This window comes from Halichoerus grypus, chromosome 4, assembly GCF_964656455.1.
Source record: "Halichoerus grypus chromosome 4, mHalGry1.hap1.1, whole genome shotgun sequence".
Taxonomy (NCBI): Eukaryota; Metazoa; Chordata; class Mammalia; order Carnivora; family Phocidae; genus Halichoerus; species Halichoerus grypus.
In genome coordinates this window covers 24,658,846-24,730,934 of record NC_135715.1, presented here as the reverse complement: position 1 = coordinate 24,730,934, position 72,089 = coordinate 24,658,846, and the positions used below count along the sequence as shown (strand labels likewise).

The 72,089-nt window shown below is 35.5% G+C and overlaps 1 long non-coding RNA gene across 1 annotated transcript; it reads right to left on the bottom strand.

Moving 5' to 3' along the window:
* Positions 1–59,780: 59,780 nt before the first annotated feature.
* Positions 59,781–67,055, bottom strand: LOC144381560 (uncharacterized). The gene is made up of 3 exons (XR_013446908.1): positions 66,823–67,055; positions 64,003–64,063; positions 59,781–60,004 (listed from the first exon to the last, which is right to left on the bottom strand). It is a non-coding gene; the product is annotated as an uncharacterized LOC144381560 (long non-coding RNA).
* Positions 67,056–72,089: the final 5,034 nt, after the last annotated feature.

Below are 72,089 nucleotides of genomic sequence, written 5' to 3'. Positions count from 1 at the left end.
CCTCCATCTCCTTCTTCCATGTGACAATCCAGTAATCTGGTTAGAATTTGCAAATATAAGTCAGAAGGATGTTATTCTCTGAGTAATTGCTAACTTCAAACTCTTATCATTTTTTAGATGAAAAAGAAATATTCACAAAAGGGAGGGAAAAAAAATAGTACACTTAAAGGCAGAATTAACAGATAATCCTATCCCATCAATGGCTTCTTCTCTCTGATGATAAGTTTTGTCCTCTTCTCCAGAACCCATTTCTCCACAAATTCCCTAAACTCAAAGTTTAGGTAATAGTTCTTTGTTCTTATATGCATCAGTGAGAAGTTCTCAAACTTTAGGACACTTTTATTTTTTTAGGGTACTTTAAAATCATAAAATACACCTATCAAAAAAATTGCGATTATCTAGGCCCTTCTGTAGAGTCTGATTCAGAAGATCTAGCTCAAGTATCTGCATGTTTAACAATCTCTCTGAGGGCTCCTAGGTGGATGGTCTTCTGACTGTATTTTGCTCTATAATTTCACTAGAAATTTCTAGCTATCTTTTACTTAAATAATATTTTTTATCCAAGTCTTTTAATGAGGCCTTATTCTTTTAACAGTTAAAATATTAAATGCGTTAGCTTGGTATTCAATGGCATCTGTAATTAGTATCACAAAATTAATCATTCAATCATTCATTCAGCCATTCATCAATCCTTCCATTCAATAAACAAACAAGTATTAAGATTTATTATGTGCTGTGCATTATTGTTAGTTCTGGAAATATAGCCATGGGTAAGGCAAGGCTCTTGACCATAAAGAACTCTGTAGTAGATTGTACTATTTTTTCCAAATATCCACTGCCCCCTTCTATAAGATAACTCTTCAGTGCTTCTCTCTGTAGGATGAATATACCCACCTTCTCCCATTTGCATCAGGGCCAATGGGCCATAGCATTTCTCTGGCTAACAAAATGTAGGAAGAAGTGACACATCACATTCAACAAGAAGTTTTAAGAGCCATTGCATGGTTTTGACACTGCTTATTCTACCTGCTGCCACAAAACCAGCATACCCTAGATAACCCTGTTCCTTCAGCCTGGGTTCTAGAATATTAAGAAACAGACAGAACCCACAGTAGAGGACACAGAACAGTAGTGAGAAATAAACCTCTGCTACATGAAGCCAGTGGAATTCTTAGTGACATCATTTTTAATTTTTTTTTTTTTTTTTAGCTTACAAGCAACAAATTTATTTCTCATAGTTCCAGAGGCTAAAAGCCCAAGATCATGATTGAATTATTTGGTGAGGGTCGTTTTTCTGGTTCATAGCTGATGCCTTCTTACGTCTTCACATGGTGGAAGGACAATATAACTATTTGAAAAATTATGCCCCAGGAATGTTGAGTAAGAGATTGTTTTCAAATTGCAGGTAGGCGGTGTTGGGAGCTGTCTTCTGTGGTAGGCTACAAAGTCCTATCTTTGTTCCTTTTCTCTTCAGCATTTTTATTAATGTCTTTGATAAAGTCATTTTGGATGTTGGTGCCACAGATCAGCCAGAGCAGGAAGAAATAACACCTGATGAGTGTTGCTTTTCAGACAAGCTGAATAGGAGGAAAGGAATATCTGCCTTCCAAAACAAAGCAGAAACCCAAGCATACAATTACACATGTTCATACACACACACGCACAAACATACTCTACACAGACTGCATTCCCAATTTAGTTATCCAAGGATATAAAGTCATAATAAAAATGAGTTTTCCACTATGACAAAACAGATGTAGTCAGAGTCCTTGGTAGAGGAAGGCAGTCGCCCAAACAAGGTAAGGTCTTGCCAGGTTCCAAAATGTCAGTTTGTTTCATGATTCTGACCTTTCATGCATGGAACTTCAGCTGACATTTTGGAAAATCTTAAATTATCAATCAGTGTGCTTCTTTCAAGGAAATATATAGAGGTCTTGAACCAAACAAACTCTGTACGAGCACGGCCACACTTCTCCAGAGGGAGAACTCATAGTTAGTGGCCAAATGACTCTGAAAAACATCTCTGCCTCCAGCTTTCTCAAGAAATCCCGTTTTTCTTACATTAGAACAACTGAACTTCAACAATATATCATGGGAATTATGAAATAAAAAACGAAAATTAAGCCATGATAAAAGTAACATCTGTGTTTGGACATAAAACTCCACAATAGGGGCGCCTGGGTGGCGCAGTCTGTTAAGAGTCTGACACCTGGTTTTGGCTCAGGTCGTGATCCCAGGACCCCGGGATTAAGCCCTTCTTGGGGCTCTGTGCTCAACATAAAGTCTGCTTAGGATTTTCTCTCCCATCTTCCTCTGCCCCTCTCCCCACGCTCTTTCTCTGAAATAAATAAGTAAAATCTTTGAAAAAAAAATTAAAACCCCACAATAAAAATATAGGCTTTAGGTAGGGAGGCAGGGGTAACTTCAGTTTACCAAGATAAAATGGTCATCTCAAAATATATTTTATGCTAATGTTTGCTAGCTCACTACGCATCTACAATATTAAATATTTGTGCAGTATTACACTTTAGAATTGTTACAAACAGAGTAATACAAAAGACAAATAACATAAGAGGAATGTAAAAATATAGTTTGGAAAAATAACTATAATAACCATCTTCAAATACTCGATGGACTTACAGATGGAAAACAGATTTATTTCATGTGCAAAGAACCAAGGAAAACTATAGGGAAGTGGATTTTTTTTTTTTTTTTTTTGAGAGAGAGAGAGAGAGAGAGAGCAAGAGGGTACGGGGGCACAAGCATGCAGAGGAGAGGGGCAGAGTGAGAGGAAGAGAATCTTTAGCAGGCTCCACACTCAGCACAGGGCTCAGTCTCACCACCCTGAGACCACGCCCTGAGCCGAAATCAAGAGTTGGATGCCCAACCAACTGAGCCACCCAGGTGCCCCAGGGAAGCTGATTTTTAATCAATCCAAATTAGGAATGTTAAAAAGAAAACTATAGCCCAAAATGCATCACTTTTGCTGCGTCCCCAAACTGATATCCAATCCAACTGCAGTTTCCACCTCTCCCAGAAATGTAGTTTTAACTGGTCAGTTAGGAATTTTCTCCATTGGTGCCAATGAAGCAATCTGCCATTTGGGCCCTCTCCATCCCCCAAAGGAAGATGAGGTCATCTTCTGGATAAGAATGTGATTTTCCCCTTAACAAAAAGCAACCTTGCCTGGAACAATCCTTTTCTTTTGCTAATAAGGATGCCCCACCTTCCTTCCTATAGAACCCTTCCATTTGTACAACTCCCAGCTCCCCTCTGCTTGCCAGATGGGATGGTGCCCGATTCATGAATCCTTTAATAAAACCAATTAGATCTTCAAATTTACTTGGCTGAATTTTATTTTTTAACAGGAAATTGACTAGAATTAGAACAATCTATTAATAGGTATAGACTGTGTCACTGGAAAAACACAAAGTGACTTGTTCAAATAAAGTTTAAAGAAGCATCTGCAAGAGATTTTGTAGAAGGGATTAAAATGATCCAGTTAAGTTGCAAAACTGTGACCAAATCCAGTCATGAGAGATAGGTTATAAAACATAGGTCTGAACTCCATAAAAAATCTCTCACATTATTGTGCCGTGGAAAAGTGCCCAGGAAATAGATCCATATTAGCCACATTATAGGCTAGCTTCAACAACACCTAGCTCATTGATGCCTTGGCCTAATTTATAAGTACATGTGATATTACACCTTACGGGTAGATACAAGGTCATCACTGCCTGTGGTTCTCAACCATGGTTACCCATTAGAATCACCTGGGAGAGTTTAAAACTGATTAATGCCAGGTCCCCTCTCCCTCCAGGTATTTTAATATAAGTGTTTGGAACAGGTCCTTTCAAAACTTGATTTCTTTCAAAACTTGCAAGTGATTATACATGCATCCAAGGCTGAGTGCCATTGAAGTAGTCTAAATTCATTATAGTGGGATTGAATGGCAGTTCCCACTGGGTGGATTAAATACAGTTTTCAGTATTTTTCAAAAAAAATGTTCTCATTTATTTGCATATTAAATAAACACTGGGTCTTTTAGCTAGGACTAAGAATAAAAGCAAATCTAAAGTAGCTCACTACCAGCTGTAATGACACAAAGAAAATTAACTACAAGATAGTATGAATTTAAGTAGCAGAGAGATACGAAATTGAAAAGGTAAAGGTGCAAAATTCAAATTATGATCTGAAAGGACATACATCTTGACATGGTGATTTGGATTAGAAAATCAGTATAATATTAGGATAGAGGGATGAACGGAGATCAGCTTGGAAAGAACCTCCTATACCGTAAAGCATTTGAGACTTACTTATCCTGGAACAAAATGTGGTGATATTTGAGAAAGGAGAGGAGCTCCCTCCTCCTGCTTTTTCCCACTCACATTTTTTCCCCCAACACATAGACATACAGGAATGGTTTTTAATTATTTTTTGGCATGAAGTAGGTATTCTTTAAACACTTAGGAACATCTAAATTTGAAATTCCCTTTAGTCCATGTCTCAAGGGAGAATACAATCCTTGTGTCTGTTTTCTCACAGAGCCTGGAACTGAAGACTAATATTATAGGAAGATAATGTGATGGGTATCTAGAAACAGGAAATATGGAACTTTGGACAATCATGACCTCAGAACAGATTGCTGAACTGCTATATTTCCAAAGGAAAAAAAAACTGATTAACAACTTATTAATATAATTTAATTATTTTAAGAACTTAAGACATTAATGGCCCTAAGAATCCATTTATACATGTGTTTTAATAATAGTTAATACTGTAAATATCAAATAGATTATTATATTATGGCTAGTGCTTATTTGGTGCTTTCTGAATACCATTCACTATCTTATTGTTTCATATTATTAACTGATGAACGAAGAAAACTGTACACAGTAAATAGAAGTTTAAAAAATAAATTATGTATTATTAGATTATTTCAATCATTCTTGACTAGCAGGATGCATTAAAATTATAGGAGGGAATACAGGAAGTATTAAGTAAAATACACATACTTACTTCTGTTAATGGTAGCTTAAAAATAACCCTAGAAATAGGCCACATACTGCGTTCAAACGAGGTCATGGTCTCAATTCAAGCTTCTGTAAAATATGTATATTTTTAATCTTTGGCATCCCTTGTTTGTATGTGTGTGAGAGTGTGCACGTGAATAGCAGTGATTTGATAAGATTATGCAGACATATGGCAAGAAGCTGGGCTTCTTGGCATGTTTTGGCAGAATGACTTTAGAGATTTTTGAGTTATAAGTGAGCAAAAAAAAAGAATACTTTTTAACTTTGTAAAACATTTGGATTTTCATAACTCTATATAATCCAAAATAACAGCAGTTATAAACTTTATACTTGGCAACCTTAACATTCTTATTTCAAACCAAAAGAAGCTTATGTTTTGAAGTCTATGGAAATGTAATCATCTGTAGTCTATTTTCAACATAGGCAGGAGAAGAGTTTAGTTTAAGACCACATTTAACTAAATAATTAAAATCTTTGAATCACAGACCTGTACCTCTGAAAGAAATAATACATTATATGTTAAAAAAAAAAAAAAAGAAGAAGAAGATAGCAGAAGGGAAAAATGAAGGGGGGAATCGGAGGGGGAGATGAACCATGAGAGACTATGGACTCTGAGAAACAAACTGAGGGTTCTAGAGGGGAGGGGGGTGGGGGGATGGGTTAGCCTGGTGATGGGTATTAAAGAGGGCACATATTGAATGGAGCACTGGGTGTTATACACCAACAATGAATCATGGAACACTACATCAAAAACTAATGATGTAATGTGTGGTGATTAACATAACATAATAAAATTAAAAAATAGAAAAAAAATAAAAATAAAAAAATAAAATCTTTGCAGATACTCTGATTTGTTTAGCAGTACAGCTAAAATGAGATATGAGCTAATGATTTCTAAATTAATATACTCATTAATTTACTCTTCTGCTAGTTTAATGCTTTCATTTCAGAAAAATTTTAGTTAAATGGTGTTCCATAATGTTTTACAAGTTTTAATCCAGTTTTTGGTAGCCATAATAAGAAAATTATTAATGGTAGGCTTCCTATTACTCTGGTTTTGAAAAAGACAGGCTATATTTTTTAAACCTTTAATATAAAGACCATAGTGGTTAATCTTTTTGAAAAGCCACATTGTTAATGGTTTCTGAAAAAGAAAAACAAAACAAAATGTGAATTTTTTTTAACTGTGAAGATTCTTCTAAATGCATTGAGATCATGTGTTTGATTTGTAGTTCCTATGTAGTACATAAGGCATTACACTTTTACACTGTTGGTAGGAATGTAAAGGAGTGCAACCACTATGGAAAGAAAACAGTATGGAGGTTCCTCAAAACATTAAAAATAGAACTCCTGTGTGATCCAGCAATCCCACATCTGGACATTCATTTGAAGAAAATGGAAACACTAACTTCAACAGATATATGTATCCCCGTGGTCACTGAAGCATTATTATAATAGCCAAGACACAGAAGCAACCTAAGTGTTCATCAATGGATAAAGAAAATGTGATACACACTCACACACACACAACAGAATATCATTCAGCTATAAAAGAGAAGGGAATCTTGCCATTTACAACATGAATGGAACTTGAAGGAATTATGCCAAGTGAAATAAATGAAACAAAAAGTCAAATAAATTTAAGATCTCATTTATATATGAATCAATCAAACAAACAAAAAATAAAACTCACAGATACAGAAAACAGATTGGTGATTGGCAGGAAGGTGATAGATGGGTGAAATGCGTGAAGGGGGTCAAAAGGTAGGCACTTCTAGTTATAAGGTAAGTAAGTCATGGAGATGTAAGTTACAGCATGGTGACTAAGTTATAACCACTGTATTATATATCTGAAAGTTGCTAAGGGAGTCAGTTTTAAAAATTCTCATCACAAGGGAAAAAAACTGTAGCTATGTGTGGTGATGGATGTTAACTAGACTGAAGTCTGGTGATTATTTTGGGATATCTACAAATATTAAAAAAAAAGGCATTACAGGTCAAACCTTATTATCACAGGTGCAAAGTAACTCCTCAGAAACTATTGTTAACGTTAGTTTTCAATTATAAATGTGCTTTGAAAGTTTTACTACACCGAAGCGTTGACCTCGTTATAACACGGTCTGACACAGATAGATGTAATGATCACTTGTTTACTATTCCCACAAAAGGGAAACTGGAGAGATTTCTCTCAGTCATAACTATACATGATTACAAAGGGAGAATTTTAAACAGTTTCAGATAACATACGGATGTTTTGTCTTCTTTTCCCTTGACCAGTTTCTCCAAATTTTGCTTGTATCTATTTTTTCAAGATAAGTGATAGATTCAACTCCCATGACAGATATTTTAGTTTATTTTTTATTGGGAAAAAATCTGGAAAGTAATATTTTTCCAAATTTCCATTTGTAATTGAAAAAAAAGAAAAAAACTTGTGTGTATTTGTATGTTTGTATAAGTATGTATAAATATATATACATATACATTATATATATGTATATAACCTACCATTATTTCAAAGTTATTCCAATCATATCTTCTTTTTTTAAAGATTTTATTTATTTACTTGAGAGAGAGTGAGCGAGTGAGAGAGAGAGAGTGCATGAGCAGAGGGAGGGGGAGAAGCAGACTCTCCTGCTGAGGAGGGAGCCTGATGTGGGGCTTGATCCCAGGACTCCATCCCAGGACTCTGGGATCATGACCTGAGCCAAAGGCAGACGCCCGATCGACTGAGCCACCCAGGTGCCCCTTAATCATATCTTTTTTTTTTTTTTAAGATTTTATTTATTTATTTATGTGAGAGAGCGAGAGCGAGAGAGAGAGAGAGAGAGCACATGAGGGGGGGAGGGTCAGAGGGAGAAGCAGACTCCCCGCTGAGCGGGGAGCCCGACGCGGGACTCGATCTCGGGACTCCAGGATCATGACCTGAGCCGAAGGCAGTCGCTCAACCAACTGAGCCAACCAGGCACCCCCTTTAATCATATCGTCTTAAAGAATCACTGATATTGAGTATTTACAGAAAAATGTTCACCTTCTTGTTCTGTTGAAATATTATACATGGTCATTCACTCTCATGCTTAAGATATTATTATTTATTGGAAGTTTATGAGTTTCTAAGAACTATGGCAGGTCTAAACCCCATGATATTTGCTCAAAACACAATCACCTTTGGGATCAGATGCTAGGAATAAAGGCTCTGAGTTTCATTCTCACAACTAATACTCTAACCACATCTTACTTATAATATCTTTCAATACATGAAGGCATTTAATTTATCACAGAATTTGAAATCTATATAGCAGTCATATTAATGTATAATACTGTTCAGTGAATGCCTTCATTTCACTTAGAATTTGAAGTCTCTTAGTTGAAGCTGGAACAGGTTTTTAAAATATTATTTGACATTTTAGCATGAGGATTAAAACTTTTTAACACAGGTAGCTCTTAGGTTCAGTTTGTGTGAGGGGGAAAGAAAAAATCCCATCTCTGACTAAATTGACAGTTTTGAAGTTGAGGTTTTTGTGAGAGAGAATTGCTCTTTGTGGCAACTCTGTGTTTAAAGCCTTGGTGGTACACTGATTAGCCTCCTGTCCTGGCTATTGATGCAAAGAATACAAAATACATGCTAGTATTCATGATGGTGCAGTTTGAAGCTGATGAAGTCAATGCAAATGTCATGTATGGGATTTTTCGGGTGAGCAGAGGAGCTGGAATCGTGACAGAGTGTTCCTCTGTGAAAGAAGCGTTTGTGCATGCTGCTAAAATGAACTACTTGTTGCTCTGCTCAGCTGGCCCCAATCCACAAATTTTAGACCTCACATGTTCTTAGCATCCCTTTGTTTGGTATACTGTACCGTATTTTTAGCATTTACAGAGATTCCTGACATCCTTCGAACATCCAAAAACACAGCGATAGTGTTATTTTTGCTATTACTCCATTACTCTAGCAGAGTTAAGTCAAATTCCATTACACTAAGGGCATGTGGATATATTGTAAATGCTAACATGAAATCAAAACATCTTTTGCACTGATCACCTTTGTTTTGGTAGAAATGCATTTTTGTGTTAATATGGACATTTATCATTAGTCTGTTCTCTCTTTTTCTAAGTACAACGTTGGCAATGCTTTACATTTCACAACATGGTAAAATTTGAGAAGTTTTTATTAGAATTTTTTAAAAAGTTTGCTTTACTCAGAAACCGTTATCAAGCAAGTCCTTATGCATCCTTATTCTAACTCCAAAGTACAATCAAGCCATGGTTTAATTAGAAGTGTGTGTGTGCACGCGCACGTCCGCGCACACACACGTGCGCATATATCTGTATTTTTATAAAAAATATGATGGCTATCAACAACCTTCTTCCTTGTTTCACTATTATGTAAGTGTACGATTATTATTTTTTTTTTAAAGATTTTTTATTTATTTATTTGAGAGAGAGAGAATGAGAGACAGAGAGCACGAGAGGGAAGAGGGTCAGAGGGAGAAGCAGACCCCCTGCTGAGCAGGGAGCCCGATGTGGGACTCGATCCCGGGACTCCAGGATCACGACCTGAGCTGAAGGCAGTCGCTTAACCAACTGAGCCACCCAGGCGCCCTGTGTACGATTATTAGAGTGAATAGTACTTTACCAGTTTTTAGCTTAAAATGGTGATATTCCTAGATAGTAAAACAGACAAGAAATGTAAAAAAAAAGAAAAAAAACAAACAAACATACCAGTCAAGGCTAGAAGTGCATTTTAGAGATTAAACCAGACATAAAACATTTCTGAGACGCTAAATTTAAGCTGGCTATGGTAAAATTTCAAAACCAATAGAACTATTTTATCAGCTAAATATGGCTCAATTATAAACTGTTAAGGAATTACTGAGTCAGATATAAATTTTGGGAATGTGTTAACCATTTAACTTTGTCATTCTGAATTAAGCATAATACTGAAATTACAGAAATGTTTACATTTTTTAAAGGCCATGGATGATATTCTAAAGGAATTTTAACATAATAGCTCCTCAGTAGGATATATTATTTAATATAAACTATCAGTAACTAATTACAAATATAAATATATGAAATGAGACATTTTCATTTGGAAAAATATAAAAATTATAAACTACTTAAATTATTGAATAACATTGTACTGCAATATATATTGATACAATATTATAAAGAATATCCCAAATATTTTTAAGTTAAACCAACTACAGAAATGATGAATATATGAAGCTACAAAATTGTCATTAAAATATTAAGTTAAATCTGTGTAACTCTTTCCCTCAAGACATGCAAAATAGAAAACAAAATACACAGTGATTCTTAAACTTCAGTTTGTACTAAAATCATCTGGAAAGCTGGTTAAAAAACACATCACTGAGCCCCACCTCCAAGTTATTGATTCAGTGGGTCTCGGTTAGGGCCTGAGAATTTGCATTTCTAACAAGCTTCCAAGTGAAGCCAATGCAGCTGATATGAACACCACACTTTGAAAACTCCTAGATTAATAAAGAGATAAGGGGATACTGGCATGCAATAATGGCTAAAAATGCAAAGCAAAATTAAATTTCCATAATTCTCAAGAACACGATCGCATTTTAGTTGTCACCTGCTTGTTAAACAGTGTGAATCGAGTGAGATACCAACATTCAGTGACTTTGTCCCTTCATCCAATCAAGGCAGATTCTATAACGTTATGGTTCTTGTCAGATTTGAAAAAGTCAGACATATTTAATCAAGTGTAATAGTCTAATCTCCTCATTCAATGCTTATCTTCTATACTTCTGTGCCTAAGTCAGGCTCAACTCTGGCCCTAGTAACCCACGTGGGGTAGGTGGTAGGTTCTGCTTTCTCCCTGCTTTCTTTTCTCTTTTAGGTTCCATGCTTCTGTACTAGGTCAGGATAGGAACAAGAGGAGGAGAAAGGAACAAGTGTCTCTTTTGGCTGCATCATCTTTTCTCCCATATCTAGGCGATCATTGATGTTCTGTGTGACATCTGAGGGCTGGCTATCTCACTGTATAGGTGGGTAAACTTACAGACAGGAGATATGCAAAGAGGGTGATTCCTTTGGCTTGCCTTCTTCCAACCCTTCCGCTACCATCCCACAGTCTTTTGTTCGCTTGGCAGCCAGCAGACTTGGCAGGCTTCCTGATTGAGATACCAGCAACATGTCTCAAATTTGATTTTCATGCACTATAAATACTATAGAAAACTTATGCATCCTTGCCACGTCAAGTGATCGTTCTGCTTGCTGCTCCATTTTGTGCCTTCTTCCTGCCCAGGATTTTCACTTCAGTTCCCTCCCCAACTCCTGCTTAAATAAGCATATGTAGCTGATAGCTTAAGAAACAGACCTTCAAATGGAGAAGGAAGGCAACCCTAAAACTCTGTGAGTAATTTTGTTGGAAACATTCTTACTTGGCTTAAAAGGGATCACAGACTAGATTAGAATCAGGGTAGCAGAGCCAATTTAGCCTCTCTGATTAAATGCTGAAGTGGATATCTGGCCTCTAATTGCCTGTTGCTTGACTCTTCTCAGTCCCCAATTTTGGATTCCACTATCAATTTTTGGGCAACAACAGAAGCACAACTGAGCATTCTGTTACATTACTAAAGAATAGGATAAAAATCCAATCTCAGAACCATTCTGAGAACAAAATCATGAAATTCTAATTCAGTTTCCCAGAAAATTTTGGTAGGGGAGATGGAGAATTTTACAATTAGTTTAAAATTAGTGATTTGATGAGAACATGTTAAAATTCACATAGAATCAAAAAGAAAAAAAAGGGAGGGAATGGTCTGTTTACATAATGGCTACATTGAGTAAATTTTTTCAGTAAAGCTGTCTATGGGTTAGAAAGAAGCAAAGGATTTCACACAGACATTACGGGAACAACCTGGTGTGACTGGTGTATTAAAAATTTTAGACAGAAATGCTTAGCTCTGGGTAGAATTAACATCTGGTTTTTCAGGTTACTGGCCTGCTTCTGGTATTCTCAAACCCAAATTCTTCCAGGTACAAGCTGCCAGGGAATCCTTAAACTATTTACCCATTTATCTCATTTTCTAACATGTGAAATGGGAATAAACCATTCTACCAGACTGGTGTGATAATTAGGAGAGATAACTTATATACCAAGTGCCTGCATAGAGTCAATATGAACACTGTTAGTACAGTCCAGCAGGATCTACTAGAAGTCAGTTAACATAATTAAACGATTAGGCCTGGATTTTTAAATAATGAGGAAGCTCACAGAGACTTAAAGGCCAGGAAAGTAGGATTCAAAATTAGTGTGCATAAGAATCATCTGGAAGGGCAGTTCTGCAAATCTCTTCATGGCTAGGATGAAGCCAAAAATTTAGATTACATCAAAAGCTATTCTGGATTGTTTTTCAAATCACACTTTGAAAAATGGGGGAGAGGGTTTGATGTTGGTTAGTGGAACATACTGAGAGAATAGAATAAAAGCATAGGACAGGACTGGAGATGAGTGGTACTGAAAACTTTAGCATTAACCATATGTTAAAATTCAAAATGGAATTACACCATCCCATGCACTTGTTATCCTATACATATGCTTAGAGATATTTTGATCCGTGCACTTTTCTTCTACTGCCTGGTCTATTGTGTGCAGTAGTTAGGGCAGGTATTGTAACTATTGGTATTATATAGGGTTCATCTGCTATATACACAGCATCTTGGCTTTGTAACAAATTCTACTGAGATTATGATCTCAAGACAGTGAACCTAGGCATGTTCTAGTAATGGGGGAAAAATTAAAGGGAAAATATTCTCTATGTCCCAATCCCTTTCTTTTAAGGCAAACTAATTCATTAATTAGAACCAAGCTATGGGGTTCTGTTAAATAAATGTAAGAAAAGTCATTTCTACCAAATGCATAAAAGGATGATTATTGTTGTTGGTTATTTTGAACTCATCCACTGTATTATAGTTTGGTAAAAATATTCTATTAACACAATCAAGAAATCTCTAAAATATTCTAAGAAATATTCTAATTATTAATATAATTCAAGAAATTATGTAGAGTATTTGTTCCTCATTTATTTCAAGCAGAGTATTTGCTCCTAATTTATTTCTGCCTCAAAACATAAATAGAAAAAGTGAATTCAGTAAAGTTTCAGTTCCTACATATGGTAAATATATAGGAATTAAACTGTACCCTTGGGAAAGAATTCTAAGAAAGGAATTTCAAGTTTCTCTGTTGATTGTGTACTTTCCAGTTTTAGGTAATCTACATTCCTGACAAGATCATCATAAGAACTGACATTTATTTAGTACTTATCTGGGATTAGTCAGATATTGTGAAGTCTGAAATTTTACCCTACTTGAAAACAGCTAGTTTACCTGGTAGAATTTTATATTTACCCCGACAGAAGAACACAAGATCCCTGGGTCAGAAGCATTATCATTTACAGCATAAAGAGCAACCCGAGCTATACCATATAGTGGTTCTCTGTGCCCCCATTCCCACAGGGAAACACCATGAGAACCTGTCACCACAAGAAAGAAACTCTGAATTTTAAAAGATTCTGACCTTTATCAGAGTTGTTGGCGACTTTCCTATCCACCCTTTTAGAGAGAGTGAAATTTACTCATTGCCATAGAATGTAAGTAGAATTCCTCCATGGGAGACTAGAATGCCATCTTTAGGTTATTGCCCCATAATGTAAAGCAAATGATCAACGTGAGGGGAAGAAGGCTTTATCTTCAGTGCCCTAGATGACTCCAGATTATCTCCAGAGGGATATACTATCTCTAACTTCTGATTCCACTTGCTCTCCAAGAATGCCCTTTGCTCAGAAGTCAAGAGACCATACGGAAACAAGGAATCCATGAAGAACTGTATCTTAACAGTGGGCAGCATAATTTTAATACATGTTCTAATTTTAACTATTATGATGGTCACTTTTCCCCCATTTTATAGGTAAAGAAAAAAATAAAATTTAAGTAGTTGTCACAAGATCACAAATTAGAACAGACCTTCTTTCAGCTTAATCTCTGTGTTCTTTCAGTAGCTTCAGCAACTGTTATGGGCTGAATTTGTCCCCTCAAAATTCATATGTTAAAGTCCCAACCCCCTCTGAGGTAAGCTTTTTTAAAGAGGTGATTAAGATAAAATGAGGCTTTTAAGGTTGGACCTAATTCAATCTGCTTGTTGTCCTTATAAAAAGAGGAGATTAAGGCACACATAGAGACAGCAGAGATGTATGTACACAGAAAGAAGGCCATGTGAGGACACATGAAGAAAGTGGCCTTCTGCGAGCCAAGAAGAAAGGCCTCCGGAGAAGCTAACCCTGCAAACGCCTTGATCTTAGACTTCAACCTTCAGAACTGTGAGAGGGATGCCTGGGTGGCTCAGTCGGTTAAGCGTCTGCCTTCGGCTCAGGTCATGATCCCAGGGTCCTGGGATCGAGTCCTGCATTGGGCTCCCTGCTCCGCGGGGAGCCTGCTTCTCCCTCTGCCTCTGCCTCTCTCTCTCTCTGTCTCTCATGAATAAATGAATAAAATCTTTAAAAAAAAGAACTGTGAGAAAATACATTTCTGTTTTCTAAGCCATCCAGTCTGCAGTATTTTATTACGGCATGCCTAGTAAAATGATCTACCATGCTGGCCTCAGACAGCTTGTTCTTCAAAAACAAATACTTGTGGAAATTTAGAGATGGAAGTGCTGTACAGGTCATATAAGAAAAAGTGGTGAGTGGCTCAGTTGGATGAGTGTCTGACTCTAGATTTCAGCTCAGGTCATGATCTCAGTGTCATGGCATCGATCCCCGCATCGTGCTCTGCACTCAGCAGGGAGTCTGCTTGAGATTCTCTCTCCCCCCCTCTCTCTCTGCCCCTCTCCCACTTGTGAACATGTGTGCTCTCTCTCTCTCAAATAAATAGATCTTAAAAAAAAAATAGAAAAAGTGGTTATACTGTGAAGAACTTCAGCAGGTAAACTGATGTTCAAGATTAGGTTCTCTGTTTTGATGTTGCAGAACATTAATATTATCAGACCCTGGGGTGTTTTAGTCTGGGGACCATGATGTTAATAAAGAATATAATGATAATTATTTGCTCGTAATAGGAAGTAGAGAGATAAAGACTATCAAAGGAAGTAGAGAAATGCCTTAGACATAGTGATTCTAGGCATTATTCAACTACCAGGGACCTTCATTAGTGTTTCCCAAATATCAGAGGCTCTTGCTTTTCCAGTATGTGGTGATATTCACATTGCTAGTTTGGGCCTCTGGTCAAGGACTCACCTTGAAATATGATCAATCAAGGCCTGGATGTCTTTTTATTCATCAGGGAATGTAAGGGATTTATTCTATTTTGAAAAGCCTGTTATAAATGTGGCAGGAAGATATATACTAACTGAGGTATGTTTCTCCCTTTATCAGATGATCCTCTCAAGTCAGGCCTTGAGACAGAACAATGACATTGCCTTGAGAAAAGATGATAAAAACTAGTAAATACTGCGCTTTTAAATTAAATAAAAATCTTCTGTATTGTTGTAAAGCAGAAAGATATAGGAAGTTGAATCTTTGCTCCCAACCATATAGTCCTCTGAACTATGAAGAGAGAGGGCAGGATGGTATGTGAGGATATAGAGTCAGAACAAGGTAGGTATGATATTTAGATTCTAACTTCTACCTGTATTTTTGTTTTTTGTTGTTGTTGTTGTTTGTTTTTAAGATCTAATCTTTTGGAGTGAGGTGTTGTAGATGGTACAACTCTCTTGACTTCTAGAGAAATGACTTTAAAGAAGACCAGTGCTGCAAATTCAAGCTAAAGCCTTCCCTCGGTCATCACAGTGTGTGTCCAAGCCTGAGAGAGCAAACATGGAATTCCTCAGATTCCTGCACTTCCTTGGTAGCGTAGGATGGGCCCCTGCACTCCTGCTTGCCCATGCTCCAAAGAGGCACAGAAACTAACCATGAGAGAGAGAACACAAACAGAAAGTTGTATAGGGGCTCTCACTATCGTTAGAGGGGTCAGAGCAGCAGAAATTATGGAGGAACCATCCAAACAGGTCTGATGAGGGCAGGGATAGCAGTTCATTGTATATTTTGCTAGAGGATTCTGAAAACTCCACAAAAGAAGGAGTGGGCTGGATGGGAGAGGGATGACTTTTTTTTTTTTTTAAAGATTTATTTTATTTATTTGAGAGAGAGAGAGCTTGAGCAGGAGGGGCAGAGGGAGAGGGAGAGAACCTCAAGCGGACTCCCCACTGAGCATGGAGCCCCACACGGGCCTGATCCCACAACCTGGAGATCATGACCTGAACTGAAACCAAGCTTCGGAACCCCAAACAACTGTGCCACCCAGGTGCCCCAACGGAGGACTTGTTAAGCAAGAATTATCTGAGAAAAATTACAAAAGTCTGTTATTTGAAAGAGTTTAAATTATGGTTTTTGTTTGTTTCATTTTGTCATATCAAAAAGAACAGGGAGATCTTCTGGTTATGGGGGATACAGAGATCAGAAAACCGTCTCTCCAGAAAGCAAATTGGTATCTGAACAAAGTTGTCACAAGTATCTATTTCAAGATTCTAGAAATTGGTCAAAGGCCAACAAACAAGCAAAAACAGAACTTTTTTTAAATGATGTACCAATGGGTTTTGGGTAACAACAGTGGGAATCCGTGTCATTATTGCTGGGCTGCTGTTGTAGCCATCTCCCGCCATCTCCGTCAGCATGATAGTTCTACCAGAGCAGCGCTAACTGTGAAAACTGCAAGTTTCCCTGGCAGAGGAAGCACTCTTAATTTGTTTCAGAGAATGGAAAGTCCAGTCCCAACAATATTCCTAATAAAAGTAGCAAACACCCTTGGAAACAATTACAGAAAGGCTGTAGCTGTCTTAGCCTAAGGTAGTAAATCATGCCTGGAGTTGTGGAAGTTCATGGCCAATCAAAACTTTTAGCAGAGGGATCCTAGAAATAAGAGCCATGGTAGAGTTAGATAAGCTCTTCCACATTCTCGGCTTGGTGGGTAGCTATATGTACATAAAGAAGCGACTCAAGTGGGCCCAAGATCTCCAAGAAACTACAGAAGAATAGGAAACTCAGCACATGCACATGGGAGACAGGAGAGGGCTGGGTGAAAAGACTTGAAAACTGCCTGACTTTGGAAATACTCTCCAATCAGTACAAAGAGCTGTTGTAACAGAGTGGAAACCTTACTATCTTTAGGTTTGGGCAGACTCTTTCACCAACCATTGGTTGCCTACTAAACTAACTAGGAATTGAGGCTAAAAATAATAATAATAATAATAATAAAATCAAATGAGCAGAGGCATCGGTTACCACACACTGCAGAGAAGACAGAGTCCACAGATTAAGTTCAGGAAAGTTATAGCAGCAAGCAAAGCAAAGCAAAACAACAAAAATTAGCAATGGCAATAACTCTTCTGTGTTAAAAAAAAAATAACCAGAATCCAGAAATGCTACAATATGTTGTGTAAAAGGTACAGTTTCAACAGAAAAGTAAGAGACATGTAAAGAAATAATAGGGTGTAAACCTTATTCAGGAAAACTATTGATTTCTAGAAACTGTTTCTGATAGACACAGATACTGGATTTTATAGACGATTTCAAAACAGCTATTAGATCTATGTTCAAAGAAGCAAAGAAAATGATCCTTAAAGAATTATAAAAAGTATGAAAACATTTTAGCAAAAAGGTAATATCAATAAACAATATAAATTCTATAAATGTGCCAAATGGAAATTCTAGTGTGAAAAGTAAAAAAAATAATAAATTAGATATGCTTAACAGCAGGTTTGAGATGGCAGAATAACAAATCAATGAACATGAATATGGATCAATAGAATGTGCATAATCTGAAGAACAGAAAGAAAAGCAGATGAAAGAAAAATACACAGAAGCTCAGAGACCCAGGGACAACATCAGGCACACAAACATAGATAAATTGGGAGGCAGAGGAGAGAGACAGGAGGCAGGACAAAAAAAAATGAAGGATGATGACACACAACTGGCCAAATTTGATTTTAAAAATGATGCCAAAGAAGTTCAAAACCAAAGAGATCCACACCTAGATATAGAATAGACAAGCTTTCAAAAGCCAAAAACAAAGGAAAAAAATCTTGAAAGAAGCAACGGAGAAACGATTCGCCATGTAGAGAGCAACACTGGTAAGATTAATATCTGAGTTCTCATCAAAACAACTGGGGCCTAAAAGGCTAGAGAATGGCATGTTCATAATACACACACACACACACACACACACACACACACCCCTTCAAAAAAAGTGAGATAAAGTCAGCCCTGGATAAACAAAAGCTATGATAAATCATTGAGGGTATACCTGTCATTCCACATATAGTAAAGGAAACTGTCAGGCTGAAAGGAAATTACCCCTGATGTTGACACAATTATACAGGAAGAAACTAAGAGTACAGGAAAGCATAAATATGTGGTAAATAGAAATTATTTTATAAATATGCCTCTCTCTTCCTCTTTTACTTTCTTTAAAAGACACATGGTTCTATAAGGCAATAATTATAGTACTGCATTTTTCAGATCAAATACATAGATGTAACATACATAAAATTATAGCACAAAAGGGGGTGGGATAGAGTTCTATTAGTGCAAAGTTGTATTTAATTAGTGCAAAGTTGTATTAGTGCAAAATTGTTGTATTTGACCTCCCAGTATTAACCACTGAGAGGCAATTCCCCATAGGTCCCTCACATTTCTGTATATCTTGTCAGCAGAGACATTTCTGCCTTTGGTTTGGACTATCTATTCAAGGATATTTGTATAATGAACAGCCTTAGAAGACAGAGAATATCTTCCCACTGGAGCAAGACACAGGTGAGCCTACAGTCCTGTAGAGAAGATCTGAGTAAGCTAACCTCAGGGTTTCCTTCCTTAATGGAACTCACTGTGTGTGCAAGTACCATTTGACCTTTTTCAGTTTGCCCTATGGGAAATAGGCTTCAAAGAACCAGGCACTGGAATGCCCATCCTTTGGCTTCCATTATTGCTGTGAGTAATAAAGTCCTTTGCTTCTTCCCTGTGAGTCACATGTCCTCTATCAGGATCCATGATACTCCTGCAGGCTATTTGTTATTGAAAGTAAGGCAAAACCTCAAAATGTTTATAGCTCTTGAGATTAACTTGAATTAGACTGTGATAAATTAAAATACATAAAAAAAACCCTACAAATTATTGTTAGAAAATCACCACAGAAATGAAAATGGGCACTAAAAAAATAGTTAACACAAAATAACGGGGGTAAAAAGGAACAGGGGAAGAAAAAAGACATGAGAAATATAAATAAATAAAACTGTGGTCAGAAATTCAAACATACTGAGAATTATACTAAATGAATTTTGGCTAATTATCCAATCAAAATGCAAGAGGGAAAAGCAAGATTCAATGAATGCTGCCTACAAGAAATACATTTAGACTAAAAACACCAATAGGTTGAAAGTAAAAGGATGGATAAAGATATGCATGCCAAATAGTAATCACAAAAGAATGGGAGTGGCTATATTGATATCAAATACAATAGAATTTAAGACAAGAAATATTACTAGAGACAGAAATATTAATAATGATAAAAGGGCACGTACCTCCATAAGAGATAACAATTATAAACATGTATGCATCCTAGCATAAGTGTCTCAAAATACATGAAGCAAAAACTGAAAACGCTGAAAGGATATATAGACAATTCATAATTATGGTTGGATATTGCAATGCCACATTCTCAATAATTACTAAAACAACTATATATAAAAGTCATCATGGATATAGAATACTTGAATAATACCATGAACCAGCTTGACCTGCCGTTTATAGAATACAGCACACACACAAAATACAGCACACACAAAAAAGGGTAATACACAATCTTCTCAAGTGGATATGAAATATTCTCCAGGATATGACATATGCTATATTATAAAACAAGACTCAAAAGGGTTGAAATAATTGAAACTATATCCTCCAAACATAATAGGATTAAATTGGAAATAAACAGAGTTGGGAAATCTTCAAATATTTGGAATTAATCAGCACAATTTTAAATGTCTACAGGTGAAAGAAAAATAGCCAAGGAAATTAGACAATATTTTAACTGAATCAAAACAAGAACAAAATATCAAAATTGGACCCTGCTAAATAGGTTGTAGATATCTATAACTTTAAGTGACTCTATTTAAAAAGAAAGACCTTTATTCAATATAAACATCAACATAGAGAAAGTGGTCAAGAGAAAGGAGAAAGAAATTGAATTCAAGCAGAAATGAAATAGTAGATATCTGAGAATTCAGAAAATCAGTGAATGAAATCAATGAGACCAAAAATTAATTTTGAAAAAAAAAAAAGTCGACAAACCATAAGAGAGAAAACAAAAAGTACCAAAATCAGAAATTTAAAAAGCCATTACTTATGGCCCCACAGAAACTCAAAGTATTGTAAGGGAATATTATGAACAATTTTTATGCCAGTAAATCAGACAACTTAAATGAAATTAGCAAATTAATAGAAAGTCAACAGATAACAAAACTGACTCAATAAGAGATAATCTGAATAAACTTATTACAGTTAAAGAAATTAAATTAGTAATTTTAAAAATCTCTCATGGAGAAAGTTCCAGACTCTGAATTCACTGGTAAGTTTTTTTTAAGATTTTTTATTTATTTATTTGACAGAAAGAAAGAGAGCACAAGTAGGCAGAGCGGCAGGCAGAGGGAGAGGGAGAAGCAGACTCCCTGCTGAGCACAGAGCCCGATGCGGGGCTCCATCCAAGGCCCCTGGGATCATGACCTGAGCCGAAGGCACAAGGAAAGTCTTTGGGTGATGAAAACTATCTAAAACGGGATTGTGGTGATGATTGCACAACTCTGTATGTTTACCAACTATGGTACACTTAATACTTGGTGAATTTTAAGGCATTCAAATTACACCTCAATAAAGTGATTTTGAAAGAAAAATACAGCCATTCATGCCATGTCTAAATTTAGTTACAAGAAAAATTTTTTAAATTTTAGATTCACATGACTAAAAATTTTTATCAGTGACACCACTAAAACTACCATATCATGCCTAATATCCTTTGGTACTACCCACAATGCAAATCCCATTGGTTCATGTCCTCTCCTGTTAATGTCTATACCATACTTCTCATTAATGCCACTTCACTAACACAAATTTCACTGTCTCACTCTTACCCAAATCTTTTCATGATTCCCTAAGAAGGCGCTATTCTGTGTATAGAACCTACATCCAGAAATTTTTCACTAAGGGATCTTGAATCTCCTTGTCTTCAAAAATAGATTTTCCCCGGAGGGTCCTGTCTCCTGTGTATTCCTGCAAAGTAAACGAACCTCTTACTCCCACATGTTAGGTGTTCTTTCCTCCCTGCTCCTTTCACACTTACTTTTTTGCTTTTATATGCAAACCTCAGTTCTCTGAGGCTCATTTATATTGTCATAATTCACCCCTATTTTATTGGAAAAAAATGATCTTTCCAACTTCCTACTTTTCTCGTTAATCATTGACTGCATCTACTTGGAGTTTCCACTTCATCAATTATTGGGATTCATCAAAACTCTACTCCTTTGATCTTTATTTTTTTCCCTATCATCAGCTCCCCTTTTCCATACTCGGTTTAGGCCCCATTTCCATGATTTCAACCACCGACTTATCAGTATTTATAGTCCCTCTGTGTATTGTCCTTCAACCATCCCACTCTCTTCACCTCGAGGACACTCTGAACCTGAATTACAGCAAATGATTGGCTTTGCATTTATTGCCAGAGAAACATAGCTCAACTTCATAGACCTGTGCCAGGATATATCCTGGTTTACCAATATCACCTGGGCTCTCTACAATGTTGAACAATCATTCCAAGTTATTGCCTATTCCCATTCTCCAGAGAAATTATTTCAAACATTATCTCCCATCGTCCTCATTCTCAACAGAAAATTTTTCCTTCAAATTCACAAATGCTCAACTTTCTGCCACCAATATTCAAAAAGGAGTTACCTTTTTATGGCAATAATAATCTTACTCTTTTTTCCCCTCCTTCTTCAGATATATTTATCTGCTAATTAATCTTTATTTATCCTGCTGTCAGCCGACACATTTTCTTGGATCCTTTCACTGACACTGACCACATGAGCATACTTGATTTTTCCTTCTTATTCACATCCCATCCCTTAATCTCACATCCTCCTTGCGACCACATAACCCCATCTATTTTCTTTCCTGCATAAACTCCTTGAATTTAACTGAATTGTCACTATGTCCCATTTTTTAAAAATCTTGCTTTTCTGCAAAATTTGTCTAATTGCTCTGCAATTGCAGGTCTTTTTGCCAAAACAAAGATTAAATATTCCCATATAAATAATTGAAAGACATTTAATCCTACTGAACATTTACCTTCATGTAAACTCTATTCCCCTGATTCCTTTCAACTTTTCTGGCCAGCATTTTGGTTTCCTTTTCAGCCCCTACCATCTCTTCCTAACTCTCCAATATCCTTATTCTCTAAGATTATGTTCTGTGTCCTCTTTCCTTCTCTCCTCCTGCTCTATTATTTAATATACTTATAAACATTACCATTCTAATTAAACCAATTTACCCACTTCTAATTCCCTTCCCAAGAAGCCAAAGATCCCACTTCTGATTTATAAGTAAAAAATAAGGAATTAGGATTTATTTATTTTAGCATCTTATTCTTTAACTTACGTATGTATATACATTATCACCTCACATTTTTAATGCTGCAGGAGCGATGTGTCCCTCCAAATCAAAGCTAATTCCTCTCTCTCTCTCTCTTTCTCTCTCTTTTTCTCTCTCTCTCTCTCTGCTGTGGGTAATACCAGCTCCTACTTTCCAGAAACTCTCATTGATCTAATTGATATCCACTTTCCCTTTTATCCTGTAACTATATTCCTTCATTGGGACTGTTTATCATCCTAGGTTATATTCTTCTCATCTCATTTTTAGAAGGCCTCCTTGTACCCTGAACCTCCCTTTATCAAACAACTCACGTATCTTTTCTCCTTCACAGACATGTGTTTTTAAAGACATACTCAATTTGCTGTGTCCATTCTGCCGCTTTTGTTTATACCTTAGAGTCACGGAAGTCTTGTTTTCAGTCCCACCTCTTTACTAAGCCTGCATCCATGACAACTGATTTCACTTGAGAGCCTGGCAGCATCTGAAAGGCTAGGTCTTGAATGTTTCTGGCTCTTATATTTGGTAAATCATAGTTTCCCTGTTCTCCTTTTGTTCAGAAGTCGCTTGCAACCTCTTCTACATGCTTCTCTTCCTTTAATGACTCTTCAAATATTAGTGATCTCACGATTATGTTTTTGATACTTTTCTTACCTCCTTATCCAGACTCTGCAGTACATATCACCCGTGTTGATGGCTTTCAATGCACCATTTATTCCTGAGTCTTCACAAACTCCTGATGTTATATTTGTGCTATATTTATGACCCATACTTATAAGTGTCTATTGAATATAATTACTGAAAATCTTATAGCACAGGGATTCCAAATACAGAATGTCTCAAGTTATTGTTTGTCCCTAAAACATGCTCTTAATATTGCCCCAATCTTGGTTAAAAGCACTATAATAAATCTTCAGAGTCATTCTTAATTTTCACTACTATGCTATTAGCTTTTTAATATATATAGAGAGAGTATGCATGATGCAATAGTTACTATAGTAATTTTAATAGCACTATGATGAGACATCACATATGTATTATATCACATATGTATTATATATAATGCATTTATAATATAAATGATACATTATATATATGTATATATACACAGAGTGGCTGTACTTATTTATTTAGTTCATAACATTCAGTCTATCTCACTCTAATGCTTACATTCTTTATTCTTTGACACTCTGCCTCCCTATGTTATTGCAAACCTTTGAGAAATGGTAACATATTTTGTAATTGAAAATTCTAATTTTAGGACATGATGTAGAATCCATAGGACAATTTTGTTTCAATCAGATTGAGACCATTTCTTTTTGGATTAGAAATAATACAATAAATGGTGGTGTATAATACTCACATGACCATTGCATGTTTTTTTTTTAAGATTTTATTTATTTATTTGAGATAGCATGCACACACATGAGCGGGGTTGGGGGGGGGGCAGAGGGAGAAGGAGAAGCAGGCTTTCCATTGAGCAGGGAGCCCGACATGGGGCTTGATCCCAGGACCCTGGGATCACAACCTGAGCCGAAGGCAGACACTTAACGGACTGAGCCACCCGGGCCCCCCAACCATCACCTAGTTTTAAAACTCAATTCATTTCAACAAATAGTGTTGGGAAAACTAGACAGCAACATGCAAAAGAAAGAAACTGGACCACTTTATTACACATACACAAAAATTCAAAATGGATAAAAGACCTACATGTGAGACATGAAATCATAAAAATCCTAGAAGAGAACACAGGCAGTAACCCCTTTGACATTGGCCATAGCATCTTTTTTCTAGGTATGTCTCCTGAGGCAAGGGAAACAAAAGCAAAAATAAACTATTGGGACTACATCATTATAAAAGGCTTCTACACAGCAAAGGAAACAATCAACAAAACTAAAAGGCAACCTATGGAATAGAAGAAGATAATTGCAAAGGACATATCCGATAAAGGGTTAGTATCTAAAATATATAAAGAACTTCTAAAACTCAACACCCAAAAACCAAATAATCCAAATTAAAAAATGGGTAGAAGACATGAACAGACATTTCTCCAAAGAAGACATAGAGATGGCCAACAGACACATGAAAAGATGTTCATTATCACTTACCATTAAGTAGATACAAATCAAAACTACAATAAGATATCACCTCACACCTGTCAGAAAGGCTAAAATCAACAACAAGAAACAATAGGTGTTGGTGAGGATGTGGAGAAAGGGGAACCATCTTGCACTTTTGGTTGGAATGCAAACTGGTATAGCCACTGTGGAAAACAGTATGGAGATTCCTCAAAAAGTTAAAAATAGAGCTACCCTATGATCCAGCAAGCACACTACTGGGCATTTACCTGAAGAATACAAAAACCCTAATTCAAAGGGATACATGCATCCTGATGTTTATAGCAGCATTATATACAATAGCCAAGATATGGAAGCAGCCCAAGTGTCCATCAGTTGATGAATGGATAAAGAAGATTGAAAATATATGTGTATATATATGTATATATGTATATGTGTATATACATACACATACAATGGAATATTATTCAGCCATAAAAAATGAAATGTTGCCATTTGCAGCGACATGGATGGAGCTAGAGAGTATAATGCTAAGCGAAATAAGTCAGTCAGAGAAAGACAAATACCATATGATTTCACTTGTATGTTAGAATTTAAGAAATAAATGAGTAAAAGCAAAACAGAGACAAACCAAGAAATCAACTTTTAATTATAGAGACAAACTGATGGTTAGCAGAGGGGAGGTGGTAAAGGGGAAGGATTAAATAGGGGATGGGGATTAAGGAGGGCACTTGTCATGATGAGCACTGGGTGACGTACTGATTGTTGAATCACTATATTGTATACCTGAAACTAATATAAACACTGTATGTTAACTAACTGAAATTAAAATTAAAACTCAAAAAATAAATAAAACTCAATTCATTTTACTAAAATTCAGGAAGCAATGATATCATATATATGAAATGGAGGAATTGTAGCTCACCTAAGTTTTTGATGTAGGAAAGAAGGCTTTTTATTATTATGTTTATGGAGGACTCAACGGCTATGACTCACAAGAAATTTAACAACAGACTATTACAAGGTAACCGGTGTTAAAGTGTTTTGTGACTATAATAATAATGAGACAATTAGTCTCATTAAGTAATAGAAATCTGTGGCTTAAATCCATTCCTATTAGTTTTGTGAAGTAGAGAGAGGAACTCAGAGACTTCTCACTGTATTTTCTATCTATAATCTGTAATAATCTATATAACCTATAATCTATTCTGTAAGGCTGCTGATACTGCAGATAGATATATAGATATAGATATATAGATATAATGTTCTTTATTTATTTATTTTTTTAAGATTTTATTTATTTATTTGACAGAGAGATAGCGAGAGCAGGAACACAAGCAGGGGTAGTGGGAGAGGGAGAAGCAGGCTTCCTGCCAAGCAGGGAGCCCGATGCAGGGCTCGATCCCAGGACTCTGGGATCATGACCTGAGCCGAAGGCAGACGCTTAACGACTGAGCCACCCAGGCGCCCAGATATAATGTTCTTTAAATCAATTTGGGCTTTAACTGTATTTTCTTTTAAGATTCTATTCATATATTATCATTGTTGAATATTGCCTTCTATGTATGCTAGAAAACAAAGGATCTTACTTTGGGCTCTTAAGCATTGCATTACAAATGGTTCACAACGATGCCATTTAGCTGTATCTGTCTACTTTATGCTAACAAATGACAGCAGCTTTGCAGAATTTAGTATGGTTTTATATTGTACTCAGTTTCCTATTGCAAACAAAGAACTATATTATACAGTGCTAAAAAATCCTCCAAATTAGGCTAGATGTAATGCTTAATCTGAAGTCAATACCCAGAGTTAGAAAACTCATCAGGAATATATGCATATAATTGTCTGTGCAAACAAGGAACTAGGAATTTTCCCAGCTCCCTAAAATTTGACATTCTTCTGGTGATATTTAAACCTACTTCTCACTTTAAAAAGCAAAAATGACTAACATGTCTGCCACTATAGAATATTTTAAACTCAATTATGTCCTATGCCCACATGACATTTACATCCTACCCACCAAACCCTATATCCATCACCCCCACCCCGCACACACTCTACCCCCCCAAGATCTTCCCTCTTGCCAGCTTAGTTTTAGTTGTGCAAAATGGCTCAAAAGAAAAACAAAAATATTCAAAGTATTCTAAATAAATAATGTTAGATAAGTCAAAGTATACAATAAGTGAAATACATCTTTAAATTTCAAATGTGGTAATAATTTATTATTTTAGGAGTATTGATATAAATTATTTAAACCACCTTAAACTGTGAAAGATTAATGCGAGAGAATATTTTTATGGTTTAAAGTAGAATATTAATGTTCCATTTCCACAAAGCAGACATTTGATAAAATTAAAGACTTAAGTAATATCTTTGCAGGGAAACTATAACCAATTTAGTTAATTTATTAATAAGTTAAATGTACTTATTTGAAAAATAAAACCTTAATCCATTAGTTATTGCGGTCCTCCTTTAAGGTATAATTCATTACCATTCCTTGAATAGATCAACTTCAAAAACACTTTTCATATTCAAATTACTGGTTTGTAAGCTGTCATACCTCCAACTATCCATGATTTCCCTTTCCTTCCTGTATTATCTTCTCTCCTTGCTTTGAGCAATAATCAAGCGTTCATTATGCTTTAGCTGAACCTGGAGATCAGATGAGGCAATGCTTTAAAACTTCCTCTTTCCTCACCCTTGTAATACTAAATTCAATACTTGATTTCCTTCAGCTTTCAAGCTCAGTTATTTCTACCTCAAAAATTCTTGCTTACACACATTCTTTTAAACCTTCCCTTAAACTTCTGTCCAACTCTTAAAATTTTCTTCCAAGCAACATATATGGGATCCACTAAAAACAAATGTGTACTTCAATTAACATCCTCTTTGATCCATGCTTTTTGTCTATCCAGGCAACTAGTCTAGACATGCAGAACAAATTAGCAATGTTTTAAAACCACTTGGAGTTTTATCAGATTTTGAAAGAGTCAAGCAATCATTGCTTATTTCAGCTTCATCCTGTGGTAAACATGAACAGTGGATAGAATGAAGTTGGAATGAAGAGTATATAGTAAGACAGACTTGGAGACATCCTTTTTTTTTTTTTATTATGTTATGTTAATCACCAAACATTACATCATTAGTTTTTGATGTAGTGTTCCATGATTCGCTTAGCTTTTTTTAGATTGTAAATCACTAAACCTTTTTATTTGAGGTCAGTGACCAAGAGATACTTGTATCTCAAATAAAAAGGTTTAGTGATTTACAATTTAAAAAAAAGCTAAGGGAATTTTTTTTTTTATGTTTTAATGGGGTTGATCTGACTGCATGCTACATAAATACTTTATCTGCAAACGGACAGATTTTCACACAAAATACATAAAGCAATTGATGAGAATAATTTGCAATTCCATTGACTAGACATGCTTAGAAGCCTTTGATTCACTAAGTTTGACATAATATATACTGTAATCAATATTTATAAATAATTGTAAGTATATGCTAAAATAATTTATTTCAGTGTCATGAGTCTTTCATTAAATATCAGGAACTCAGTTCAGGACAAAATTGGTTTGTTTGTAACGAAGATTAAAGGTAATGTAGTAAAGATGATTTTATATGGTTTGAACAAAAATCATTTTTTATGAATGAGTGAATTATCATTCAACACTGTAACTTTTAGCTATAACATTATCTGATGCTGATAAACTTGAAAAAATGTATCTCAGTTTACCTTTTAACATATCTATGGCTTCTGATCACCAAGCTATTTTTTCAGTATTCTTCCATTTTCAAAGTCTCTCAGTAATTACAATTTATTGCCTTCTTTAAATTTGCGAAGTTCTCCTTTAATAGCATTATAAACACATAAATTCAAAATCCATATGATTTTATCCCCAAGCTTGATACAAGTTTAATCTCTGAATTCTAAAGGTATGAATCAAGGTGATTCGTATATCTAAAGGTATAAATCAAGGTGATCATTATTATTTAATAAGGTTATAGCACCAAAATAGGCCTCCAAAAATCTTTGGCTAGGCTATTATTATTTTAGTTTGCAGAAACAAGTTGTTTCTTTACCTCATAAGTTCTCGATATCCCCAAATGGCCCTAGGACATGCTTCATGTTTACCAAAAAAGTCTTAGTTTGGCAGAATAGAAACATGTAATATCAGCTTTGAATGGTTTCACACAGTGTGATTACTACACTATTAATGGAAGGAACATAGGAAATAAGTAAATAAAGCAAGTTGCACTGAGCCTTCATCCTTCCAAATACTAATGTGGTCAGAAAGAATATTTTGATATTGGAAATATCTTTAAACACTGGGCACTTTTGTAAACATCATGCTGTTATTTTAGTGAGTTATTTTAGTTAGTGAATTATTTTACTCAAATACATGACACACACACATATACACACATCTCACTTAACACAGAATAGTTCCTATATGCCAGGCCTTCTTTTTTTTTTAAGATTTTATTTGAGAAAGAGAAAGCAAGAGACAGAGCACAAGTGGAGGATGAGGGACAGGAGAGGGAGAAGCAGACCTCCGCTGAGCAGGGCCGCTCCCAAAGCGGGCTGTATCCCAGGGTCGAAGGCAGACACTTAACCGACTGAGCCACCCAGGCGCCCCTCCTGTATGACTGGTCTTATGCTAACTTTTGGAGATACAGGTGTAAGGAAGCAGTCATAACCTCTACTTTGATTCTGCTTAAAATATAGCAGGAAAGATCGCCTTTCAGTTCTAGTCCAGGGACCTCTGATATGTCTTTTGATACAATGATGAAAATAAGTAGATGATAAACCAAGTTTTGCAAGTTTCATTTTATTCTATCAGCCCTTCAAACATGGATTTGGAAGGAAATATGCAAAACTGATGAGAAAAAAAAAAAATGCTTATTTCAAACAGTGATTAGTATGGTATGTTCTGAATAAAAAAAGACCCTGAAGAATTAAATTCATTACATTGTTTGGTTAAACTAAAACTTATCTTAAAGTTTTATTTGAATTGTTTGAATAATTCATTTGTAACCATGTGGTATTTTAAATTTCCCAAATTCCTTTTATTTATGGGTTTATGGATGAGTACGAACATCTAGTTCATATAGAAAGGATCTGGCATGGCAATAAACTTTTAAATAACATTGAAGAATAGAAATCAATGTAACACTGTCTTCAAAATTCTGATGGGAATATATTTCTAACCTAGACTTTCATCAACTGCAAAGATAAAATCTTCTTCAAACATGTAGGTTCTCAAAAAATCCCCCCCACAGATTATTCTTGGGAATTACTGGTGAATGTGAGCAGACAAAACGAGGGAGGAAAACAAACAAGAAGATAAAAATCAGAGTTGAGGACACGATCAGCCAAAAAAAGGTAAAGGAAATTTTCAAGATTATGAAAAAAGAAAGTCCTAAGGATAAGAATAAGACTAGGATGAATTCAGAACAAACCAAAATGAAGAAGGACTTCAGGAGAAACACCTCCACCTCTAGGACTAAAGTGAACCTGATATCATCTGATTCCATTCTCTATACAGAGATAGAATTTTTAATTATTTTGTGCTTTTATGGATGAATTCAAATAGAAAAAGGGAAACCAAAAATTTACAAAGTCCCAATGGAATGTTATAAGAGAGGAAATACAATCATATCACACTAACAAAACTTACATGAATATAATGATTAAATACTGAATATTTACCCCAAAAAGTTATATATTATACAGAGAGGATGGGACAAGAAGTGTGTCAGGGTCGGAGGTAGAGGGAGTTTACGTATTAGGTCGACTAAAAGCTAATTTTCTATAGTAAGAATAAATTATGTCTAAAATTGAAGAATCAGGAAATAACAGGTTTTTTTAGTGAGAAAAATGGAAATGAATAAAATATAAAACAAATAATAGAGTTGTAGTGGTTGACTCTAGCATGGAAAAGGGTAGGCAAATGACTGAAATTTTGTTAAAAGCAACATTATGTATTTTTAATAAGGTGTTTTAATTGATAAAAATAAACTAAAAATAAAGCAAATGACTTCATATTTTTAAAGTTTTTAAAGAAAATTATGTTAGCACATTTTTATTGGGAAGGGCTCCCTGATAACCTGAAAAATAACAAAAAATAATTCATTTTTGATAGATATTTTTATTATAATTTGTTATATGCTACATCATCAGAAATAGAATGAAATGGTCTGAGTTTCCAAGCTATAAGGCAATACTCAATTACTGTAAGAACATTATAATGAAGGTTCCTAGCTTGATCAGAGATGCCATTTTTGGATTGCACGTAGGGCAGAGGGAAAGCTGACTATGTTTGCCCAATTTTTTGTCACACTGCATCTCACCTACTCTTTGTATTTGGACAAAACTCTCAGTGAACCAGCCAAATGGTGCCCTTTGTAAGGTGGGCAGGTGGAGAGTTGAGGGTGGGAATAATAAAGGAATGGGAAGAGAATTCCAGTGACAAATATTCAGATCTGATACTGGAATTTGAATCCATGTGGCTTATTTTATCTCTTAGAAAACTAAGTGAGAGTTGACAGGAGAGTGACAATGGAATAACATTTTTCTTATATTCCAATCAAAATTTACAAAGACAGATACAATATTTTAAATAATTTTACAAGAATGTGCTGTTTTGAAACGCTAATTTCTTCTTTTATATTATCTTCATATCCTATAAACAACAATATATTCCCCACTGTCTAATTCACTACCCGATAAATAACTAAAAACATAAAATGTTACATTACGTTTTTCAGCTTTTATAACACATTTGATTAAAAGTAACAGATTCAAGTGCTTGTTACTTTGCCTCTTAAGTAGGTCTTGGGGGAAAAAAAAAACTCATTAGAAATCTCACTGGAAATAAACTTGAAATCTGTTACTGACTTCTGCCACCCATGCAGTTGCTTATATGACAGAACAATGAAAACAAATGAGGAATGAACTATAAATTCTGACAGTCTTGTAGGAAACTGGGAGCTGTACTGTGGCATACGTATGTCATAATAACTTTTCACAGTTTACATTAGAGCTTACAATGTAGTCTCCTCGGTTTATTTCCCATATTTCAAACCACAAATCTAAAGTATTATTTTCCCTAAAGATATTATTTTCATTTTTTTAAAATGAGAGTGAGGCTCCTTGAAGTTAAATAATCTTCTCAAGATTGCAGAAATTTATGATGTCAAATATCAGGATGTCAAGCTAGTGGTCAAACAAGTAATTACACAGAGCATACATTTTATTTTATTTTATTTTTTTAAGATTTATTTATTTGAGCGAGAGCCTGTCCGCGCATGCATGCAGCGGGGAGGGGCAGAGGGAGAGAGAGAGAGAATCCCAAGCAGACTCCCTGCTGAGCTCGAGCCCCTTGTGGAGATTGACCCCACAACCCCAAGACCGTGACTCAAGCCAAAGCCAAGATTCAGACACTCCACCAGCTGAGCCACCCAGGTACCCCCACATAGCATACATTTTAATGGAAGCAGTGTTTCTGGCAAAAGAACTTTGTATATTCTGGCCAATTAAATCACATCTGAAATGCTTGTTTAAGAGAACTGGGGGGCTTTCCCTAGGAAAGAAAAATCACCGCTTAATTTTTTTATGTATCTATTTTCATATGTAAAATTGGCTTAATAAAATATTTGACTACTTCACTCTGTCAGGTAGTTGTTTCATAAACTTTCACAGGAGCTGAATCAGCACGACACGTAAGCTGTGCATGAGAATCGGGAAGAGACGCGCAGGGTGCCCTGGGGTGGGTGTGCTACTGTTTGCCACATGCTTCAGTCTGAAGGGATATATACAGACAATACATAAACAAAGGTACTATAAAGCAGTCGCTATAGTCCTACTGGAGTGGCAATATGATCAGAAGTAGAAAAAACACATGTTAGCCAAAATTTCACCCTCTGGGATGTAGCTGAAGTTATAGGGGCAGTGAGTGATTTTGTTTGCTTGTTTTAATTCTAAAAAAAGCAGAGAAGGGTGTGGTAGTCCACAGAAGGGTCAACATTTTGAGGAAAACAGAACTGGATCACCAGGAAATACATTTAAATAATATTATCTCTTGACAAACCCTAAAAATGTAGGAATATTAAATGTGAAACATTAGAAAATATACCGCTTAAAATGAAAAAAAAGGGGGGAGAACTTGTCTGAAAAATGATTTATAAAGAATTAGAATTATTGGGGCACCTGGGTTGGCTCAGTCTGTTAAGTGTCTGCCTTCGGCTCAGGTCATGATCCCAGGGTCCTGGGTTCGAGCCCCGTGTCGGGCTCCCTGCTCAGTGGGGAGCCTGCTTCTCCCTCTCCCTCTGCTTGCCACAACCCCTGCTTGTGCTCTCTCTCTCTCTGTCAAATAAATAAATAAAATCTTTTAAGAATTAGTATTATTATATAAACAATTTAATAATTAAAGCAATGTTGTACTAGTGCAAACACAGCCACATATTTCAATGCACTGGGACAGAGAACCCAGACAGACCCATATATGTTCCCATATTTATGGGACGATGATGATATGACTGTCATAAAACAAAATCTTTTTGGAGTACTTGGGTGGCTCAGTGTGTTTAGCATCTGCCTTCAGCTCAGATCCTGATCTTGGGGTCCTGGGATAGAGCCTCACGTCAGGCTCCCTGCTGGGCAGGGAGTCTGCTTTGCCCTCTCCCTTTGCCCCCTCCCCCAACTCGTGTTCTCTCTTTTTCTCTCTCAGGTAAATAAAATCTTAAAAAGAAAAAAAAAAACTTTTTATCTGAAAATCAGCTTCTAATATTAAAATATAATATAAACTATATTTAATTTTAAAGGTCTTTTAGAATCCCCAAATTACCAAATTTCTCAATGTGGAGCTGATTTTGTTCTTTGTGCATTAGCAATTCCTCAATTTTACAATATTGGAATGAACACACAAGAAGAACCTTGACTACATATACTTATTTTGAGAATATAAGAAACACATGTGGGGGCACCTGGCTGGCTCAGGCGGTTAAGCGTCTGCCTTTGGCTTGGGTCATGATCCCAGGGTCCTGGGATGGAGCCCCACATTGGGCTTCCTGCTCAGTGGGGGGCCTGCTTCTCTCTCTCTCTACCTCTGCCTGCCACTCCCCCTGCTTGTGTTCTCTCTCTGTCAAATAAATAAATAAATAAATAAATAAAATCTTTAAAAAAATGTGGTTTGGAATTTTACATAAATTTTTTAAATGCCTTCATATTTCTTAAAACAATCAGCCACCAAGGTACAATAAATGCATCACTGTTTTACACCAAATTTGGGGGACTGAAACACAACCATGATGAAGAACAGAAGCAATGCCCCCTTCACAATGTGAAATCCAATCACAAAGGTCCAACAGAAATTTTTGTGGAAAAGAAGGAACTCTGGGTTATCATCTGGTTTCAGAAGTTTCTGTGGAGATCAGCCTTGGATGGACTGAATTTCAGAAAGCCCATTATGTTTGTGAATGCCATGAAACCAAATCCTCCCTGTCCCTGTAACAGTAACTTGTCCTCAAACATTTGCCTGTGGTACTAGAGCCAGAGATAATTATGTGTAATCCTTCTGGATTTCCTAAGGAAAGTCTAACAATGTCAAAGAGCTTGCTTCTCATGTACAAATTCTGACAAATTGATAGTGATTGATTGAGACAGTATGTCAAGAAGAATTCTTCAGTTAATTCTCTACACAGCTAGACAAATGCAGTTATCAATTAGGCAGCCTTCATGCTGTTTACTTGCCAACTCTGAGCTATATTATTCTGAAACCCAGAATTCCTTAGAGGCCTTAATAGTTAGTTGGACAATATCACAAAAGCATAGCCACGTACAACATTAGGGAAACCAATATTGTCCTTATCTCTGAATTTCAATCACACAATACTTCCACTGTTTACAGTTTCATGAAAGTAAGACTATAAGGCTCTGCTATTATGTGAAACTATTCGGAACAGTTAACATAGGAAGGCGTTGCAGTTATCCTTACACCAAATCTGCTTTGCGTATGGTTAAGCGACCTCAGCAGAGTCCTGCGGTAACAGGACCAGGCATTGCTCTGCTCTCTATGGAAAGTTAAGATTGGTGTGAAGAAGTCAGTACAGATGAGAGCTGGGGAGCACTGGGAAGGAGCAGACAGTAAAGGAAAGAGCAAGTGAAAATAATCTGTAGACAGAAGCCAAACAGAAATTTTCCCTCAGGCTGATCTCAAATACTTGGACTGACATCAATGGAACTCAACATTCCCTCAAACTCTCTTATCTGCAAAATAATCAATTGGGTTTTTATACTATTTGATCACACTCTCCCAGTATTTTGATTCTATATATCTCTAGCATGCCCGTTCTTTCCTCTCATGTTGATTTCGTTCTTTGGCTCCCTCTTCTATTTCATTTTCTGTTTTCCACTTCTGCTCTCCCTTCTTTTTCTATGTGTGGATTATCACTGAAATCACTGTTACCAATATTCTCCATCACTTTGGCCTTTTGCTCTCCGTGTCTTTCATCCAGCAAAACTACCACTGTGGATTGATATAACTGTAGCTGATTCTGGTGCAGACTGGAGCAAGGGAGTCTCGCCAGCAAAGCAGACCGGTAAGTTAACGTCTCTCATCACATTTGGGATCACAGCCCTGCCCTACACTAACTCCTCCAGTCTCTTAACCTTTAATTGGGGCATCTCTTTCCTTCAGTCTTTGCATAGGAAAATAAAAAGGCCATCTGATGAGAACTCACTCTACTTTCCATTATGTAGACCACAAACCTACTCTTTTCTGGAACCTGGATAGGGTCTTTGGTGGACCTGGATGCCAACTAATGAGGAAGACATCATGTGGAAGGAGGGTGGTCTTGTGTCCTCTGACACAACCCATCTTGTTGACCACGTTGCCACAATCATGGCTGTGTGCCAGTCATGGGGTTGATGCTGGGAGCATTTTACCTTAGTTTATAAACCACTTCAGATCCAAACTATCCTGACATCCTCAACATTCTCACCCTGCATTGTGAGTGCAAGGGAAAGGGAGGGCTGTAGTCACTGGCCTGGGACAAAACCCAGGCAGCCTCTACTCTTATCTGTGCTGCAGCACCCATTACCTCTCACGCCCCAATACCCACAGTAACTGAAACAGCGCCTGCATATACTAAACAGTTACTGTTTGAATTGAACACGGGGACCGAAAACAAATTAATTAATCTGACCACAATCTAATGGTAATCATAATTACAGGTCCTCATCTAAATATTTCAGCACTAATACAAATGAGAAATAAGTGTTTGTAACATTCAACAATTCTGAAATTAGAATTATGAAATTATTTCAATCACCATTCTGAACATTTGCTCTCAAAGATATTGTGCATAAAACACATTGCAGTTTTTTCCATAAATGCTAAATCTAAGCATTTCCAGCAGCACCTAAATTTTTAGTTATAAAAAGTATATTTTATATAAAGTCCATATTTTTTCATATCTTCCAGAAACAGATACTCTCATAAAAGAAGATGGGTTGTACTTTTACTTTCATCAAAGTTACTAATCTAAATTATTTTTAAAGCTCATATATTTGAGTGCCTGGGTGAATAGTAGAGTGAAATCACACAAAAATGTCTTTCGAAAATAAATTTTACCTTCTACTTTTCACTCAATAATGCATGATCACTTGATATTCATTGTTTACTTTTTCATTGTTACATGTATATTAAAATTAAAATGAGTGAATGTATTAATATCAAAGAATCTTAAGGGATAACATACTATGATAATTCAATTTTCTTTTTAACAGGGTTTATCAGAAAAAAGTTATAGTGTTTATTCTTTTAAACTTTCTAAATTGTATTGATTTCTTATTGCATATAAACAACAATTTAATTCATATTTGCTAATATATTTAGGGGAGTCATTTCTTATTGTGCAGAATAGAGGATGAATGTATACAAAATGTCTGTCAGTATATGGAAGTTGTTCCTAAGAAAAAAATGTAAATATATATTTGAAAATGTAAAAATATATAGGTTTTATCTATAATTTTTACTTCTGGAAAGAAAAAAGTATCTTAATGGGTTCATTACTTATGCTTTAATTATTTAGATATACTGCTACATTCACATTTTGGCAATCCACCCTTCTAAAATCTATTGCATATTTATTTTTATTTATTTTTTTTTGAATCTATTGCATATTTAATACCAAAATTTATATCAACTACTGACCAGCTTATTCTATGGTCTCATGCCTGACATAATGGCCCTTCATTTGGCTGTTCAAGCCAACTAAATTATCCTTTGTGAAATTAATTCCTGGAGCTTAATTCTATAATATAACTTGGAAAATAAGTTTATGTATTTATAGAAAGGAAGACATATACTGCATTAATTTCAATGCTAATTTGTATGTGCCACATATACTTTGACCTATTTCCTTCTTTTTTTCTTCCCTAAACATCTATGACATTCTTGTATGTTCTTGAAACCGAAAATCTTAACTTAGCTGCTATTCATGTGGGTTCCTAATTATGTTGCAATATAGACTTAACATGAATCACAAAGCATCAAAAGGAGTGTTTTATTAGGACAGCCTCATGTATCGACTGACTTAATTCTTCACTGTTAACTATTTATTTCAACTCTCTGACAACAGGGCACTAGTCTCATCTTCTGTTGTTACCTGAATCTAGAAGAGGATAGAGGGATGGAAGAAAGAAATAGAGTTTGGCCATTTAAACTACAGCTTAAAAGAGTAAAAATTATCTTTGCATGTCATTGTTTCAAATAATAGTAAAGTGACGATATTTAATCATTAGGTATTGCATATGATGGCTTTCTTTTTCTATTAGTTCTTTTTCTATTAGTTTTCTATTATTACTGTTTATATTGAAAAAAATATCAAAATAACCACAGAATAAATATATGATGCTTTTGTAAGCAAGGTGTCAATCACAAGCAAGGATCCACTTAGCAGTGCAGAAAACACACACTCTCACAGATAAAAATAGTCAGAAAAACCCAAGGTGATGTGGATACAAGACAGAAAAGGATTTTAAAATTTTAGCTCTGCTTTTCCTTTTCATGGAAACAGGTGCTTAGAAAAAAAGGCCTTCAGTTAGGATTCAATGTGCTATAATAGAATAAATGTAAAAACATGAACTTAGGAAGCATTTTGTTAATTCTATTTCTATGTTCAAAGAACTATTGCAGTAATTGTTGAATACTTCTGATATTGATTTTGTGTGCAATGCTGTATCAATCGGGTTTCTCCGGAGAAACAGAACCAATAGGATCTATCTACCTACCTGCCCCTCTGTAAGGAAATTTATTTTTGCAAAATGACTCACAGGATCCCAGGGCCAGAAAGTCTGAAATTTGTCGGGCAGGCCACAAGACTGGAAACTCCAGCAAGAGTTGACACTGAATCCTGAGGCATAACGATGACGTATACTCAGGGACACCTCAGGTCGTGCGGCTAGGGGCTCTGAAATGACTGCATGAGGACCACCCGTATTACTGAGAGTGATCCCGTTCTCGCTGTCCCCTGACTGTGTGGCTGCTAACTACGTCTATCCGCACGGTAGCACCTGGGTCAGCATTTGATTAACAGCTGGGCCCTGCAGCCAAGCCAGCTGCAGAGAGAAAACTAACCGTAACAGAGGTCGTGTATGTTGGGCCATCGTAGCCTCTATCATATTAACAGACAATTTCCTATGGTCTATTGCTTATGACTTTTAGTCTAAAGCATTTTAAAGGTATTTAGATTTTTTTCCATGGCAGCACTACTGCATAAGCAGAATTTTATCTGTTATACAATACCTATGATATACATGGGCTGAGCTTAAATACACCATTGAAATGTTCTTAAATATAAGGTGAGCGTTCTCATTATCAAGTTATCTGCATTAAATTTTATCACTCAGCAGATCTATATTTTTGTCTTATTAACTACTCTTTAAAATGCAACAATTTTGATAAATATGAAGTATATAATCCCCAATTTTAAATGACTTAATATCTAGCAATTGACTTATTTCCTACAAGTAGTTCCAAATTGGTTTATTTTTAATAACCAATATTCATATTTAATTCATATTTGCTAATATATTTATTTAATTTATGTTATATTTAATAGATTTTTTCTATTGATATTTAGAAGCTTACTCTCTTTGCATAACTACATTACATTATTTACAAATATTCCAAATTCATATTCTAGTGGTTAAATCACATTAGACTGACATATGTTGATTTTCCTGGTCCGGTTTTTTTTTGGTCTGTTTTTGTTTTTGTTTTCCTGGTCTGGTTTTTACCTTTAAAATACCTCTGACATGCTGTTTGCTCTTCAGATTGGAACTATAACCAAAATCTCTATTTTGATTATCTCTTTTTTGTTTCCCAAACATGATCTTGTGTTAGACAAAATGTTGTTATTACCATTACTGTCATCTCAATTTATAAATCCAATGAGCGAGAGTCTATTCAAGACCAAAGTATAATTTTCTATGATAAAATAGGAGATTCATTACCTTTTTTCAGGCCATGAGCATACTATGGCCATAATGCATGGAAGGATTAATATAACTACATAATTACAATCATGTAGAGAATTTAGCATTCTCTAAAATTTGAAATGTTATTTATTTCATTTAAAAAGGACTGCCTGTTATTCAATATTTTAAAAAATAGTTTGCCTTTTAAATCTTTCATTATTTTGTTTGGTCACCTGTGGCTTTATCTCCCTATGTTTTCAGGTCAAAATGCCTTCATATTTTAAATTACCAGTTCAAAATATTATGTAGGTTATTTGTTGGTGCTGTTACAGAATTTAAATTCTTTTTTTTTTTTCAATATACCTTTTTATCAGTGCCTACAGGGAGGACTAAGAGATGACCTTGGAATCTAGGCAACCAAATAGGGAACATGAAAAGAAAATCAGTTTGAAATTGCAATGGCAAGGTTACATGCTCTTAGCAATATTCTGAAACACAAAAAAGTAAGACAGTTGTTGACAAGCAATGAGGCAGATGCAGAAAGATTTCTGCTATTATATATCCAGAAATCGTAAGTGTTTATTGGACACTTAAATGAGTAAAGAGGACTTTGAAACTATTTTTTCCTATCTGCAAAATTCTTTAACACACTAAGATAAACTCAAATGTAATCCAACAAAGGAGTAATTTCTTTTAACTCTTACACACAGAGAGCAGATTGAGTATTTAGATGATAGATGCTTCCTAGAAGAGTTTCCATTCTTGCCCATGATAACAACAGAATGAATCCTGAATTGAAACATGTTTTACTCTGGTAATTTGCCCTTGATATATGACCACTTTCCAAATTTCATCTGCAAATCATGATCTTATACAATGATATTATCAAAATCTGTCATCAATACCTCTTACATTTCTACCAACACACTCAGAATTTACATGGAAGTGCTATCAGAGTTTTAAAAGTAGGACTTATCTATCATTTGGGTGGAGAAAAACTATCCAGGCACACCCAGTCAGTGAGAGGTGAATGACCAGGTGGTTTGCATGAAATAAGATCAGCAACGTTAATAATTATTTGTATTTTCTGTTGTCACTGGCATTGCCCTAAATGGGTTTAGGCTGTCCCAAGTAAAAACGTTCACGTGCATAAGAGGATAGGTTTTTTTGTTTGTTTTGTATCATAGCTGAGGTCAAACAACCATTGCATACCTCCCCTGTAAGTTTTTTTGTTCTTATGCCTGCTAAAATCTCCAGCGGCAATGAGGCAAGGAATGAAATTTTTACAAAAGTCAGGTCAGTTGAACAGCTTCACCACTACTGGCCCCAACTGAGAATAGGTTTAGATATGAGTTTGCCTTGGAGTGGAAGTCTTCCACAAATAACTGACTCTACTTACCAAGTTTTCTATATCAGACTCTGAATGGGCTATCACAACAAATTGGATACCAGGCACCTGTTTTCTACTGACATGTAGTTTTTTTTTTTTTTTTAAGATTTATTTATTTATTTGAGAGAGCGAGAATGAGAGAGAGAGAGTACATGAGAGGGGGGAGGGTTAGAGGGAGAAGCAGGCTCCTCGCCGAGCAGGGAGCCTGATGCAGGACTTGATCCCGGGACTCCAGGATCATGACCTGAGCCGAAGGCAGTCGCTTAACCAACTGAGCCACCCAGGCGCCCCTGACATGTAGTTCTGATTATAGTTTTCCCTAATTTCGTATTCGGAAGGATATTAAAACATACTGGATCCCTGCTTGTATGAAAAATTGTTATAGTAACATATGTGCATGGATATTATTTTCTTTCATTCTTCATATTTATATTAGAATTAAGACACAATTTAATAAAGACCTTGAGTACATTTCAAACTTTTAACCATTTAACACTGATTATTTAAGTGGAAACAGTTCTCTGATAGAGCTTTCTATACTGCTGTATTTTCTATTGCTGCTTTAACAAATCACCACAATTTATCAGCTTAAAGCAATGCATATTTTTTAACCTCAGTAGGTCAGAAATCCAGATGGGCTCAGCTGGTTTTTGGCTCAGGGTCTTCAGAGGCCAAAGTTGGTGTCACCCAAGCTCCTTCCCTTTCAGGAGGCTCTGGAATTAAACCACTTCCAAACTCATTCTGGTTCTGGAGGCATTTAGTTCCTGGGACGGAAGTCTATGACCTTGCTGGTTGTCAAGAGGTTGCCTGTATTCATTCTGATGCTTTCCCAGTTGTCTCCAACACTTCTGCACCACCCATACCCACCCCCGCCCCAGACGGCAGGTAGATTCCCTCTCAGATTTCAGATCTCTCCAACTTCCCTTTTGCTGTATCTCTCTGCCTTCCTCTTCCTCTGGAGGAAGGAGACATTTCTCTGCTTTTAAGGACTAATGTGATTAGATGGGGTCCACCTGGCTAATTCAGGATGCTCTCACTATTTCATGGTCTGTGCCCTTGCATCAACAGAGATCACTTTTTTTCACTCTCTTTCGTTTGTTTTGTATTGTGTTGTACATCATCAACAAAGATCATTTGCCACGTAAGGTAATATTCATAGGTTTTGGGGATAGGGTCGTTGCACATTTGGTGGAGGGCATTATTCTACCACAGCTGCAGATCCTCAGGGATTGTTTTACCTTCTCATTTATCTTGGCAGTTGTCTGTCACATTTTCCAAAATATCAATACATTGTTTACCATTTTCTAAGATAGCTATCCTAAATTGAAATTTGATGTTTCTATCTTAACTATAGACTAAGTAACATGATCAATATTTTCATTGTAGAAAACAAAACTTGAATCAGATAAAAAACTACCTCAAGTCTAACAAAACAGTGACGTGTTAGATGTTCAGTTAAGAAAATCAATAAACTTAATATTAAAATATAAGACATTTGCATTCCACTTTTCCATTTCCAGTGCCCAGGAAAAAAAAATATAGGATCTTAAATTCCCTGATGTCTTGTCCTTTTTAATCGCTCAACAATAAGACCTTGCATTGATGCTCACTGAAATCAATGAGTGTGTGATTGAATATTCTTTCCACACTTGATATTCTGAATGGGCACTACATTTTTTTTTTTTTAAGATTTTATTTATTTATTTATTTATTTGACAGAGAGAGACAAAGCGAGAGAGGGAACACAAGAGGGGGAGTGAGAGAGGGAGAAGCAGGCTTCCCGCTGAGCAGGGAGCCCAATGTAGGGCTCTATCCTAGGAGCCCGGGATCATGACCTGAGCCCAAGGCAGACGCTTAAGACTGAGCCACCCAGGTGCCCCTGGACACTACATTTAAATAGTTCCTTTTTCCCATTTGTTCCCTCGGAGAAAACATTCTTAGGCCAGAAGAAGACATTGTAATTTGTATCTTTCAACATGTTCTTTTCCCCTCTGCAACTTAAACATTACTCGTACTGTGGTCCTATGTTACACACTGTAAGTATTGCAATAAAAACTTCTTGGTCGTCACCCTAAGCATATTCTTTAAGAATAATGTATTAATCAGTCCTAAAAGGACTTGTTTATAAACAACTCTTCATGTTTATTTTATTAAAGTTTATTATTTACTAAAATGTATGGAGCAAAGAATGAAAATAGTTTTTTTTCATGTTTCAAATGGTTTTCTATTAATTTTACTTCACTCTTACCCCATTTCCAATCTCTATAAACTAAGTAAACATATGTAAACTCTCCATAGTTTTTAAAGCATGAAATTCTTCCTAATGTATCTTGATTACTGAGTTCATCAGTGAGGTAGAAATTCAACTGATATAACAGTATCTTGTACCTGATATTAACAGTAAGAAACTGCGTGGCTCTATTTTAGGAATTCATTTCTTTGCAGTCTGTCCCTTCAGTATCCAGGACATTTCTGGAATGATGGATATTCTACGAGGAAGGCAATGTCAGGCCTGCAGACATGCCTGAACACGCCGTGGTAATTTATGGCCTGCTTTCTGGGTGCTAATGTAATGAGCTACATCATATTTGAGGTTCAAGAAGATAAAGAAGCTGTCATTTCAGCTTTTTGACATGTATTGCTATTGGAAGAATAAGCTGTTTTCAAAAGGATGAAAGCCATGCACAAATTTTTCTATGTTATATAAATATAAGTGGAATTAGATGAATCATGTATATTTTCTGGTATATTACCATTTAAAACTGATAATAAAATATCTAGGAAAATCAAGAGCTAAGTGAGCATTGATATTTTACTTCTTTCTTACAACAATTATATATGGAATCTCCTTAAAAGCACCAATATACATTAAGGTATAATAATATGCAAAAGTCATATATATATATGTGTATATATATATATATATATATGAATTATTTTTCTAAGGAAGAAAACAGAAATTTAAGTCAGGAAAGCATATTGACAAGTTAGGAAATTAATATTTCAGAAGAAAAACCATTCTGTCTGATGGCATTATATAGATATATATATTTTCTATACATATATAGAGGGATATATATATATATATATATATATATATATATATATATATATCCCTTTGTAAAGTCTGTTGAATATTATAGTATCGGGGCGCCTGGGTGGCTCAGTCGTTAAGCGTCTGCCTTCGGCTCAGGTCATGATTCCAGGGTCCTGGGATCGAGCCCCGCATCGGGCTCCCTGCTCCGCGGGAAGCCTGCTTCTCCCTCTCCCACTCCCCCTGCTTGTGTTCCCTCTCTCGCTGTGTCTCTCTCTGTCAAATAAATAAATAAAATCTTTAAAAAAAAAAAAAAAAGAATATTATAGTATCTTTATAATTATTTCTACATTTAAACATGGGTAATGAATAAATGCAGTCTTTTATCTTCCCAAGTATAAAACCCTTATGTATGTTTTAAGCCAATTGTCATTTTCCCAGTGCCCAGTTAAAATTTTAATTACCAGTAAAAAACATGGGCACAAAATATTTATTTTCTTATCTATTTAAACACTTCTCATTCTTTTCGGTTTAGGTTAAATAATCTCAATTGAAAAGTCACTGCCTTAAGGTTTTAGTACAAGGTGGGTTTCTGTGAAAACAAATCTAGTTATACCACTGAAAAAGTTTGAGATAAATAGAAATTTTAGTTCATTTGCTTTTTAAAAGGCTACAAACATGATTCAAATACAATTGCTGTCTATTTTTTTTTTTTTTTTAAGATTTTATTTATTTATTCCTAAGAGACAGAGAGAGAGGGAGAGGAAGAAGCAGGCTCCCACTGAGCAGGGAGCCCGATGCGGGACTCGATCCCAGGACCCTGGGATCATGACCTGAGCTGAAGGCAGACACTTAACCATCTGAGCCACCCAGGTGTCCTACAATTGCTGTCTAAAAGTCTACTCATTTTGGGATGCCTGGGTGGCTCAGTCGGTTAAGCGTCTGCCTTCAGCTCAGGTTGTGATCCCAGGGTCCTGGGACTGAGTCCCCCATTGGGCTCCCTGCTTAATGAAGGGTCCCCCAGCTTGTGCTCTCTCTTTCTCTGACAAATAAATAAATAAAATCTTTAAAAAAGTCTACTAATTTCATCGTGCAAGAAGCCACAAGTACAGAAAACAGCAGCTATTTGTTTAATGTATAGTAAAGACTTGTTATATGGTATACATTTTATATAGTTGGCCTTGTGAAAAAATTAAGGAAAAGATCACATTAACATCAATTTTAACTTTAGTTACAAATGTATATCTTCTCATAGCTTTTGACATCTAAAAGTATTCCATCATTTTTCCACCTCTCTAGAAGCCTGTGAAATACTTGTGGACCATTTCAACTAAAATCTAATTTAGTCACCTTCTCCTTCAACAGCCACCTAAAACTGTAAATGCTACAATTTCCTATATTACTAAGATAAATCACTATATGGATGTATACAATTACATTCACCTATCATTCTGATACACCTAATCTCCTCAGCACCTCAGGTTTTAAAAAATAATAGACAGTTCTCAATGATAGAGTTGAACAATCCACTTGGCAGATTAACTAAATCTTGTTTAATCTTATTGACTGCGCTCTCTCCCTGGTGCCCATTGCCATTATTTTGCCTCTTTATCCCTCTTCCTGGCTGCTTCCCAAGCCAGACGGAAGAAAGTTCTTTTAGATTACATCACAGAGTCAACACACCTCTGGTAAAGTAATATCCATATGTCAAGAGAAAAAAGAAGAAAAGTGGAATTGAAGAGAAAATATTACAAAGATGTTGGCTGTTCATCACTCTAATTGAAAATAGTCCTTTCCAATGAGGAATTTGAAACTTAGTCTCTCAGCGAATTATTTTCAAAAATGGTGCTGGTGCCTACACCATTAACTTTCCAGTGACCTTATCAAAATATTATACAATAAACCTCTCTACATGCAACATACATATGTATATATATAATCTATCTCAGACAAATTTACGAAGCAGGCTAAAGTCATTCAGTGTTAGTGTCCCAGATTTCTTCTTTCTAAATTCAGACTTATCAAATTTTTTCTGAACCTCTCCTATTCTGCTGGCATTGTTTTATGCATTTTCTAGGATTCCACCTGATTTAATGTTCACAAAAATTCTATTATGTCCATTGTATTACGGAAGTAATAATAGGGAAATTACTAACCCCTCCAACAGTCTTAGGGTTATTGTTCCTTGCCTAAGACCCACAGATAATAACAGACATATCTAGCAACCAGATCTTCCAAAACCAAATCAATCAAAACCCAGCTTTTATCTGTACCATTTGTTCTTCTAAAATGTTAAACATACAATAGTATCAGGTCATTTAATGTTTAGAGACATGCAAAGCCTCTAGATGCAAAATATTTAGCTTATGCCCTGGTCACTTAAGCCAAGAACTTGAAATTGACTGTTGGCAAAAGCATTCTGTCAAGAGCTCTGCCTTAGAACAGTGTCTAGAATAGGTCACTCAGTAATGTTAGCTATTATTATTCACTAAAAAATTCAGCAGCTCTCTTGAAGCTGGGTGTTAGTTCTTTGGCCAACTTTTAAAAATACAGTTTACAAAATTAAAGCAGGAGAAATCATTTTAGCAGCATGTGATACAGTATGCTTTGCTTCACTTGACTTTTCATATGTGTATGATACAAAATGACAAAAGGACCTATGTCAATTATGTACTGGCTTGATGGATTTGATTTTAGTTAACCCCTCTAGATTTATTTTAATATTTTCTATTTTATTTTAGAGTTTGTATGTAGAGAAATACGTTTAGTTTAGATAAGTACATTGGCTTTCTTTTAGGACTTTTGTTTTAATTGGCAAATTAGTAAAAAAAAAATTATCCCTAATTATACATTTACTAGATAATTAAAAGATCATTTGCTGCATAATTGGATTTTCTCAAATAATAATCCTCAAAATGCTATAAATATGTAAACATATATGTATGTGTTTATCATACATGCATATTATTTGTATATAGTGTCTTAAAGCACATTTGATTGACATTAAAACCTATTTTGTACTAAATTATTATAGATTATGGGAAATCTTGTTGATATATTGTCCAAAAACATCATTTAAAATAAGATATAATAATCATTCTATCATAATGTGTTCTCTTAAGTTTAAAGTATTGTCTTACAAATAGAAATTCTTACTTAAATCTAAATATTAAGTAATGATAAACTTAATAAAATTTATCAAGACATTAGTCTTCTAATGGATCATGAAGAATATTATCAGAATAGCTTAGGTCATAATTTCCACTTTACCTAAAATATAGATATAATAAAGACATTAGTGGAAATTTATTTGCTGATATTAAACTAATTTGCTTGCTTGATTTTATTCAAGTGAAACATTCACATTTTAGTGTAAAATATCTGGGTTATTAATTTTTTTAATTGAATAATTCTCAACTGCCATAAAAATCAAGGACTTAGTTTAGTATGTCACTGAAATCAGAAGTAATCACAGTGGGGCGCCTGGGTGGCTCAGTCGGTTAAGTGTCTGCCTTTGGCTCAGGTCATGATCTCAGGGTCCTGGAACTGAGTTGCAGGCTGGGCTCCCTGCTCAGCGGGAATCTGCTTCTCCCTCTCCCTCCTCCCGCTTATACTCTCTCTCTCTCAAAAATAAATAAATAAATAAAATCTTAAAAAAAAAAAAGGAAGTAACCCCAGTAAAATGCCATGATTCCACACATAATTTCTCCCCACGTTTGACAGGAACTTTAAAAACTAAGGTGAACAGAAGGTACATTAGTGGGAAAAGGGCTCCAAATTTCCAGTAATAAAAGATATTTCAGAAGAAATGAAAACCTGCTTGATATGACACTCTCTCTTTATGCATTATGCAGACTTTGACGCCAGATGATTTGGATTCAAGCCCCAGCTCCAACACATGCCTCTGTAGGACCTTGCAGAAGTTGCTTAACATTTCTGTGCCTCTGTTTTCTGAACAGTAGAACACTGATGATAATAGGAGTACCTAGCCCATAAGGCCCTTATGGGGATTAAATGACTCAACAATCCCAGTGTCTGGCAGGTAGCAAAGATTCTATAAGTGTTATCTGATAAGTCTTAACCATCTATTTTTTCCTAGACATGAATAACACCACTTTTATGTACATTTCCTTTTACTTTCAGTGAACAGAGCTAATAATACTCATTCAGTTATCTTCACTGAAATATCATAATGGCTATTACCTCTATTTCCAAAGGATCTTGCTAAAAACAATGAGAGTCTTACCTAAATTGAGGAACTAGAACAGCACAAGGAGGAATATACTATTACATATACTTAGGATGTTTTATGCAATCAAAATTAATAAGGATGTCATTGGGGCACATGGGTGGCTCAGTCAGTTAAGCATGTGCCTTCAGCTCAGGTCATGATCCCAGGGTCCTGGGATCAAGTCCCTCATTGGGATCCCTGCTCTGTGGGAAGTCTGCTTCTCCCTCTACCCCTCCCCCCTGCTTGTGCACGCTCTCTCTCCCTCTCATGCTCTCTCTCATGCTCTCTCTCTCTCTCAAATAAATAAATAAACCTTTAAAAAAATAAGGATGTCATTAACTATACAAAATGAAATAATTTTTCAACTTTGCATATAATACTATAACTAATGATACAAATGATTAAATGTTTAATTGTACTACACTGAAGAATATAATTTTAAAGCAGGTTATATCAACATAAATACTTATACATGTTTAACTTCTTTTTATATTTTGTTTTGTATTCTGTTAGTTTGGAACCTGAATTAAAGAGCTAGATTAAATTTAGGGGCACCTGGGTAGCTCAGTCAGTTAAGTGTTCGACTCTCAATTTTGGCTCAGGTCATGATCTGAGTCCTGAGATCCAGCCCCATGTCGGGCTCCATGCTGGGCGCGGAGCTTGCTTAAGATTCTCCCTTTCCCTCTCCTGCTGCCCCTCCCCACCTCACTTGTACTCTCTCTCTCTCTTTAAAAAAAAAAAAAAGGCCTAAATTAAAGTCTATATCTTAATAATATCAAAGAAAGTGAAAGCAACAAAAAGTTAATACTCTATCAAAATGGGTATTACTGATACAGTTGCTAAATTGGAATACCCGTGTAATAATAATATCTTGCAATTTTATTGTCTTTTTGTTGTCTCAGATGTTTCACAAATTTTCCAAGTGTCCACACAGGGGTTTTGTCATCTCTCATTGCAGTGAAATTCTCCCTTAGGTAAAACAACATTTCTGCAATAGAACAGTGACCTCATACACATTTAAATGCAGCAAATCTGAAATTATCTCTCTTTCTCCTTTTGAAAATGACTGAGAAACTTAAATCCATAGGATACAACTATGAAAGTGATATTAGACAAGAAACCAGAACTAATCCTCAAGCTTCCAAACCCAGTTAGAGAAAAACAGAAACAGATAAATACGAAACTTGAGGCATTACCAAGATACATACCATCTCGGGAAGGTTGCCTCGTGTAAGGAGTTGATAAAGTAAAGAGCTGTCCTTTTCAAAGTCCGCTAAGTGAGCCGGCCAACCATTGATAATTTGTAGTTGCCAGTCACATCTGTACAATCTATTTCGGTCGGAGGAGAGTGCGAATAATACTGATGGCCAGCTCTGACAATTTCTGTGACTTTTTCAGATCCTGCAGGGACTTCAGCTCACCAGCCCTTCTCTTTTCTCCTTAGCGTGTGCTGCTGTCAAGAACCACTGTCGAATTACACTGGTGGCTGTAATTACCTTGTCAATGAATATTTGTCAATCTGGCATTTCGCTAGCCTCCCAACATACGTGTGATGTCACCATCTGGTTTAAATATATTGTTTTTATATGAAATGAGGAGTGTATTGCTATGTTTCCTGAAGTTTAATCATATTCTTCATATTTACTTCAGTTCACGATAATAACAATCCCTGGGCACTGTCATGTTTCTGGCATTATACTAGTGTCAACATTAATAGGATGTGGAACGACTGCATTCCACAGTATGGGAAGTTTACCCATAAAGTAGTTTACCTTTTCTCAGGGAAAAAAAAAAAAGAAAACAAAGAAAAAAACCTTTACTCTTATATTTCTAGCATTGTCAGGTAACTAATTCTACTCATATGGACAATTTTACTTTACTGTACTCAGTGTTATTAATATTATTATTATTAAAGCTTCCAAACAATGTATGGTTAAACCACCGCTTTCATACAGTGCTGGTGGAGTATGAATATAATGAGTATTCTCTGAACAGATTTTAGAAATCTTTATTAAAATGATAAATGCCATTCCACGTTCTGCATGGAGCACTGGGTGTTATGCACAAACAATAAATCATGGAACACTAAAAAAAAAAAAAAAAAAAAGAAGGCAAATTCGACTTAAAATGAACCACTGTATGTGCTCACTAGTGTTCCAGTGAATCGTGAAAAAAAAAAAAAAAAAAAAAAAAAAAGATAAATGCCATTCTCTTGAATCCAGCCATCCTATATAAAGAGTATCTATAGGTGCGTCTGTGTGGCTCAATCGATTAAGCGTCTGACTCTTGATTTCGGCTCCAGTCATGATCTCAGGGTCGTGAGATCAAGCCCTGTGCCAGGCTCTACACTCCTACACTCAGCATGGAGTCTGCTTGTCCCTCTCCCTCTGCTCCTCCCCCCACTCATGTTTTCTCTCTCTCTCTGAAATATATAAGTAAAATCTTTAAAAAACAAATAAATAAAATAAAGAGTGCATATATATATACATATATATACACCCACTACATATACTTCCTCATGTGAGAAATAGATCATCACTGTAGTATTTTCTTATAACAGACAATGTTGGAAATACTATGAATTTCCCTAAATGACACATTAAATAAATTATAGTGTTAGTGTCTGTCTCTATATTCGTGAACAGACACACACATACAAAGTATAATATGATCTCAGTGAAAGCATAAGGATCATTTTTTTCTATATTATTGGGCAACAATCTCCATAATATATTATTAAGTGAAAAAGCAAGATGTAGAACAATGTATGTGGTATGTGTCCAACTGTATTTTTAAAAGGGTTCAAGTGGAAGAATATATATATATATGCCTAAATATTCATACACAAAGAATATCCAGGAGCTTGTTACATTTTTGCCCCCCCCCCCAGTTGGCAGGTGAATTTTGATATCTAATAGACAGGAAGAGGCAAAGGAGTTCTTACTTTGTATTTTCTAAGCCTTTAGAAAGTTGAGTTACAGGAATGTTTTACCTTAATAATAGTCAAAAACCAAAAAATAGTTAAGTTCAAAAATGTTTACCTAACTTCGTTCTCTCTGAGTCTCTCCTAAGTTTCTCATTCAATGAATACCTGTTTATGCCCAAAAGATTCTGGGGCAAACAGAATGCTAATTTCATTAGTTCAAAGTATAGCATCACATCTTCATTATTTAAGGTTCAACATATTTAAAACTGAAGACATTTATCATACTTCAGCATAGCTCTTTGGGACTTTTATATTTGTACCACCATTTGGAAATTAAAAATGATAAATTTTGACAATTAAATAAAAATTTAATAACACCTGGTCATAAAGAAAATCAAAGGTGGTTTTATTTTCTTAGAGCCACTACACAGAATAATTAAAAGAAAAGCCTGGGCTTATGGATGTGGGTGGGGCACTGCTTTAGAGTTGGTTTATTTTCTCTAAATAATTATTTTAAGAACACTTTTTGGATATTTCAATTATGGGTCTGGCTAGAACTTGCACTATGAATTGCTTTAGAAACAGCTGGAAACCTGATATTTTAAGGACAGGAATTAAACTTATAGAAATAAAATAATTAAATCCTGCAAATGGAAAAATTTTAATAGTTTCAACTAGGTGGGTAAACATATAAATTATTATAGAGCATATATAACATTTTGATTATTATCTATCCATAGTAAAATAATTACAGAAAGCATCATAGTCTTTTTTTTTTTTTTTCTGAACTTTAAGAACATACTGTACCTTATGATCTTTAATAAGTCCTGGATGTACCTTTTGATAGATAGTCTCCTGATTTAGGGTGTTATTTTAATTTTCCACATATACCAATGCACTTTTAGGTTATAAAAACTTCCGGTTAAGCGTCTGCCTTCGGCTCAGGTCATGATCTCAGGGTCCTGGGATCGAGTCCCGCATCGGGCTCCTTGCACATCGGGGAGCCTGCTTCTCCCTCTGCCTGCCACTCCCCTTGCTTGTGCATGTGTGCTCTCTCTCTGGCAAACAAATAAAATCTTAAAAAAAATATTTCACCTTCCATTGTTTTGATTAATATATTTTGATGATTTAGTACTTTTTTCTGTCTCCATTTTATGCCCAAGGTCATTCACTTTATGAGTAACACTGTCCATCTGCAGCCATGAAAAATGTGGCCCTAACTATCCCGATTTAAAGTACAACCTGAAAAATGAATTTACTAAAATTGCAGCTAAAACAATTAACTGGCCAATTTGTTTAAATATGAATAGTTAAGTGCAGTTTACCTTCTTAAGCAAGCAAGAAATATAGATAATAGTGGTGGGGGTGGGGAGAATGACAGGATATCATGTACATATGGGGAAGAGAAAAATTTTAATTAAATTTAAATTTTGGGTGATTTTGTGGTTATAATTTGGCTACTAGAAGAATAGCATTTAAAAAAATTATCCCCCTGTTAAATTTTCTATGGAACTTGTACTTAGAAAAAAAAAATCAATAAGCAATTGAGGTAACTATTTTTTGTTATATGTACTATACGATGAGACCTGCCCAGCAGGTTTGCATTGCATATATGTTCTATTACTGAATCCTAAGGAGTGAGGTGGCTCATTCATTCATTCATTCAACAAATATTGTGAATACCTACTCCTATGTATCAGAGATCTAGGAAGAAACAAATCAAACAAATCCGGTTTTATGCAGCTTACAATCTGGTGGTAGCATAATGGCACTAAATTATCATCAATAAATCAATGAATCATGCATACAGTATATTAGAAGGTGAACACAGCTATGAACAATACAACAGGTACGGAGACTGGTAAAAGCTCACCCAGGTGTCAATTTTTAAGAAGGTGGTCAGAGTTGACCTCCCTGGAAGGCCCACTGCAAGCTGCAAGGGAGATGGCCTTGCAGCTACTTAGGGGAGGAGTGTCCCATGCAGAGGGAAAAACTAACACAAACACCAGAACTCGTCATGGCCTCATGCATGACTGTTCGAGGAAGAGCCATAAAGGTAATATGGCTGTAACGAAGTGAGCTAGAAAGACTCCTCGAAGGTGAGATCAGAGCAGTGATGGATGGAAGGGAGGAGTGAGGCAGGGGAAAACTTTGTACGACTATGCAGTTCCTTTTAAGGACATTTCAGCTTTTACTTTGAAGTAAAATGGGGAAATAGTGTAGAGCCGTGAGGAATTATAGCATCTAATATACATAGTAAAACACTCTCTAGGCTACTTTTCAGACTGATGTGGGACAAACTGCATGTCAGCTTCCCCAGGAAACAGTCCCTGGTACGGCGTCTACTGAGGAACACTGACAAGAACACCTGTGAGATGCGAGGAAAGCAGGATTGGGCAGAGGAAGCATTTCAAATGCCATAGGGCCTCAGCAAAGATCTCCGCTGACCCCATGATATTGTGCGACTGGGGTGTCCCTGCTGGACTGGTTCAAACTGGTGATGCAAGTCAAACCCAGTAAGGAGGCATATACTTAGAAAAGGCAGCTATCTTTGGCTGAGGGAAAATCCAAGGAAGGGATTCAGCTGTGACTAGTCAACAAGCAACATTTCCAGCAGATATTGGAGATGGCCATATCATTCTGAAGGAGAAACCTAGGCAGGGCACAACAGCACCCACTGTAATGCACAGGAAGGAAGCATAGGGAGAACTTCTGGGCCATTGAAGTGATCCAAGAAAGATTATAATAGCTTGGACCAATATGGTAGCCTTGGTGGGAGAGAACACTGATTTAATTCTAGGCATCTTTTGAAAGTAGAGTCATCAACATTGCCTGACAGATTAAATGAGGAATGTGAGAAAAAGAACCACCTCAACAATTCAGAACAACTCCGAGGTTTCTAAGCCATGCAACTGTAGACGCAAGAATGTCCATTAACTGATATAAGAAACTCGAAAGTAGAATAGGTAAGAGGAAGAAAGCTAAGAGTTCAATTTTATGCATGATTTGGGGATATCTGTAAAATAATTACGTGTTAACCTGTTGAAAGCTGATCAATGATTTCCTGTGGAAGTCTATACTAGATACATAATTTGGGAATCATTAATATGCACATGGTGTTTAAGATCACGGTACCGGATGAAATTAACAGGGAAGGGACTATGAACAAAGGAAAGAAGGTAGCTTACATCCCAGGCAATCCAAAGTTAAAAGGTCAGGACAACGATGAATAAAGGGGTAAAAAGAAAATTAAGAAACAACAAGGTGGAGAGAAACCTGCATAAAATTTTATCCAAGCAAATGATTGAAGAAAATGGTATCAAAAGGAGGCATTTATTAACAGGTGCAAATGCTTGTGGAATGCTAAATAAGAAGCAGATGGAGAACTGACCACAGCACTTCCCAGTGTAGAGGGCATTCATGACCTTGACAGGAGCAGTTTCATTAATAAAAATAGACGTAAAAATCTGATTGGAGTGGATTGAAGAGAGATGGAAAATAATTGAAGGGGATGAAGAATGGGAAATTCTTTCAAGAAGTTGCTCTAACAGAGGAGGAAGGAACCAATATAGTCGCTAGTGAGATAAGTGGGGACATAAGGTTTTTTTTAAGATGAAAGGAATTACAGCATAACTTTATGCTAATGGAATGATCTGGAGAAAAAATAGGTGATGTAATATAGAAATAATTATTGCTGTAGATATGTCCTTGAGTAGGCCAGTGGTGCTGGGATCTAATGTAGAATCACGTGTGTGTGTGTGTGTGTGTGTGTGTGTGTGGTAAAGCTAATGGCCTTTGTAATGAAAGCCAACTACCTATAGCAGCAACAGAGAAGGCAAAGTGTATATGGTTAAAGATATTGATATGATGGTTGATATGGGGGCTATACCGACATTCTCAGTGAAATCCTTAAGGTCATCCACTGAGACTGAGAATGAGAGACAAGGTCATCATTAATGGTGTGGGACAACAAGAGAGTGAAGGAAATAGAGAAATAGTGAAACTAGTCAGCTCTCTGTGATTCTTTTTTTTCCTTTTTCTCCTGCCGGTCAGCAGGTGCAGCCTGGGTGGGGAACGAGATTTAGCAGGAGTCATGGCTGTGCCCAACCAACAACCTTAAGAGCATGAGGCAGTTAAAAAAGGATTGATTACAAATACCGATAGGGAATCCAACCATAATAAGAAAGGAAAAGGTATATAATAAGTGGGGATGAGGGATCACAAATAGTGATAGAATCAGTGGGGTTTAATCCTCCTGGGGTTAAAGGTTTGTTGGAATATTTAAATGCTGCAAAATTTTCTTTCTCAGTATAGCAAAGATTAAGGAGAGACTATTACAATGAAATACAGATTGGAATAAATACAAGTCTCATTTACAACAACTATCTTGAGTTTTCTAATCTTAATTTACCAGATGACGATCAGTTATACTAAGAAATCTATCTCTGACATTTCAGTAGTATCTTACTACTTCCTTAGACATTAGTCAAATCTCACCTTTTCCTCTTGACACCTACATGCAAAAAGTTTGCAAATTATATCTTCAAGAAAATCATTTTCTTGCTCATATTCTTCCTATCGTTTCCTTTTTTAAAGATTTTATTTATTTGAGAGAGAGAACACGAACAGGAGGAGGGGCAGAGGGAGAAGCAGACTCTTTTTTTTTTTTTTTTTTTTAAAGGAGTTTCCTTTTTTAAAATCAAAGGAAATTCAGTGATTCTGGCTCCTTTACTTCAACCCTACACTTTTATTTCAAAAGCACCAATAAAGGACAATGTTAACAGATGTTGAGGGACTTTCTCCTTCTTCCCAATAGAATAGGAACATCACCATGGATTTCCCCAGTTTAAAATCATAAAACTTGTTATTATTTAAATGGTTCAGTTGAGTATTCTCATAATATCATTTTATATTTATGCATGTATAAGGTGATGTCCCAAAAAGCTATTAAACAAGTAAATGGTTGATTTGGGATTTAAAACCAGGACAGCAAGTTGTTCCCATTAAACTCTAGTGAAAATAAACTATAATAGTATTTAATAATACTTTGTGTTTCATTTTGTTAAAAAAACAACAACATTGTTTTCAACTGTGGTCTAAAATTGAAATGGGCAAATTGTGACCTAGTCTTACCTATATATGACCTATTCTTACCTATATATTAAACATATATATTTCTGAGATATATATGTTTAATTTTGTTTCAATTTTGATAAGCTTTGAACGTTTTCCATGAGTTTTTAAACTGAAACTGATGGCCTGACAATGATTAATCATATGATTGGAAAATTCTGGTTACCAACCAGCCAGCTCACTCTGTCACCTAGATATTTTAGTAAGACCTGAAAAAAAGTAGGCCAGTTTTTCTTTTTCTCTGTGACTTAGCCTTTCTTCATTTCTTTTTTTTCCCCTTTTGTGTGTGTTTGTGAATATGTGTGCGTGCTCACACATTCATGTGTGTTTCTCTGAGTGTTTAAAGTGGAAAACAAAAAAAAGAGAAAATGCTTGAAAAGTATTGACAGCATGTAGGCCAAGCAGATTGGAAGCAACATGTAAAAACAATGTCAGTTGTACCCACGTTTCAGATAGTCACGTCCTTTCCACCTTTCAAGGTTAATTTTATTCTCTTGTCATACCTATGACGTTAGAGAAGCAAAATGTCATTTTTCTCTGAGAAGAAAAGGTAATCCAAGATACACTGTTTACGGATGAGTTAAATCATAAATTTAATATTTTGCAAGTCATTACAATATAAGAATGGCCATTTAAAAATTTTAAGGATACATGCAATTAAAAGGAAATATATCAAATGTATTAAAATGGTTGTTTGTGATAAAGGAGGTAAAAGGGAATAAAGAATGGGATGTTATGAAATGATTATATCTCTATATCTACCTATCTATGCATTTATATACACATAAATGAAGGTGAAGATAATGGCTTGGATAGGACCAAGGTTAATAGTGAACCCTGAAAAGAGGCATACAATTAAATCAGCCCCCTACACATAACATAAAAAGAAAATTTTATAATAGTATGTATTTGTGGTACAATACTATTAATAATATTAAGTCAAACCATATGAAATTGCTGTGTTTATAGATAAAATAGATACTGGCAATTACATGTTATTTAACCTTGTCCTAATAATAACAAGTCATATTTACCTGAGATCTCATACTCAGAACATTTTATGGCCATGCCTACAAAAGCTCCATGCTATAATCAGGAATTATTGGGGGGGGGGAATACCTGGTTGGCTCAGTTGGTTAAGTGACCTACTCTTGATTTCAGATCAAGTCATGATCTCAGGGTCCTGAGATTGTGCCCCAAGGAACTCACTGGGCATGGAGCCTGCTTAAGAGTCTCTCTCTCTTTGCCCCTTCCCCCTCCCTCCCCCCACATACATGTACGTGTACTCTCTCTCAAAAAAAAAAAAAGAGGAATTATCCATGTTAGAGTGGTTATATTGATGCTCAGAGAGTTAAGTTGCTCAAAGTTAGAGAGATATTAAACATAAAACTTGATTTTTTGAGTCCTAATCTATAAACCTTACGACAGTGGTCACATGCCTGTGTTCGAGCCCTTGTTCTGCCAATAATTGTGAGAAGTCTTAGATTTTAATATCTTTACCTATAACATGAAAAGATTGGATTATATGACCTGATTTATAACTCAAAATCTATGAAAGATCTTTCATTCTATTTTTTTACTTTTAATAAAGCTATCATTATTATTATTTTTGCATTTACTCTGGGAGTATAAATATACTTCCTTATTCATTACCTTGCTAATTAGCTGAATGTGTCATTGAGATTAGCTAAACATAAATCTCTCATATTGTTTAACTAATTCTGCAAAGATCTGTTTAGGCTAAAAAGTAAGAGGGTCACCCAACAGTAAAGTCTGACATTGCTATCCTTTTGTCTATTAAATGAAGTTGTTCAATTGTATACAACAGTGGCATTCATGTATGTTTTTGTGGGAAAGTCTTTGATTTTTCAAATGGAATTTTATGGAGAAATGAATATAAAATAGACCTGTATAGTGTGTTCTTGTTGAAGTAGCAGAGGGTGAACCTGAGCTATTGCCTCTGTTTGACTCTACAGAAATGGCCAAAAATCCTGAGGTTCCAGGAAATCCAGTTTGACAACCACTGTCCAATATTTATATATTCTGTTGCTCTGCATGTATAAGAACGCTAACTAAATCTTTCATTGTATTTCCTTAGTTTCAGGATTCAACATATCATTTTCAAACTGGCTCTATGTTTCATTATCTAAAAACAATGGTTAAGAAATCATAAGATCCTTCACATGAATATTCTATGACATTATGAATTGAGTATGATTAGACAAATGCCAAACAAAGATTTAGCGCATATGACAGTCATTTACTAGATTTGACTCTTGGAAAATACACTATAAAAAAAAAAAAATCTGCTTGAGACAAAATATCTGTTGATTATCACTGATATTTCATTTATAGATGGCAATAAGCTTGACATTCCTTTATGATATTTATCACTGTCCCACATATGGTGGGCCCTTCTCACAGTGAACGCTGATACCAGAAAGGAAACATAAGGAAGACATCCTGCACTTACTATCCATTATTGCAGCAGTGCCCTGAGGGATGCAAAAAAACTTTTAGCACTGAATATAAAAAAAAAAAAAAAAAAAAAAGAATGTTTTCACAAGGCGCAAACTGTTTTTCATATACTCAAAGAATATAGAGATGCAAGGTTAATTACGTTTTCACCCAATAAACTGTTTTATTTTGTTAGGAAATGTTCCTTCTTATTCTGAGAGTGTTTTTCCTAGCATCTTTCAACATGTTGGATCATGTAAGTCATTCAAAGTTTTCTGTATCATCTAAAGAAACAATTCAGCAATAAAATTAAATTATAAAAGATGAAACTACAAAAAGAAGCATTTTGAAATATATTTTTCATGCGATGGAAAACACTGGTCCTCCTAAGGACCCATCTCTCTCTCTTATTTTGAAACTTCTACTTTTTTTAGTAGCTTAACAATCTTATGTACCTGGCCCTATCCCCGTACATCCCGTTTCACAAATGTTGTTGTGTTCTTTCATAATCGTCCAGTCCTTGTGTGGTCCTTTAGAGCAGCCGGCTTTTTCTGTAAATGGCCAAAAAGTTCGTATGTTAAGCTTTGTGTGCCATACAGCATCTGCTGCCGCCACTCGGCTCCATCACTGCAGGCTTGCCAAAGCAGCCACGGGTAGGATGCAAGTGCAAGTGCACGGCTGTGTGCCAATAAAACTTTACCAGAAAGACAGACAGGAGGCTGGATTCTGTCCACAGAACACAGTGTACTGACCCCTACTTGGAGAGAGTCTTTTAAAATCCATTTTGTAGAGGGGCGCCTGGCTGGCTCAGTCAGTTAAGCGTCCACTTTAGGCTCAGGTCGTGATCCTGGAGTCCAGGGATCGAGCCCCACATCAGGCTCCCTGCTCAGCGGGGAGTCTGCTTCTCCCTCTCCCCCTCCCCTCCCCAACTTGTGCTGCCTCTCTCTCTCTCTCTCTCTCAAATAAATAAAATCTTTTTAAAAATCTATTTCAGGGGGCGCCTGGGTGGCTCAGTCGTTAAGCATCTGCCTTCGGCTCAGGTCATGATCTCAGGGTCCTGGGATCGAGCCCCGCATCGGGCTCCCTGCTCAGCGGGGAGCCTGCTTCTCCCTCTGCCTGCTGCTCTCCCTGCTTGTGTGCATGCTCTCTCTCTCTCTCTCTCTGACAAATAAATAAAATATTAAAAGAAAAAAAAATCTATTTCAGGGACACCTGGGTGGCTCAGTCGGTTAAGCGTCTGCCTTCAGCTCAGGTCATGATCCAGGGTCCTGGGTTCGAGTCCTGCCTGCCACTCCCCCTGTTTGTGCTCTCTCTCTCTCTGACAAATAAATTAATAAATAAAATCTTTAAAAACATCTATTTAATGGAATTCTTTTATTAATTTAGCTATTCATTCAGAGGTGCACAAGGGGAAAGAACAAAGCATGATAAGGGAAGAATAATGTGCAGTCTATATAAATGCTGCAGTCTGAATTGTGTGGTCTCGTAAGTAGCAGTTCATCAGGGATTTGTGATCTGTAAGAGACCTAAAGGAATAAATTTGTAGAAACGAAAAGTTACTTATTTCAATCTTACATACATATAAATGTATATATAAATTGAAAAATCTATAAAATCCATCAGGTTTTTCCTCACAATTCTCTCCACACAGCACTGCGTAAGGGAAATGGCTTATTCCTCAAAAGATGACAATCTATGGGGAAAACAAAGGCAATGCCCCCTGGTAGTGCCAAGCTGCATGGATGGCACAGGGGCAGATTATATCACTCCCTGTTTTCTACTGGCAGTTGTTTTAGAATCTGGCAATCACTTCATTTCCCTGAGCTGCAATTTCCTCACCTATGAAAGGAATAGACTGGTTTAGATGATATCTAAATCCCTTCGAGTTTTAAAATTCTATTAAGTAGTAACCCATTCCTCACCGGATCCCATCTGAGATCACAATGGAAATTCTCTGTCCCTTTTTGTCTTTGTAATAGCAAATCTCGTATTATGTTTCGCCTCGTGTCTAATGCTGCCATTTCAACAATCCTAAGCTGACTACTTATTTCCCTTTTCATGATGTTTCTATATTTTAAGTATCTTTTTTTTCTTCTGTTGCCAAAGAAAAAACATAAAGGATTAATCTTCTCAAGTACGTTTTTAAACAATGAAACATGAAAACTTTTCCTCTCAAAAAATACCCCGTGAATGAAAATTACGTATTTTTTAAAAATTTTTCTCTTTGTTGAACTACTTTTTGGAACTGTGGAAGAACATCAACAAAGGAGGCAGTCCTTGAAGCAAAACAATTGACAAACAGCTCCTCTAAGCAGCTGACAAAGACCCTGTTGTGTCACCACACAGCAGTTGGGAAGTTTAATGAAGAAGAGAAGTAAAGAGCCAAATAATTGACTTTTTAAGAAACAAATCCCTTGAAAATTATAAGGAAGTTCTGGCATCATATGTTACACACATAACAGGTTAACTTTATTAACCCATTAATGACTAACACCAACTTCTTAATAAGCAGAAACATTTCAGGCTCTAAAATATACAGGTAAGATACTTGCCAAACTTCACAAGGGCAAAATTTAAAAAAGGGGGGGGGATAAAAATTTTAGAAGGACAGACTAAAGAATAAAATGTACATTCATAAAAGCACTTTTTTAAAATCATATCTTCCATTGTAGAATTTCTAATTGTGCAAAATGAGCACTGCAGATAGCAGCAAATTAAAATTTTTATATATTACTTTCTTTATGAACCAATTAAAAATCTTATCTGTTGTGACTAAAAATTAAGTTTATATGTTTTTTTTAATTTTTTTTTTTTTTAAGATTTTATTTATTTGCGAGAGAGACAATGAGAGACAGAGAGCATGAGAGGGAGGAGGGTCAGAGGGAGAAGCAGACTCCCTGCTGAGCAGGGAGCCTGATGTGGGACTCGATCCCGGGACTCCAGGATCATGACCTGAGCTGAAGGCAGTCGCTTAACCAACTGAGCCACCCAGGCGCCCAAGTTTATATGTTTTGAGTGGAATAAAAGAGACTATGGATAGAACTCAAACAAGAACATACCTAGAATGAAGACTCCAGTTTTCTGTACTTCCAAATAGTGGGATGACAGATATGAACCAAGAGACATCTGAGTAAGTTGAAGATTGCTCTTAAACATGATTGATGATGCTGAGAGAAAGCCAAAATTGGCTATGGAGAGACTTGCTTCAAATTCTGACTCTCCCTTACCACTCAACTTACTAAAAGTTATTGAACCTTGTATTAGCTGTAAAGTTGGATGGACCATCTGTGCCTTATACTTAATAGCTGCTGAGGAGTTCAAAAGAGGTCATGTATATATGGCGTTAGAAAGTGGTAAAATGCTGTAAAATTGGAAGTCAACCCTCTCTGGAAGCACAGAGAAAGAGAAACAAATGCCCAAGAACATGAAGAATTGCACTGGTTGCTAGTCCTGGTTCTCCCTCTAATCAACCAAGTGACTTTGGGTGAATCATTCCCTCTGGATCTGAAATGTCTTTGTTGGAAAACAAGAGAAATGTGGCTTTAGATGGTCTCCATGCCCAATTTGGCTTGAACAATGTATTATTTATACCAGAAAACCCTTCTTCAGGGTCTAGTTTCTCTTGTCAGCGTATCTTCTCCCTGACTGAACTGATCTGCTGAGTCGGCATAGCTATTTATGTGATCATTTATTTTTAAACTATAATCTTTGACTACTATGTTCTAGGCTGTTGAGCCTAGTCTCTATCTCCAGTTCCAAATTCTTTCCAAAGGTCAAAAACCTTCTCCTGCATATGCTAGAAATATATCAAATACATGTGAAATTAATAATAATGTAAACTTAATAAGTTAAAAATAATTAAATTTCTATCTTCCCTGTATTCAGAAATCAAACAAAATATTCTTCCTTTGCAATTCCTCACTCAGTTGGTGGCACTAAAAGACACCTTAGTAACCCCATTTAAAAAAAGAGAGAGAGAAAGAGAATCAATCTATTATTCCCTACACCAATTAATTACAAGTCTTATAAAACCTGCTTTTTCAAATATTTGTTTGTTCTACTCAAGCTATATTTTCTAAAAGATAATACCAAAACAGGCCACTTGGGAAAAAAAATCACAAAAATAGAAATAAGTAACCTAAAAAGCGAAATACAGCTACAATCCTATCTCTCAAGGCTAAACATTGTTAAGTTTATAGTATATCATTATTTTCTACACCCTTTATAGTTGTATATAAGTATTATAATCTTATGAAACTAAAATAATATTTATAATGCTTGATAAATTTCATTTCTCACATAATTAAAAATGAAAATCTTTTTGTGACATACATATGAATATATATTTCCTAACTCATTCTTTCCAAAAGCCACATAGTAATTCATCTTATGAATGGGTATTTAGATTGTTTACTATTTCTATAAAATTAAAAAATTACTGGAGTAAATATATACTTTTACTATTGAGAAAGCAAATATATATATTCATATACATAAATATATATGCAATGCACATATAAACACACATATTATATACATTATTATATACATTGTATACACTAGTCCTTTGTTTTTGGATGGTAAAACTTAGACTTTTCAAAAATTAGTTTTTTGCTCTCATTCCCTACTGTCCTAGTTCAGAGACTTGCAGTGTCTTTTCTGTGTCACCATGACAATTTCTTAACTATTGCCAATGACTATAAGCTTTTGGTCTTCAAACCTGTTTTCCACATCACCAGTCAAGTGTTTTATTTAAAACAGAAGTGAAAACACGATGGTGCTCTGATTAAATGTGTTCTATCTTCCAGACTCCCACAGGATAAAGCCAAGGGTCATAGATTGCATACAAATCCTCCATGACGTTGTCATAATCTTTCTTTTATTCTCTAGTAATTAGCCAATTTTATCTCTCTTGTTGACTCCAAATTCAATTATAACATTACTCATTTCCACTGAATTGGGGCAGAGAAGGTATACCTTCACATGCTTACAAGGCCTTTCCTACATTTTTGACTGCCTTAATTCTATTTTCCCCTAAGGCTTAGTTCAAATATTCTATTCACCAAGAGGTTTTCAGTAAACCTTTAGACTGGGCTATATAGTCACTTTATGCATCCTTCACTTCCAAAGTCCTATCACCACTTTACCTCTCATTTTAAAGTTCTCAAAAGGCGGGAGCTGTATGTCATGCCTAATGCCTACCATTCTGTAAAATATCCTGTAATAGCCTACTGAACTTAATGGAGTTTAGACTTTCGAGAAAATAAAAATCTTAGGTTAACCTAGACTTTGTCAGTTGTCTAAAAATAATTCTAAACTGTGTATTGTCCTCGGTTCAGAATTAATATCTGTGACTGGCACCTGGTGGCCAGCTAAGCCTTGCTATGGTCTCTCCAAACTCCTAAACCAAGCCCCTTAGCTCATCAAATGGTCTACCCCACTCCGGACCTACAGAAGTCAGAACCAAGACCAAGCTTACTGGTGAAAAATCTAAGCTTTTTAGAGGAAAAAACTACATTTATACCTTTGTATTCATTCTTCACTTAACACAATACTTCATGTTACTCTCACTGAGAAGGAGATGCCTGTAATGAGAATGAGGGAAATAAAAAATGACCTCTTGATATTAAACCTCTAGGATCTTTACAAAGTGGACCAGAGCAAAGGTTTATATGATAATAGGGAAATCTTCTAAGTGTATTTAATAGAGAAACCATTAGGCAGTAAGAAAAGACATTTTCTCCCTCTCCCACTCCCCCTGCTTGTATCCCCTCTCTCACTGTGTCTCTCTGTCAAATAAATAAATAAAATCTTTAAAAAAAATAATTACTAAGGTTAAGAATAAACATATGTAAATTTATGAACAGCAAAACAAAACAAATAACATAAAACCCGAAGACCTGCTAAGCATGGAATATGGAACTCCACACATGGTAGAGTAGAAAGCTCTGGGTTTAATATGATTTGGTTCTAGGCAGGCCATTTTTATTTTGCCCCAGCTTTGCTTTTGCTGAACCATCTTAATTCAGCCATTAAAGAGAGGTAATACATTGTGGTAAACTTTTGAATATTTACATGCTTTTACATGTGGAAGACGCTTCCGGCACCAAACAAATACTTAAGAGGGTTACAAGAGGAGTTTTTGTTCAGCAGAAATGGAAAATCGAGGGTTTTGCTATGTTATTGGAGGAAATTACCACTTTGTAAGTTGAGCTACTTGCAGCTTTAGAAAGTGATGTTACCACACATTAGGTAAAACAATAGGAATCTCTTCTGAAAATATTAGGGGAAACAGCTTCTGGCGTCCAAGGTTGCTTTGTAACAGGGAATAAAATTATTACAGGCATTATTTATAAAACAAGCTTTGTAGAGAAATAACCTTTCCCGGACTTAGCAGCATTAAGTAGTACAAAGCAACCACTAAAATCTATGTCAAGTGTTCCAACAATATTAGTGAGAAAATCACTGCAATAAGTAAAATATCTTGATTCTCAAATAGTTGTAATGTTCAAAGTGTTCTACATAGTCCAGATGTAAAAAGCTATACCTTGTATTAATTAACCTAAATATTCCTTGTCAGGCTTGGTATCATAGCACCGAGAGCTGCCAGAACCATAACTGTGTGTGAGTCCTGAATATTTGCCAGTTCTGGATGCAGTCTCATTAGCATATTCATAAGTCACAGCCTTGTGCAGGTGCCAGAATGCGGCAAAATGTTTTGTGACTATCTGTTGCAGCAATAGAGGCAAATAGTAAATTACCCTTTAAAAAAAACCCATTATATACCACAAAACATAACATGTAATGCTATAAAATAATTGCAAAGGCTTTTTAGCAATTATTCCACAACAAATGAGGAAATACTTTTTTTTTTTTTCTGAGCAATGTAAATAATAGGGATCAAGAGAAGAGGAGATAAAATGAGATATTCTTACATTACATGAATTAGAAATAGGTTTTAGTTTTGTTAAGTGATCAGCTAACATTTCCTGGATAGATAATATTCCATGTTCAAGGGAAAAATTAGAATTCAGAAATTACATTCTCCACTGAAAGTCTCAAATACTTTCTCTCTCAAATAGCTTATTTCTACTAAATAAAATGCTAAAATATAATTCTTTAAAAATAGAATTACTTTCTAATATTCAAAATCCCCCTTCAAGTGAGCATGCACGTGCACACACACACACACACACACACCATAGTCTTTGTTAATGGAGAAGATTGATTAGGGAGTGCTCATATTCCCTTTATCCACTTACTTCAGAAAAGATCTGGTCACAATAAAAGAAAATCATGGTACCACAAGTGGCCTGTGAGGTTTTAGATCCACTACATGTTTCTAGACTCTAAAAGTCTTACCCTCACACGTGCGCGTGTGCACACACACACACACACACATATTTTCTGTTCTTTGCATTTATGGAATCAATGTCATAGCACTCTTACTAAAATCCAAATAAGGTTTTCTGTTTTTTTTTTTTTTTTAATTGAATAAACCTTTAAGAAATGATATCTGTCAACTTGGTTAACTCTAACATTTCAGTCCTAAAATAGAGCATTGTTATATTTCTATAATAAAGATATATAATTAACATTTGCATCTTGAATATTTGTGTATGTCTGTGTGTGTACCAATGTGTTTCAGGTCTATATAATCTTAAATCTACAAATAGATATGTATCTATAATCTTAAATATACAGAAATATATATAAATTTAAACCTATATGTATCTGTAATTTATAATCTATATATAGACATAGATCTCAAACACATAGATACACACTATACATATACATTTTTATACATAGATATAGATATAGATACCTAGGTGCCATCATTGAAACTTTCATACTGTAAGAAATCAGTTTCCCAGCTGAGGGTAATTATTAATGAATCTTATACTTATATAAAACAATAGAATAAAATAAAATACATCCTATAATTATAATTGAAAACATGATTTTTAATACTTCAATTAAGTTTACATCTTAATTCCTAATTGGGGTTTCTATAACCTGCAAGATTTTAGAAATAAAAAGTAAAAATATCAACATTGAGATTAACATCTTCCTTATTTTTCTTATAATGTATAGGTATCTTGTCTTTGTTTTTGTGATCATTTAGTTCAGTTTTTTTTCAACAAACATCTATTAAGTACCATCCTATGTGTGAGACACTATTAAATGATCTGGGAATAAAAGATGAACAAAACAGTTTCTAAAGGAGCTCACAGTTTAGTGAGGGAGACAGACAAATAATTAGCAAATTTCAAAATAATACAACACTTGCTATCATGCTATGATAGACTTATGCCTGGGGACCTATTCTCTTTATTCTCACCTTTCTCAGTTGTAAAAATGATCATCTTAATTTGAAATGTTATGTTAGGTGATCAAAACTTCAGGCAGGCAAAAATAAGCAGGGTAATTTGATCTTTCCATCTTCCTCAAGTTTGAGTCATCAGACTGCAGAAAAGTACAAGCAGACAAGGGAACATCTTAAAATAAATGTCAGCAACAGCTGTAGATATTCTACTGGCAATAAGCTAACTAGGTGTGAAAGTCAGGAGAACTTTTGAGCCTCAAGATGCATAGTCTTCAGAACTGGAATTTGTTATGCTCAGATAACTAAAACACTAGCAATAAAAGATCCATTTTGCTAATACTTGGAAAATTTTCAAATTGACAGAATATTTCCCTCATTAATCTAAGTACATTTTGCTGCCCCTTGTTTGCTGCATTCTTGGAATGAAAGCAAAAAGCAAACACATTAGCAATATGTTTGCTCTGACTCTTTTAACAGTCTCTGCCTCCCCTTCTGATCTCAGAAATCTTCATCATAAAAATCCTACCTCATACTCTTGTCAATTTCAGATTTGTTTTCAAATGAGAAAAGTAGGGGTGCCTGGGTGGCTCAGTTGGTTAGGCTTCTGACTTTTGATTTGGGTTCAGGTCAGGATCTCAGGGTAGTGAGATCCAGCCTCAGGCTGCGCTAAGAGCTCAGCAGGAAGTCTGCTTGAGGATTGTCTCCCTCTGCACCCCCTCCCCACCCCTGCTCATGCCCGCTCTCTCATTCTCTCCCTCTTTAAAATAAATAAATAAATAAATAAATAAATAAATAATCTTTTTTAAAAAAGTAAATATTCTTACCTTGTAACTGACTCATCTTTTTCATTGGACAGATGGGCACTAGGAAGGTTATGGTATCTCTGTCTCTCTGTCTCTGTCTGTCTGTCTGTCTCTCTCCCTTCTATGTGTACCCTCATGCACACACACACCCCTACACAGCTTTGACACAAAAAAATGAAAAACAAATGGTCATCAATTGTATAATCAACATGATCTCTTTGATCAGTCAATAGGTACTACATAGAACTTAAAAACCCAATGTAGCACATAGATTTTATTATATTCATCATCAAATTACTTGTTTTTTTGTTTTTGTATATGTCTGGTGTCAGAACTTTAGAGGTGGACTCAGAGAAAAGCTAAAACATACGTATCTAACACTTTGTCTATTTAAATAACAGGAATTTTTCTTTGAAAAAAAATTCCAATGAACGTTACAATAGTTTTGTGATCAGCATTTAGATGGAAAGGTAAATTCTTCCTTTTAATACTAGCTTATCTCCTTAGATTTAATGTTATTCCTTGTCCCAGTCATCATTATAATAAACAATATCAAGATAAGTCTACCAAATAGGCTATCATAGGCTTTAGAATACAGTTTGGAACTGAAATACAAAAGTTCATTTTTTGTTTAAGAGTTGTCTGAAGCACACAGAGGAATTAGTTCCTCAATTAGTTGTCTTGTCTTGACCTTTTAAACAGACTCAAAATTATATAAACATATTTTAAGATTCATTTTTTTCTATATCCTCTTCTTGCTCATGAAAATTCAATTTTAAATTGGTAATTTAACATTATCCATTCTCTCTGTGTTTTGGAGAAAATAACCTTTTAATTTTTCCTTAGAAAACAGAACATTAATTCAAGATCCTCCCTATTAAATATATTATCATAGTCTACAACATTTCTTTATGAGTAATATAAATGCAAAACATGAATCTGCCACATCTCATTGATTCTCTCTTCCTTATTTCTCTTGACCTCTGTGTGCTTCAATATCTCCTGCCACAAATCAAAACTTCCTAGAGCAAAATTTTCCTGCAAGAGTAAAATAAAAATAATAAAACTATGATGTCCTATTTTTTCTTCAGAGAATAAACAACACACACATGTTTGTCTGATTAGAAAGTTGTACTAGGTAATTACCAAAAATTGCCTCTAAAAAATCATAACTAGATTACTGTAGATCACATTTAGGTCTTTTCCCCTGACTTAAGTGCTGTCCTCAAGGGTATAATGTGGTCATCTTGTTGAGTCTCATTTGACAGGCTCTGGGGATGCTGGAACTTTCTTCTTAGGATTTGGAGTAAAGGTAGTGACTAATCGATGATATTATTTCTTCTGCAGAGATCTGCACCTACAGTATCTTTCACTTGAAGTAGTTTGTTTTGTTGCTTTGTGTTCATGGTGGAGGTAGCCAATATAACAGTCACTTTAGTTTTCTTTTTTTTATATAAGACTATTTTTCATTTATGCATCAATACACATGTCCATATAATAAATATTGAAAGCCATTGGAAATCAGATCTTAATTTAAAATAGATAGGAAATATTAGCTGTTGATAAGAGGCAAAGGGCTCCCTTCCCCTGTTATCTCTTGGAATTTCTTCATTCATGCATTCGTCAGACATATATGAAGGATCTACTTTGTTCTCAGCCCATTACTATACCCAGGAATTAAAAGATAATAAAACATATTATTAAGAAGGTGGTATATGTGTAAAAATACAACTATAATGAAATTAAAAATGTAATAAAAAATGAAAACCATTATAAATGAAGGCATAATTTGTTTACTATCTATCTACTTTATATGTACCAAGAACTATCCAGATCACTTTGAAATCTGCACATCTTTCATTTAATCATCAATACAATTCAATAATATTGACATTATTAGTTTGATGCTTGAGGAAAAGAAATTAAGGCTCAGAGAACTTTAAAAATTGAAATATGATTCTTGAACATCAATGGTTCAATCCAAATTGAGTCACTCCAAAGCTTATGTTGTATATTTGTTTGTTTGATTATACTTTAAAGCTAAGTATGCCTTGAATGTTCACAAAAGACTTGGCAGAAAAGATCATGTGTGAGATGATGTGTGATACAGGACTTGAGGATAACTAGGATTTCCCCAGATTGTTAAGGTACTGAAGGACATACCAGACCCAGGGAACACCTTAAGCAAAGAAAGCAAGTGATGTATTTGTGGATCAGTGAACTCTGTGTAGTTCTAGCTGTTGTCTGAAGTGAATTTGTGAAGAGTTGTTGTGTAAGGATTTGGCAGGACATGCCAGAGGTGGTTAAAATTGTTTGTTTTGTTATAAGAATGACAGTGGAAGGATTTTTATAAGAACTTAAGAATGAATAAAGTCTACATTTAGGGAGAGTCAAGAAGCACTTGTTAAGTAACTATTAAAATAGATTAAAATTAGAGCAGTAACAGAAAAGACAGAGTGGTACATAAACCTTAAAACATGTTTTACCACAGAGAGAGAAGCACTGATCTGGATGATTTAGTCTCTGATTCCATGTGGATTGAGGGAAAGAAAGTTGAAGACGCTGAGGTTCCTACTTATAGGGCTACATGAATCTTGTCATCATTATCACAATATGAATTGAAGAAGGATATGAAGGATATGAATTTATTAAATCAGTTTGAGCCATGCCTTGTGATTACTATGTAGCACATATAAGATAAATGGAAAAATGAAGAGGAGACCCTGGAGAACATAAATGTTTAAGGTGTGAGCAAAGGAAGAGATACTATCAAAAGAGAATAAGAAAAGGAAAGAAGAAACTATGAGAAATTGCCTGGAAGTGAAGGATAGTTTTCCTCCTTTGCTCACAGCTTAAACATTTATGTTCTACTACGTTTAGGGTCTACTCTTCTTCTACTTAATGGGTATCAAGTTCCAGTTATATATGATGAATAAGTTCTATAGAACTGCTGTACAATATTGTGTTTATAGTTTCAAGCATGGCATTGTGCACCTCAAAATTTGTTAAGTGGGCCGATCTTAAGTATTTATGACAAAACAAACAAGCAAAAAAGGGACACAGGAAACTTTCAGAGGTGTTGGTCACATCTGTTACCTTGATTGTGGTGATGGTTTTACAGGTGTTTGCATAGTCTAAACTCATCAAACTGAATGCATTAAATCCGTGCAGTTCTTTGTCAATTATCCTTCAATAAAGCTGTTAAAAATATTTTCCAATAGAGATGGTGAACAGTATCACATACTCTAAGAAGCCAAAAGAATGAGAATCAAAGTAGGCCACTGAATTTAGCAAAATGTAGTAAAGGTTTCTACAAGAATATGGAAAAATGATAAATTTAGTTAATGTGTTTAAGAAATGGGAGTAAAAGCAGAACCTTCATATTATGATAAAGGGCAAATCAGAATTGTGGAAATAAAGGCAGATAAAGTAGACTACTATGAAAATTTTTCCATAGTAAAAGGAAAGAGCAAATAGATCAGTAGGTTTAGAGGGAAGAAAAATAATTAGAAAAATTTTCACTATTTGTTTATTTTGTTTAATGCTGGGAAAAATTTAAGCAAATTTGGCCTCCTTAAAGAAGAAATCAAAGATGAAAGGGGAAGGAAGGGAAGTGGGAGGAGGAATGTAAGGGGAGGAGGAGAGAGAGGGAGGAAAGAATGGAGACTGATGATATATGAGAGAAATTAAGCTAAGAATTGACTTTCTGATAGGCATTATGAGATGGTATTCAGAGTGCAGATGAAGGAATTGTTCTGGAAAGAAATGTAAAGGAAGCAAATTTCTTGCTTTAATCTCAGAAGGAAGAACATAAATATTGTATTGATTGTAATGGCACAGAGGAAAGTGAGTTGAAGGAACTGTGACTGATGATCTGACTGATGATCTGTATTTTTCTTGATTGTTTGAAAGATGATCATCTGCAGCAATAAAACAAGCTGGAGGTAGAGTAGGAATCCGAGGACAATGTAAATAAAATAGTCGTTATAAAGAAGAAGAGAGGGAGAGGACCAGGGATGAATATGGCATACCCCTATAAATAATCCATGTAAAGTTAGAGGGTATTAGTTCCTTGAATGTTCACCCTTAGAGATGGCCAAATAGTTTTGATAGCTCAGGGATAGTTACCTTGATCCTGAAATACTAAGTTAAACATTAACCAGACTAGCACAGCTGCTGAAAACTAGGTCACATCTTTCTGTTACTTCCCACTTGATTAATAATCAAAATGCATCCATGAGATATCAGCTATCTATCTCCATCAGCTATCTATCTCTATCTATCTCATGACATGCGGTAGTGAAAGTTTTAGTACATATTAATTCATTTTAGAGGAAGAAGATCTCTTACTTTTAACTTAGCTGGTACCACTGCTCACCACGGCCTGTAGGCTCCTGCCTCTTTCTGACCTCATCTGCTTACACATTCCCCCTTACTGACCAGCCATAATAGGCTTCTTGCTTTTCCACTTCCCCAACT